Here is a 60,948-nt window from a genome sequence, read left to right as displayed (position 1 = left end):
TGTTAAATGATTTTGTTTAAGGTATTTCAATTAATAATATTTTATTTTATATTTTTATTCCTTATTTCCATAGAAACACTAGATATATACATGGTTTTCTTTGTAAATTAAATTTTGATTGATTTCCTAATGTGTACGTTTGGGTATTAACCATTTAGATGACTTAAAAATAATAAATATTTTATCATATATATGCTCAAAAAATATTAAATGTACCTTTTAAGTTTAAATCTCTTTAATATATTTTTATATTTTATCTTGAGCTTTACATGAAGCATATACAACTTTGATTAAATCAAATTAATCATCAACTATTAAATAAAGTCATCTATATTATTATTTGATTTATCATTTCCCTCATCATCTCGATTATTAATTTAAGAAATATAGTTTTTTTTATCTCGCTTAATAATTAATTAATCTTAAATAAATAATAATAATAATAATAATAATAATAATAATAATAATAATAATAATAATAATAATAATAATAATAATAATAATAATAATAATAATATAAAATTAAAAATTTGATGGCAATGAAATAATTATTCATTGTCTCCAAAAACTTCTGAAGGACCAAAAATCAAAGAGGTAAAATTGATTACAAAAAGTGCTTAATTTTTTTATATGTTTTAGTTAGTAAAATAAGTCGTTGATAGAAACCATAAAACATAATCATAAGATTAATCAATAATCATACAAAAAAAATATATCTTAAACCGGCTGGACTAGTTTTAGTCATATATCGGGCTGGGCTGGGCTGGGCTGGGCAGTTTTATGAATGGATACCGGAGCCTAAACCCATGGACAACCTATCCATCAAAATAAGCATAAGACAAATGGGTTAAAGTGTTGTAGAACCAATAATTTAGTAAATAATACATAAACTAAATAAATCAGGAAATTTTATTTAAAGTTCTAAGAGAAATTCTTCTACGTTTCTTTTTTTTTTTTTTGAATCGAAGGATTACATAACAATTTTTTATTTATAAAAAATCTTTGCATTGACCCAACTCAGTTGACGACACAGTCTCAAACTAAGACTTTTAGGTACAGTTTAGTACATAGATATGATAAGTAAAGGATATAAAGATAAATCAAGGATAAATATAATGATAAGATAATATGTTGAATGTTTGGTATGATTTTAACAAGAGTGATTAAATTTATATATTGACATGTAATGAAAAAATTAACCCTATCACAAAAACTTATATTACATTGTTATCAAGATCTTGTAATTACATATCTCAATTCTTAAATTACGCTATATATATATATATATACATATATATATATATATGGTCCTAAAGAATAATTTTCGTTTCTTTTGTCTTATTTTGAAAATTATTTAAACAATTTCTTTTCCTTTTTCAAAGGTGATATCGGTCAAATTTGATTTTTGCCTTTTTCTTTATTTTTTTATAATCTTTTTCATATCGAAGGAGCGTAGTAACTATTTGTGCGTGTATATATATGTATCTATATATTTGTATATATGTATGTATTTAATAAACATTTAATATTAACTTAAATGCATTTAAATAAATAAGGGTAATTAAGTAATTTGTAGTATATTTTATCATTAAATTAAAACTATCACACCTCTTACTAAGGATGTTTTATCTTCTAAAAATGTATTTATCAAAGGCCCATGATATTATCATGGACTTTATAAAAATATACCAAACGTGGGATAAGGCGGATTATTTATCAATCCCACACTTATCCCGTGTATCAAACAGTGCCTTAATAACAACTCTATTACAACTTTGTTTTTTACGACAAGCAAAAAACAACTAATTTCACAAAATGAAAAATGTGAAATTCTTGATATTTCACATTGAAGAATCAAGAATCGATTATCATAAAAATTATAAAAAAATATAATCAAAATACCAAAATGTCGCCTTGATGAGTTAAAATAAAATCCGATTAGAGTAGAACATGGTCCAAAATCCATGCCTCCCACGTCTCTTTTACACTCCCGAATGGGTTCGTTCACCACGCGTATGTACATGTATCCAACACGTGTGGGCCAGCCTCTCCCACAGTTTACACGTGTTACCCGGAGGGTTTGACTTTTACAAAAGGATTTGGTCAGAGAGGTTGTTGACTTTTTGCCTATTTCTCCCCCACATCACTAGCCGAGTTAGACAGCCATTCATTAATTGCAGCCACTTTGTCCTTTTATTGGGTCACACTGAATTTAATTTTTATCGGACTCTTGCTAAAAAGTCAACCCACTATTTTTTTTTTAATATATAAATTCTTATGCAACAGACAAATTAAGTCTTCCCTGTGTTGGAAGCAATTGGAATGGTAGGTTTTAATTATTGACCCCTCGCCTCCTACACGCACTCCACATTTCTAATTTTAAATTATCTTTTTATATACTTAGGCTGTGATTATCAGCAATAAAAATCATGTATTCAAATTTAGTTAGGTCATTTGTTAAAGTTTGGTTTTCATCTATTGATTTTGATTGTTTTTTTGTAATGGTCATTTTTACACAAATCTCTAAACTCATAATATTGGATATTTGACACAGATATTCTTCTACACGACTATGTAACTAGAATAAAGTTTATATAACAGGGATTTAGCATTTAAAGCAAAAAATATGACCAAAACAAAAAATAATCAAAGTTATTAGGAAAAAACTAAGAAAAGTTACAATTATATAATCCTCAATTATACATTTGTTTGCTATGATAAAAACAATATAATAATAAAATTATTTACATGAATGATAAAAAGTTGAATCTAAAAAATAATTGGGTGAGAAAATATGAAAGTGACATGAAAATGTATTGAGAAAAAAAGAGATAAACAATCTAATCATTTTTTGAATACATAAACAAATACATTTCCTAAATTTGGAACTTTCTTATTTTAATTACGGCAATATCCAGTTTGTTAATAGTTGCTTCACTTAAAAATCAAGCTCAACTGCCCTAAAATTATTCCTTGAGTTAAGCGAGTTATTCCAAAAAATTAAGAAATAAATAATAGATAAAAAAAAATCACCATAATTACCTATTTAGCAGTTGTCTCTTTGATCAAGATCTACGGTTTAGGTGAGCTTGGTCCACCTAAAAATAATAATTATTCAAATAAAAAAAAAAGAATGAATTAAATAAATAAATAAAATATTTGGTCCACCTTAATATAATCCCACCTTGTCAAAATATTATAAAAGGACAAAGAAACAGCTGAGGGAAAACAACAAAAAAATACAACCAATACAAAGATGGATACTGCAATTTCAATTGTGATTGATCATCTACAATGTCTCTCCATCTGCAATAATTTTTTTTAACAAAAAATAAAAATAAAAATAAAATTATTGCTAACTTTTTTTAAATCTAGGTTGCTTAACTATCCTTCACTCATGGTTTTCTTTAAATATTGTCTATAACATTAACCACAACTATAAGAAAATTAAAAATCCATTACGTAAATTAGTCTATATAGGCATTCAGTCCTGACTTTAATTGATCAGATTTTGATTTTAGTATGATAAACTAGTTTTGCAGCACCTTTTTTCCTTTTTGTTAGAGTTCTGATATGACATTAGAAATTTTTAATACTATCGAGTATCATGTCAGCAATATCAAGTATCATATCATCACTCTAGTGAAAAAAGATTATAAGTGCAAAAACAATCAATTTATTATGTTACGATGACCAAAACCCTATTTTAGCCAACTTAACAGATGATATTTTAATGGGAAAATAAGTTTTTAAATCCATTGACTTATACACTTTCGATTTTTGGTTAATTAAATGTTCAAAGTTTGGTTTGATATACTAACTTTAATTTTGGTCTATTTTGGTTTAATTATTGACGTGAAACTAAGTGAGTCAGTAATTTCATATGCCAACGTCAATTTTTTTTATGTCATGTTAGGATTTTCCGGTAAATCTGCTACATGATGAAATAGGACCGAAAGAAAAAAAAAATTCAAAGTTAGTCCATCATGAAACTTTGAAAATTTAATATATCAAAATCCAAAATAGAAAAATTAGTAGACCGAAACTTTATTTTCTTTGTTTTAATTTTCCCATCAATCATAAATATATACACTCACATAAATATAGAGATAAAAGCAAAATTGTAGGTTCAGCGCTTGTCGCTTTACTAAAAACTATAGTGGGTGGTAACAATATAACTCAAATATTTTAAATCGCAAAATAGTATAAAAAAAAACATGTTTCGATTGCTCTATTAAGTAGGGACTATTATGATACCCAACAAAAACTCTTCAATCATGTATTAAATTATGCACCAAACTACATAAAAACTTGAGGATATTGTGGTGCGTTGACACTTGACAAAGAGGGAATTTTCAAAAGTCAACCTAGTAAAATACACTCCTAAAATCTTTTTAAAATATAGGGTCCATAAATTAAAAATGAATAGACACAACACCTTATCTCCAAATTTATTCAGTATAATTAGCAACCACATACCAACTAAAGCTTATGCTATAACTTTCAAGTCACAAATTAACATTAAACCTTGCTACCTCTTCATCTGCTCCACTTTAACCTAAAGTTTCATCCTTGCAACTCCATGCTATATTACATGCAAGTGTAACCTCGAAATATTGTCATAGAATAACACAAAAAGAAAATCCATTATGGATGAACTGATGAAACTGACTCAAGGGCCTGCAGATGAGCTAGTCGAAGAACTTCTCGATAACGAATCTCTGTTTTTTGTGCCTCAGCTTCATCATGATCACGGCGTATTGGGATCGAATCACAGCCCTTCGATATTGGAGTCCTGTCTCCTTGGGTCGTTGGGGTATTCGGGTCCAACTATGGAAGATATCGAGAGTTCTTTATCATACACGAACCATGGAGTCCACGGTTTTCAGCACCAAGATTATAAATTGTCGGAGGAATGCAGGTTTAGATACAAGATGTATTTTTTACCTTTAATCTTGGAAAACGAGGGATAATTATATTTTGATGTTGTTGTTTTTTTTTTGGGCAGAATTTCGATGTTGGAAAGAGATTACATGAACAAGGCCAATCATGACAACCACAAGTATACTTTGCGAATCAAGAACTGTGGTAATGTAATGGCAGATGATGGGTATAAATGGAGGAAATATGGCCAGAAATCCATCAAAAATAGTCCAAATCCCAGGTGAAAATTTGATTTCCATGCCACTTATTTTGAATTTGAACTTATATATTATATGAAATTTACTTCATTTTGGGAGCTTATAATAAATGATGCTATATATGGCATGAACTGAGTAACGACAAAGTGCTTACATATTTATCATGCAAAATACAGTTAATTCTTTTTATATAATTCTTGTATAGATTAAGTTTTTCTATCATGATTTTCCCATGTCGAAAAACATTAACCAATACTCAACCTAAATATCGAGCTCTCATTGTACACATTGTATATTTGTCATCGTTTTACGAAAATTGTTACAATTTGGCGGAAATAGAAATACATTGTAATCCCTTTTAATAAACCACTTTAAACGTTCATTATAAACCAATGTAGTATTATTATATTAATCGTCATACAATTGAGAATAGTTAATTTTCTTTATATATTGATCGTTCTTTGAAATATATTGGGCAGTATCATATATGGAGCTTCTCTAATAAAGTGTTTAGTAAAATAGAATTATTATCTTAATTTAAATTTATAATTTTCTCAGAAGCTACTACCGGTGCACGAACCCGAGATGTAGTGCCAAAAAACAAGTGGAGCGGTCTATCGACGACCCAGATACCCATATTATCACATATGAAGGCCTCCATCTCCACTTTCCTTACCCATTTTCCTTAATCAACAGTCATCTGGATCAGCCCGACCCGCCCCCTAAGAAACACAAAGGGATGCCAGAAGCCCAATTTGAAGCCCATAACTCAGATCGAATAACCCAAGACACCGGAATTGAATATGGGCTTAACAACATCTTTCCAAGCCCAATAGACAAGGAATCTGAGGACCAACTGAAGGGCCCACAAGGCCTGCTTGAAGATATGGTGCCATTGATGATCAGAAAGCCATTTATTAGTAAATCCAACGCTTCCACTGCTAGCTCTTCATCTTGTGCTTCTTCACCAGCTTCGTCCAATTCTTTTCCTTGGTCTCCAAATTACTCATTTCTAGGCTTCATTTGAAATAAATGTAGTATTATTCGATTTTTACGTTATGATATATATATACACGTATAAAATAATATCTATATATGTTCGTGGCAGTCCATGTAATGTAGTAAAGTCGAGGCTAGTAGTCCGATGTTTACGGGATTATATACCATAAAATATGTTGTAGTTGTAAGTTTTAGGCGTAAAGGCTTCGATTTGTCTTTTGACACTGTATTTTGCTATTTTCTAAATTTTTTTATATGAAAACACGTGATTTCGTATGATTTTTGACTGTTTTTTACTTTTTACTTGTATTATTTGATCGGCATTCGGTAATCAATGTGCGCCTCTAAGAATAGAAAGTTAGTGGCAATTTTTGAAGTAAACTATAAGATTATAATTTAATTTTTTTACCATTAAATGATTCAAATAGATTTTTTTTAAAAATTAAATATCAAAATCTATTCTTTTTCCAAAAAAAAAAAAGAAGAAAAGGAAGAAAGCATAAATATAATTCGGATTTGGACGATGACGCTGGGCAATCATTCTGTCCTGGTGCAAACAGATAAGGTGACTGGCGAAAAAGGATAAAAAAGATAAGAGTCCACCCTTTGGTAAGCGAACATCTGTCATTACACTTGAGCGGCTACCTGTTCATCTGGACAAACGAGTTTCCCCATCCGCCGACGAGCGGACACGAATCCGTCTGAGTGGGCTTCGATGATACGTATCCCTTTCACCCCTTCGTGTTCAGCAGCGTCCCATAAATGTTGGGGATCCAATTTAGTCAATAGAATCGCCTTCAGTTCAAATATAATCCCAGAGTCGTCCATTTCTTCGGAAGTCCCATTCTTGCGTCCTAGAAAAGGGAGAATTTCTGTGATTGCTATGTCTGCTTCGGGCAAAGGAACTGTTCTTGTTACTGGTGCCGGTGGTAGAACTGGTAAATAAATTCTTTCTTGAACACTATCTAGCATTTTGTTTTGGATGGTAACGGCCGATGAGTGTCTTTTGTATTTGTGGGATTTGATTCTTGAGCTGAGGTTTTTGCATTTTACTTCGTGGTCTGTGTGATATGGAAAAAGTAGAAACTTGGGTGAGATCAGTATCACGCTCCATCAAAGTTTGTCATTTTCTTTCTTTTCCCATCTATTGTAATGTAATGAAGGACATCAAATTTAGCAAGAAAATGCAGTAACCTTTTCCAGATTTTTGGATTTATCGCTTTGGCGAGGTGAGAATGGATATGAAATACTTGTTAGAGCAGTCCATTATACATCTTGTTAGAGCAGTCCATTATAAATAGTCGTAAAGTCCGAAACTTGATAGCTATAATCTCGTATGTCGTTGACAAAACCTTGTATGGATCCTTAGCCTTTGGAGTCATTGTTTGATCATAATCTCTTAGCTAGTTTCTCTCTCTGTTGTCCTTTATGGCACCCCCAAGCACCAGGTCGGAAGCTATACATAATTTATTCAGCAAGAATTGATGTGTATTTGTCGTTGCTGCACGGAGATATAATCTAAATTGCTAAAAGAATTTGTGATACATATTTATAAACCTCGTCAAATCCTTTTCACAGACCAACATCGAACATAAGTATTACACTCGGCCTTTTTCCGTGTTAATGCTTCAACTTCGGGTTGCCCATGGTCTAGACTCTAGAGTAATGACAAGTCCATGTTAATGCTTTAACTCTCAGTTTCTAATCATTTGTCCTTGTTTTAATGCTTTAACTACTAAATTGTTTCTGTTTACGAGTAGACCCAACCATGGTTCTCTTACAACTGTAAACCGGAACCAGAAACCACTAGGAACCGAAACCAAAACCAGTAGGAACCAGGGCCAAAATCATACTTGAGTGGTTCGGTTCCAGATCCGGTTCCACCTTTTATTGGAAATGGAACAGCCAGTTCCAGAATCGTAATCATCGATTTTGGAACCGTGGTCTGGTCTAGTTACGAGCACTCGAGTTATTGATCTCTGTATAGGTTAATATCGTTTCTACTTTCTATGGTATGAAACTCTATAATAGCACGAGTGGAAGACCTTTGCTGACATTCTCTTTTCATTAGGCCAAATCGTTTACAAGAAACTGAAAGAGAGAAGTGATCAATACATTGCTAGAGGTTTGGTAAGAACTCCAGATAGCAAGGAAAAAATTGGTGGAGGCGATGATGTTTATATTGGGGATATAAGAGACACGGAAAGCATTGTTCCTGCAATACAAGGTATTGATGCTCTTATCATACTCACAAGTGCGGTTCCAAAGATGAAACCAGGGTTTGACCCAGCTAAAGGTGGAAGGCCTGAATTTTGTTTTGAAGATGGAGCATTCCCGGAACAGGTTTCAACTATGCCTGTGGTTCAGCCCTGTGTTTGAGGTTTCTTTATGTGTAACCTTTCTGACCTTTATTTTTCCGATTTCAGGTTGACTGGTTTGGGCAAAAGAACCAAATAGATGCCGGTAAGAACTAGTAGTCTGGTACTGAACTTTCATATTATTTAGCTTCTTCCTGTGTTGATTTTAAAAATATTTGTTACATACATTGTACAGCCAAAGCTGCCGGGGTAAAGCAAATTGTGTTGGTGGGATCTATGGGAGGAACTGATCCAAACCACCCATTAAATAGTTTGGGAAATGGAAACATCTTGGTTTGAACATGTTCACCTCATTTTTCTTTTTCCTTTCACCTCGTTTTTTGACGAAGAAACATCACTTGAAGACACAAGTATTTTTCCTTCTCATTAATATACTGATAGGAAACTAAATACTGTTTTGATCACAGGTTTGGAAAAGAAAGGCCGAGCAATACTTGGCTGACTCAGGTGTCCCATATACCATAATTAGGTATGTCCAAATTTGTGCTTCTACGACTCAAAAGATGCTGCATGTAAAACTTTTAGCAATTTATTTGTTATATATGCATGATCATATCATTGCTTATTTTTTGTCGGTGCCATCTCGTGTTGGCTAGGGCTGGTGGCTTGCAGGATAAAGATGGTGGTTTACGAGAGTTAATTGTTGGAAAGGATGACGAACTTCTTCAGACAGAAACAAGAACGATTGCTCGAGCTGACGTTGCAGAAGTCTGCATTCAGGTATCTACAACAAACTGTTTTCGCCATTATTTCTTTCGAAATGCACCATGACCTAGTCTTGGCAAGTAACGTACAAACTCTTGGACAGGCGCTAATCATCGAGGAGGCTAAATTCAAGGCTTTCGACCTTGCGTCGAAGCCTGAAGGTTCCGGCACACCAACCACAGACTTCAAGAGTCTTTTTTCCCAGATCACTACGCGTTTCTGATTTATAAGAGCCGAATTCGAGGCTATCGGTTCTAGTGTTTCGTAAATTTCCAAAAAATTTGAGACACGTACGCTGAGATGTAGTAGTGTAACATTGACTTTCTTCTGGTGTAGCCGGACTGTTTCTTGGTGATCAGGCTGGTATACGTTATAGCCAAGAACTCGAATATATTTCATTTTTTAAATTTTGTGTACGGCAAATGAAAAATGCAGCACTTGGTTGTTGGAATGATTCTTTATCAATTTTTTTTAAAAAAAATGAAGTGTTCGTTTCACAATTTCATTAAGGTGATGAAAGTGAGAAATAGCATCGTTTTCCAAAAAATGTTGGTTTTGAAATGTTTAGAGTTAAATCGAAGCTCCTTTAAAAATTAAAAAATTTCAAAGTTATTGACCAAAATGCCCCCCACATGATTCACACTTGTATTATTAAATGTTTCTTTATATTACTCATTATATCTACTAATTAAATATTATAGAATAATTTTACCAACTACTTAATTTTATTATCTGTATAATTGAAACTGTAATAATATTATTATATATCATGAAAACCAGCGATTTGAGTTCTATATTTATTTGTAAATGGCATCCATTTAACTTGAGTTTTTAAAATATCAAATTCAAACATGGTTTTTAGTATCAAATAACTGAATATTATAGTTATATATTTAAATCAAATTTATTAGATTTAACTACAAATCTGAGTTAAATCGTATTTTTATTTCGAATCGAGCTTTTGCACACGTGTACTATTGATTGGCACGATTTAACCAATTTGAGTAGAACCATGTTTTAACTAAAAAATGCGACATCCAATTCCAACCGAATTAATTTTTAATTTTTTTTTTTTTTGAGTTTTAAATATGTTTGCATCTAAATCAAGCTGAGTTAAAGAAGAAATTTGACTAAGCTTAAAAATATATAATAATAAGATCTAAAAAAATGTTCGAAAAAGTCTTATAACTAGTTTTTCAAAAATGGGTCACCCTAATTTAATGTTTAAATCTTATTTAATATTTTGAAATGTCGAAATATGCGATCTCATAGTTTAATGACACATAACCCACAATATGTCCCAAATCATTATTTTCATAATATCAATCTTTTTAAAATTATTTATGAAAAAAATAACCTTACATAATATAAAATATATAACATTTTTAAACTTCATTATCCCATATGTATTAACAATTTGTTTTTATAAAAAATTAAAAGCCTATAAACCAGTTTATGAAACAAAATTTTATTAACTATTTTAAATAAGTTAAGTCATACACGTTCTTATCCGTTAAACAAAGATATTAAATGTAACTTTTATTGTAATTTATTCATTCTAATTTAATTATTTCTTGACCTTTAGGGATTGTTGAACTTGTAATTTAACTTCCACAAGATGACGTGATTTATGTTCAAAGTCCAACTCTGCGGGCCAGCTGAATTCTCCAAAGTATTCCAGCGTGTGCTTAGAATTACGAGTTTTTTTGGTTCGGACATCGTTTTAGCTGTCGACCTACTCGCCTCCCTCCGCCGCCGCCGCCACCCACCGTAACCACCGTGCCATCTAATCCCTGCCTACCATCTTCACTTTTCCAACAAAATCAGATCAAACCCACCAAAAAGATTCTATCTTTATTGTTATATATCTTCAATGGCCACGGTTGAAGATGGCATCCAAATCCGGGTCCACTCGCGGACGGGGAGCAACATGATCCACCCTGTTTCGGTGGAATCTCCCGAGCCCGCGGCGGCGGCGAGTGCCAATGCCGTTGTTTACAGAGAAGTGAAGCATTTCAAGAAACGGTTTCCCTGGTTGATACCTTTGTTTATAGTGGCTAACACTCTGATGTTTGTCATAACGATGTATGTGAACAATTGCCCCAAGAATTCTCTTTCCTGTGTTGCTGGCTTCTTGGGAAGGTTTTCTTTTCAGCCCTTCAAGGAAAATCCCCTCCTGGGGCCTTCTTCTTCAGCGTAAGCACTTTTTCTATCCAATTCTTTCTAGTTTTAATGAATTGAGGTTTGAAGATTGATATTGGTGAGTTTTGTGATCTCCATTGTCGACCCTTTGTTGTTATTGGATTATATGTCTTGATGAATGTTATTTTAGATTACAAGTTCGAAAGGGTAACTTTAGTCCAAATTTTACTGATATTTTTCTAGACTGGAAGATTTTGTTCGATCTATGCATTTTTAGAGTAAACTGCAAGGGTGAGATGCATCAGTATTATTAATAAGACTGGAAAATTTGATGTTGATATCCACTCTGCACAATGCTTATGTGATTACTCATTATAATGAATCATGGTTTATCTTTATCTGAGGCTTACGAATTTCATGGTTCCGTCTCCTCCCCCTGGCGCGGCAAAGTATCATGATAATGTATGGGATTGATGATTATGGCATATATAACACCATTCAATTCATTTTTTTCATTTAGGTTGGAGAAGATGGGCGCTCTGCACGTAAATAAAGTTGTCCATGGACATGAAGGATGGCGCCTCATCACTTGTATATGGTTACATGGTGGAGTTTTTCACTTACTTGCCAACATGTTGAGTCTGTTAGTTATTGGAATTCGACTTGAGCAAGAATTTGGATGTGGTACGCAAAATTTTATCATGGCATTTAATTGTGTTATGCCCGTTATTCAAAACATGATGTTGGCTTATTACTAACATATACATTATGGTTTACAGTACGGGTAGGTCTGCTTTATCTCATTTCTGGGTTTGGAGGAAGTTTGTTATCTGCTCTGTTTATTCAGTCTAACATATCAGTCGGTGCTTCTGGTGCACTATTTGGATTATTGGGAGGAATGCTTTCCGAGCTGATAACCAATTGGTCCATATATGCTAACAAGGTATCATGTACCTTGTGTTCTTTACATCTCTCAGAGTGGTTTACCTTGACCAGCAGTTTCTGACTTAAACATGGAATTACATGAATCCTCTTCTTCAGGTAGCCGCTCTAGTGACCCTTGTGATAATTATAGCTATCAACCTGGCTGTTGGAATCCTCCCACACGTGGATAACTTCGCACATATTGGAGGATTTTTATCGGGTTTTCTTCTTGGTTTTGTGTTTTTGATCCGTCCCCAGTTCGGATGGGTTAACCAGAGATATGCGCCTGCTGGATACCCCTCGATGGATACCCCTAAATTCAAGATGTATCAGTGTGTACTTTGGTTGCTTTCTTTAGTTCTTCTCATTGTAGGGTAAGCATTTGACTCTTCCATCCATGTCTTTATGAGCAAACATAACCTTAGCAATAAATTTTCGATGATAATAATCAAATCAATGTTACCCTTTGTATAAATTGATCCTCAATAATGTCTTTTTGATGCGGCTCTAATAGGTTTACTGTTGGGCTTGTTTTGCTTCTCCGAGGGGTGGACTTGAATGATAATTGTTCGTGGTGTCATTATCTTAGTTGTGTTCCTACTTCGAAGTGGAGCTGCAACACATCCCCAATCTCCTGTCAGGTGAAGAATATGAAACATAATTTCTCAGTCAATAATGTTCCAACGTGGATTAAACGTAGCTATCATGCCTGTCGTAAGAATTGGAAACATTCCCTGATAGTTTTTTTTTGTTCATTGCTTGAACATATATGGTTTTTCAGGCGGAGCAAGCTGGGAACCAGTATACTTTAATGTGCTCGAACAGTGGTAAAAACCAGACGTATTCACTCACGAACCCAACAGCGACTCAGATACAAGGTCTATGCACACAGCTCTGTCGTTGAAAGATTGCATTCCGTCTGTCTCGAGGGCTCAAAGACACCCCCACTTGCAAGCTCTCTTACAAGAATGATAAACTCAAAGATTATTACATACTTTTGTAAAGCTACATATAATTCGACACGTGTCGAGTCACTATACAATATCATAGATAATATGTGGTAAGAACTAAGAAGTACATTTGTGTTATATTCATACATAGATTGATGATTCATGACTAGAACGAATTTATCAAATAAATAGCAACCTCTAAACACCTGAATATAAAGATTATGCCATAATTCATAGAATGATTGGATTGTTTTGGATAAATAGATATTTCAAATTCAAATATCATTATGCATGGTTTATACCCAAAAAAAGCATCACTGGGTGATTCAAATTTTATTCTAAAGTTATGTTCAATTTAAATGAAACTTGAATACCAAACAAACTCAAAGTGTGAAAGACCATTGTATCTTTCTCAAAAACCGTGGTCGTATGGGTCGATCAAATTTTATCAAGGTCTAAATCATGTATGGATGATTCAACTATCTGACTTTATCTGTACTATACGAGAGATTATTCGATGTTTCACCTAACAATTATTCAATCTTGAAACTATTAGATCAGGTGGACATATCATATTTTACAAGGAGTTCACTCAACTTCTAGGCAATCGAATTGTTTTTGTTGTCACACTAGCAAGGACAATATTCTATCCGATGTAATCCGCTCGGCGAAGCATAGATAAAAACTATTCATTGGATTTGGCTTACTTTTAACCGCTGGTCGAAAGTCAAGTAAGCATAATATTTACATTGTCTATCATATTCGTACTTGTATATATATGTGTGACATTTATGATATTGAAGTTGTCTAATCAGTCTAACTGAAAATTGAACGAGCAACCAACTCAAAGTTAGGAGTTTAAAGAAATATCTCAAATTTAATTTCCACCCTTTTTATGAATATTATATTATTATAATAATTACATACATAAATGTGATCACGTTACATGGGTACACGTGTAGCAGAGGAGGAGGGGATTAGGGGTAATATTGGTGGGAAACTTTACATTTCATGTGTTGGCTTTGGTCCCATGGCCTAGTGGTTTGGTTAAATGTGTTAATCATCTATTATTTTCCATATATATATATATATGTATGTATGTATGTATGTATGTATGTGAAATATTAGTTTTTCTAGTTTGAGATTCAGCCTACCCATTTATAATGGCCACACCATCCCTACTTTTCAATAAAAACCAAATCATAGACTTTCAACCGGATAGATTCCCATAGTTTTATTTTTTCGAATAAAAAATAAAAATTATGATTTGAGTATTGAGGAATGAATAGATGCCAAAGTAAATTTGAGCGGTTTAAAACAATTAAACTCGATTTTATTTATCTCGTTATAGCTGCGGGAACTGTCAGTTGACGTAATCCTATGTTTAGTTTTTTCCAAAATGTAAAAATTATCTCAATTTTTTATTTAAAGTTTAATACAATATATGTGCATCATAAATTAGTAACAAAATTCTAGAGAATATTTGTCTTTAAAAAAAAACTAAAAGTATAAATTGTTTTTTGTGAGAAAAAACTGGACAAAGCACATGGAGATGGGTAGGTGCACATCTTGGTTGATGAAATCGAAGGTGAACAGTGGTGACCAATGAAAGATACGAAATCAATAATTCTACTCACATGGGGCCTGTGGGCGTGTGCTTCTTCTTTATTTCTTTTATTATTATTATTATTATTATTATTATTATTATTATTATTATTATTATTATTACTTTTTAAAAAAGGAAATGTGGTTGGATTTTGAATTATCGAACTACCTATTTCCGGCCATTTCAGTAAACACGGCCTTTAGAACTTGGAAGTATAATGTGACTGTATATAATAATGTCGGTGCCTATAAGGCAGAAATTAATTTCTTTATAGATTTAATAAATTAAATTAGTTATTAGTATTTATAACGATAATACATTATAAAATACAAGAATTTGTTAAATTATCAAAACATTTCTCATGTCATATTTCAACATGATACAACAGCAAGGGAGGTTGTGTGTTCACTTCATTATCCGTAGGTTACAATTAATCCATGTACATGTTATTGAGTTGATCATGTCTAATTTGCATGTGTTGTTTATGGTATCTCAATTTCAAACATACATTTCTTCTAGCTGAAATCATAATTTTTATTTTTTTATGTCGTCATTGTATTTTCTTTATTAAAATATATCTGATAATAACGGTGAACATCAAAATTTTTAAAATATATAATAATTCTAACGTTACGTCTTAATCGTGCTTCTAGCTTATTAATAATTTCTCTATATTGCAACTCCTGGAATGGAACACTTGCTTATACTTTAGAGTGAATCTCATGTGATATCGTCTCACGGATCTTAATATGTGCGACGAGTCAACTTACCGATATTCACAATAAAAAATAATACTTTAGCATAGAAAGTAATATTTTTTCATGGATGACTCAAATAAGAGATCCGTCTCACAAATATGACCCGTGAGACCGTCTCACACAAGTTTTTTTGCCTATACTTTACTAAATGGTAATGATATGACTCGATTTTTTTCAAGTTTATATCAGATTTCAATCGTTCTTTCAATAAAATAAATTTAACATAATAAAATTGGCAATAAAACATCGCTTTTCGAACAATCTAGGTAGATAGGTTGCAAACTGTTTTTTTTTTTTTTTTGCATTAAAGACGGTTTGTTCTTATTTATGTTAGTACTGAAATTCGAAGCTTATGTGAAATTGTTCATACTATTAAGAATATATAAACAAAATGATCAGTTTATCTTATATATATAATCTAAATTTATTTCCAAGAGTATGTTTTTTGTGAGACGATATCACGAATCTTTATATGTGAGACGTGTCAACCCTACCGATATTCAAAATAAAAAGTAATATTTTTTCATGAATGCTCCAAATAAGATATATGTCTCATAAAATACGACTCGTGAAACTGTCTCACAAAAGTTTTCGTCTAGTCTTCCAAATTACATAGCAACAAAAAAGGAGTGTTCCATATAATTTGTCGAAGTGACCAAATAATGCATATACATTATCTTTGTTATGAAAATGTCATACTATAATGCATTTAATAATGAAACAAGTTCTTAGGAAAATTGAATCGCCAATGCAATTTCTACAAATTTAATTTTTTTAATTATTTGTTTGAATTTTAGATTCTATTAGTTATCTTATAATTGTCTACTAATATTCAGGTATCTTGGGAACAATATTTTGTTTTAAAAAAAATGTGTGGTGTTTTTTTTTTGCAAAAGAAATGTTGTATAAAATAAATTACATATGAAAAATACAATTGCGAGGATAAGATTTGTTTGATTAATGAATAAAGTCAAGTAAGTTTTTATTAAAATAAAGATGTATTTTTGTCGCAGTACTCTAAAATACGACCACGAGCTCTTGCTTTACGCAGAGCATGACTGAATTTTTATATATTATATATATTTTTTAACAAATGCTAATTTACTTTTGTTGTGGATTAATAACTTGATTTTCAGAATTAATGGTTCAGGAATAATAATTGTTAAAAAGTGATGCATTAATATTTGGAAATGAAAGAGACTTTTGCCTAATTAATGCTATTTATAACTCTTTTGAACTTTCTTTTTCTTATGAAAACTTTTTTTTATTAGTGTCGCTAGACGTCTTTGTCACTCCATTTTAGAATACAATAAAATAAAATAATTCTTTAATGTGGTTGAGTATTTGTATATATTATATAAATTCAAAAAAAAATATTGTTTGTCTTCGTAAGTTTTTTGAACCTAAAGCTCTAGGTCGATAAAATTTGGAAGTATATATATATATATACGAAAAAAAATTTACGAAGACAAACAATATTTTATATATATATATATATATATATATATATATATATATATATATATATATATATATATATGACAAAAACTTGTGTGAGATGGTCTCACGGGTCGAATTTGTGAGACAGATATCTTATTTGGGTTATCAATGAAAAAGTATAATTTTTTATGCTAAGAGTATTACTTTTTATTATGAATATGGGTAGGGTTGACCCGTCTCACTGATTAGTATCCGTGAGACGGTCTCATATGATACCAACTATATATATATATATATATATATATATATATATATATATATATATATATATATATATATATTTGATTAAAGTATGGTAATTTTGTGGGCGGAGACTAAGATATGGTACCAAATTTTATTAATCCACAGTTCAAGTGCACCAATCAAATATATAAATTAGATACTATAGGCTGGAAATGGCCCTGATTAAATTTTCTTGTCTAAATTATTATTGTAATATTTATTGCTAATATTATTTTTTATGGTATAATTAATAACGCCGATGGGTTAATTCGAGGCAGGAACTTGAAAATCTAAGTGGTGTATTTATTCAATATAGAGATTTAATGACTTTCAATGACTTCTTTTAAATAATAGATTTCGGTAGATTTAGTAGATTTTTATTGACTCTTGTAGAATCTCATAGTCTCATAGATTTGTAAACAGAATTTCATAAACTTCTGTAGACTTTTTGCAAGATTTTTGAAGATACATAACATTTATTGTAAATTAGTAAATTTGTTTTAAAGTGATTTGGTAGATATATTAAATAAATTGCAAAAAAATATGGTCGATATTTGCAAATGATTTGAACTAATAATTTATTAACATAAATAATCTCTTCACTTTGAAATAGATTTATTTATTTGAAATGTAAATATGTTTAATATAAGAAAAAAAAAATCATAATTCAATTTAACAAAACCAAAATTTCAATCCCCATGTCTATTCGACAAGCATAAATAATTAATCAATAAATTTTTAATGTAATTAAATTTCCAAAATTGAATCTATACCTCTAAATAACAAATTATCCCACAGTATAAAGAGTGAACCTTATGGTGCATGAGCATAAATAGGATGATATGATATGATATGAAATATGATAATTTTAAATCTTAATATAAGGTAAAAAGATATGTCTATTTACATTAATAAAATAAAATGAATATAAACAAATGCTTATATGCGTCAATAATGGAAAAGTGAGTCTCATGTGAGACAGTCTCACGGATCTTAAGCTGTGAGACATGTCAACCCTACCCATAATTATAATAAAAAGTAATACTCTTAACATAAAAAGTAATACTTTTTCATGGATGACCCAAATAAAATATATGTCTCACAAATACGTCCGTAAGACCGTCTCACACAAGTTTTTGTCATAATGGAAATATAATCTTAAAAAATTTATGATTAAAATTAATAGAATTTATATAAAAATACATTAAGTACCGAAATATTTTATACCGACACCAATCCATCTTTATATACACTCCAATATTCAGGTTACACGATCATCTAATTTGTATCCTTAGTCTTTACTATCACTGGCTTGGTGGAAATAAGATGGAGGTGAGTTTAGCTAAGAATTCAATATTTTTAAACTGAAAGAGCTCCAAACTTTTTTTTTGAAGGATAAATTTTATGAAACTCACATTTTGAATTTTTAGACTTTTAATTTAATTTTTTTAATACTATACTGTAAATGATAACTTAAATGATTACTTCTATAAAAAATTTGAGACAGGGACAAGCTCAACCAATTCGAATTTAAATAATCTAGCTAACATAAAGCTCATTATTTTGTTTATTTATGCGTTTATTATGTAATTTATGCTTTTTATAACGGTATATAAATGCTCTTAATTGTCACCTATAACAAGCGCGACAACCCAACCCGGTGAATTTTGAGAAATAATTTGCTTAAATTTCTCACAAGACTATATCCCTTCTCAAGCTTAAATTTATGATGCACATAATATATACTTATATGTATATATTTACTTCTTGCTATTTTGATAATTCTATATAGTTGAATTTCAATTTTAATTATATATATTTCAGTTGTTGGCAAGTTTAGTTCTTTTTATTTAAAGTGTTGATACTGACCCTGCATTCGTGACCCCATGTCGACATCTTGTCATCAATAGCATATCAAAATTGAAATTTAACATCGTACATTATCAAATTAATAAAAAAAACATTCATATAACATTCTTGTTATCATCTCCAATCCTAATACTTCAAATCCAATGAGGACATAATTAGGGATTAAAAAAAAAAACCTCCGGTGATGGATAATAATTCTTGATTAGGCAGCTCAAACACCTGAGATCCTTCTAGAATCCTCGAGTTAAGAATTTATACACACGTGAATCAGAGATTTCGGCTCATTTTAAGGGACGTATATCTATATACATACATATATACGTAAAATTATAAATTTAGAAAAATGTAATGGAAGGGAATAGAGTGATGGATGAAAGCATAAAGTTTAAGATTCTATACCTTGTCATAGAATTTAGGTTTTTCCAATGTACAGTGGTTAAAATATTGATTGTGAAAAAAAATATAAACTAAAATTCTACTACTAAAATACGTCGACAAATTGACTTGTAAAATGTAATATATGCTATGCGAAATATTTAGGTTTTCTTTTTCAAAAGATTATATTCGATTGTCCAATTTGAATTTATTAAGAGTCAAATTGAATGCATTTTCGCCTTTGTAACCAAATAATAATTTTACTCTGTGGCCTAAAGGTTAGGTTCGCCAATTATAAAACCAGCACGACAAATTGGTCTCAACCGGTAAGTTACAATTAATGGTTATATATTCTCTATTTTTTCAAAAAAAAAAAAAAAAAAAACACTACGTTTATGTTATGATGTGTTTTACTTCGTATAAGTTAATTATCGTATCATTCAATCTATATATGAATGAATATAAAAATAGGAAAAATTGTAAAATCGGTCCTTTAAATTAATAATATTGCAAGTTTAATATTTTAAACAGTCAAATGATAATGTTAGTATGATGATGTCTTTATTTGTTTTATATTTTTGATTGTTTTATATTGGAGTATTGAAATGACATCGGATAAGATATTAATTAATATTTGATATCACATCAACAATATTTAGTGTATAAGAAAAATAGACTAAAATAAAATAAACAAAGATCACGCCACATCATCAATATTAATGTGTAAGAAAAATAGACTTAAACTTAAAAAAACAAAGATGACGCCACATCAACAATATTCAATATATAAGAAAAATAGAGTAAAACTAAAAAAAAAAAAACCTATTCAAACCCAGACTTAATACTATGATCAAGCGTTTATCACAAAGTCAAAAAATATAGTTATTATTCAAAACACAACTTTATTCATTATATTTGTATCAGCATATAATGCACTTACTTGTGTTATAATGGGTCGAGATGTTCGGGCCATGAGTCTGTGAAGGTTCGTCTTTTTATGTTGATGTTGTCTCATATTCGGTATAGATGAGGCTTACCATTTTCTTAGCCTCAGCCATATTTACAGCAGAGACAATATTATACTGTTAAGATTTGACATCACTTTTTTACGACCCACCTAGCAAACAGATCAAGCAGCACAACGTCAGAAGTTTGACGTACGAAAACTTCCCAGGATATCACTCGTTTTAGTATTACTCTAATTCATGCATGCTTAACCCAACATTCTCTCGCCCCAAGAAATATAGAAATATGCTTCTTAGGAGGCTTGAACTCATCATTTCGTTCTGATACACTTACCATTATGTTAAAAGCTATATTAATTTAGAGGATAAAAAACGCAATGAAACCAATTTAGAGGGAAAAATGTATTTTTTCTGTTATTAAAAAAATGATTTTGTTTTTAAAATATATTTAAAGTTACCCGGTAATTGAATTTTTTTATTGGATTATTTTGAAAGATGGATGATTGTCTTATTTAAATTATTTGGGTATTCTAGTAATTTTATTTTAGAAGATTGAGATAATATTTTATTGTGTTTTATTTGAATATTTTCTTTCTAATATTATGAGATTTTGATATTGATTGTTTCGATTGACATATCCCATATTTAAGAAGAATTGATGAATGTGTAATGGAAAAGTGGTTAAGTTTGTGCTAATATTTTAAATTTTGCATGTCGATAATGATGACTTATTGAAGAGATTTTTATAGAAAATACAGGACATGAATAGTCTATATATTATGCTGAGAACTTGTCGGATCATGTGCGCGCAATATTAAATTAAAAAAAATAAACATGTACGTTTTGTGTCGTAATAAACTGTGAAAAATTTTGATTTTGTGAGTTTTAATTACATATTCAGAGCTTCATGAAATCGTTTCTTGGGAGAAGCTGATTTCATTTTCGATGGAAAACGATCCATAGTGTCAAATGAATATCGAGTGAAAGTGGAGTCAAAATTGAATAGTTTTCCTCAAGTAAAATTCATTGAACTTATTTATCATAAAGACATCATAAGAAAAAAAATAAAGTATTTAATATAGTTTAAGTATGATCATAATATCTAAGATTTATTAAATATATTTTACCTGGACGTGATCTATAAACGTAGATTTTGTTGGATTGAACCAAGTAAAAATGACAATGTTATTGTGTTTTTTATTTTATTATTTATTTACTTGATAAACAATAAAGAAGTACGAAAACACAATTTCATCACCAAGTATTAAAATAAAATTGAACTTTAATAAAATATACATGGAGAATGGTTGAAGAAAATAGTAAAAAGGGGCGCATTAATTGGGGGTGGGGGAATAATTACGGGGCTTCTACCCTTCGGGCAACTCTACCAGTACCAGTAGCCCCCCAACCTCCATAAGTATCCCTCCATCCTCCTCCCCCACTACTCACTCCAACCACAGATTCACGAATCCAAATGGCTGCTGGATTCAAGCTGCTACTCTGTATTTCCAGTACCCTCTGTTTTTTTGCATCTGTTCAGGCCAGAATCCCCGGCGTCTACGCCGGCGGCCCTTGGCAAGCTGCCCATGCAACGTTCTACGGCGGCAGTGACGCCTCCGGCACAATGGGTACCTCTCCTTCATATTAAAATGGTTCAATTAACTCTAGCTTGTGCCTTTTTTTAATAATGTATTGGTTGTTTAGGTGGTGCTTGTGGGTACGGGAATTTGTACAGCCAAGGGTACGGCGTGAACACGGCGGCACTAAGCACCGCGCTGTTCAACAAGGGGCTGAGTTGCGGGGCGTGTTTTGAGATAAAATGCGACGCAGCCCAGGCCCCAAGGTGGTGCAACCCCGGGAACCCGTCCATTTTCGTGACGGCCACCAATTTCTGCCCGCCGAATTTCGCGCTGCCCAATGATAATGGCGGATGGTGCAATCCTCCTAGGACACATTTCGATCTCGCCATGCCCATGTTCCTCAAAATTGCGCAGTACCGCGCCGGAATCGTTCCCGTCCACTTCCACCGGTAACAAATATTATCTCATGTTTATATATGCTGAATGCTGAAGTTGCTAAAGATCGCTAATGGAATTTTTTGTTTACAAAAATGTGCTTATCATTGAAACTTCTCTACCATAATATTTTTTCAATTATGAGCTCTTATAATCCAAAATTAAGTTTTTTCACAAATTCAAATTGTTATTTTAATTATTCAGATTAAACTAGAAAACAGGTGAATAAATATTTAATATTTCATTATATAGAATAATGACTTTCTTTCAAAAAATGGTAATTATAAATTAATTTTATATACCAAAATGTACTTAGCTATCAATTTTCAGCACCCATATGAAAATTTTAACTACTTCATATAAAATTAGATCATTAAAATATGTGAATATGTGCCAAAAGACCATAATAACAAAATCAGCTCTCTCTATATATATTTTTGCTTAAACATGCATGATATCATACAACTCTCCCTTAATTTTTATGTTGTTCGACAAGTAAATATCGAATATGTGTATAAAATAGATCAGGATTTCATTCCGAAATCACGACAGGATTAAGCTAATTTTGGTGACTGTTCTTGAATCACAGGGTGCCTTGCAGAAAGCAAGGAGGGATCAGATTCACGATCAACGGCTTCCGTTTCTTCAACCTGGTTCTTGTGACCAACGTCGCCGGCGCCGGCGACATCGTCCGCGTGAGTGTCAAAGGCACCAGGACCCAGTGGATAGACATGAGCCGCAACTGGGGCCAGAATTGGCAGTCGAACTCCAACCTCGTGGGCCAGGCCTTATCTTTCCGAGTCACGGCCAGCGACCGCCGCACGTCGACCTCCATGAACTTGGCTCCGGCCAACTGGCAGTTCGGGCAGACTTTCATGGCCAAAAACTTCAGGGTCTGAGGTTACTGGGAAAACTTCGAGTCATTGATGATCTAAAGACTAAAGTAGCTCAAGAGATTGTTACAGAATTAGAAAAACAAAACCTGTGTGTTTTTTTTTTGGTTTTGATCTATTTTCTGGTTAAAAACCTCGACACATGTGGGAGCTGAGAAGATGTAGCCCACGCGCGGTCTAATTATATTGTGAAATGTCACATTATAGTATACATATCCAAACTTCTGTGAAACCATCTGTACTTTAATAATTATTTTTTATTTCAACTTTTTAAAATATAGAATTTGTTATTAGTTTATATATTTGAGTAATCATAATAGAATAGAAGTTTTACACCGGGAAATCATGTATTACTTGTAGCGCATACTTGTGGACAGCTATTTGAGCATGGTTGATTTCTATGGCTCAAAATTGGAGATGTAGTAAACAAGAAGTTGATATAATTCAACTTGGGAAAATAGTTTTTCTTTTTTAACTTCTGTAATTTAGGTTTTACTCATTTAACAAGCGAAATTTAGATTTTGATGTGCTAAATTCTATTTTATAATTATTTTGGTATAATTCTTAAGAGCAGTTCTCAATATCATGTCGATATTTTCCGATATCATGTGCTTAGATAAAATAGAAATAAAAATTGAATTTATCGTATCAAAACAAAAGGTCGAGTTTTCAATGGAGCAAAACTCAAAATGAAACATTTTTTATGGTACAAATTAGTAGAACAAAAGGTTTATTTTCTTATTAAAATTTTATAAACAGGAAAATAAATTCAGAAAAAAGTTAAAATTACATGTTTTGATTCGTGAAACTGAAAACTTAAAATTATAATTTTTTTAAATGATTGAAATGTGAATTTTAATCCGTCGCTTTTATATATTATTTTAGAAAAATAAAACATTTTATATTTGGAAAAATAAAATGCCTATTTATTTAGAAAAATAATAAAATCCAATAATTTTTTAATAAAAAAGGTCAATATAGAAAATGATGACCAAATGTAGATAATAGTATATAGATTAATCAGACACAATGTAGGAGACTCGACGTATACCGTTCACCACAAACTAAACAAATATCGGGACCGATTTGATCATAACACTTATGCATGATATTTATAATGATATTATTTAAATATTTTAAATCGTCCAATAGTTTAAGAGCTACTATTCCACCGCTCTATTATCATCATATCAATTTTATATTAATTCTAATAATTGCATCAACTCAAAATTAAACATTTGATTTTAGCTTTCATATCGATTATAAAATCAATAATTATTTTTATGTAAAACATTTAACTGATGATAACGATATAATGTAGATAAAATAATTTAAACCACATCGTGATCCAAATAATATTGTTTGGGTCTCTCTTATGATTTTGAAAATTATGGCTCCCCAATAAATAATTTTGGTAAATGTAAATCCTAGATATACAAAAGTCTATACAATAATAATAATTTTTTTAAAAAAGAAGATTAATGTCTACTGATGGTGAAATAAATTAAAAAGGAAAAGTGTTCAAATTCTTCATAATAAGAATAGTAAAAAAAGTAGTTTATGATGTAAAAAATATATACGAGCTAATTGTAGAAGCGAAAATATGGAGATTTTCTATTTTGAGTTATTTTTAATGTTTATTTTTTCAGTAAAATAAAAATATTTCATAAAAAAATCCATAAACATCTATGCTATTAATTAAGAGACACCCAAATGCTATTAATTAAGAGACACCCTAATACTTAACTAAATTTAGGTGAAGTATATTTACTTCCAAAATTAATCATTACATATTTGAGAGTATGTCTCTTGTGAGAGGGTCTCATAAATCTTTATATGTGAGACGCGTTAACCCTATCGATATTCACAATAAAAAGTAACTCTTATCATAAAAAAATAATAATATTTCATGAATGATCCAAATAAGATATTCGTCTCACAAAATACGATCCGTGAGACAGTCTCACACAAGTTTTTGCACACATATGGTTATAATGTATATAATTTTGTTCTTCAATTAATTTTTTTTTAAAATTATGGTGTTTTATTTATTAAATTATAATTTGTTTATATTTTTATTATAATAAAACGTTGTTAAATTTTCATGGTTTTTAATTATAAAAAAAATCATTATCTAAATCTAATGTTATTTCATATCATGACTAAATTTGAGGGGAAAAAAAAGGTGCAATGCATAATATTCATGTATTATATTACTCACACAACAACGTTGGTGCCCCACCGACCTTGGATTATGCATGACTAACGTCACGAGTGCATCCATTCACCACTTTAAATTTGTGAAAATCCTCCCAACCTTTTGTATCACAAGAATGGTAAAAACAATCCCACAGTTTTGTGCTTGATTCCGTTTTCCATTTTGGGCAATAGAAAGATCTCCCACGCCGGATGTCCCAAGAATCTTTAACCCATTTCCCATTACCAAAAATAAAATCCCAACAGATTCTGGCATGATCCATAGCTTCATCAAAAGACTACGGCAGATTGCATGGAAACTGAAAAGTTTGATTTGGGGTCATACCATTAATCGAGATTCATTGCCACGCCATTGTGATTCCATTTCTATTAAATAATTTCCAATTCACTCGAGATATTAAATATACTAAACTAGTATACCTAGATCTTGTATGATCGGTTCGTTTCAGATTTCGTTAAACACCAAACATGGTTAAATTATTGGCCGAAATGGGATCGATTCAAACTTTTTCAACAACAATTTCCAGCTAGCATTAGATTGATTCAAACCATTTTGTTACTGAATTAAATCGCTAGATTTATTCGCCTACAGCACTTAAATTCATGCTTTTTATTAATTACAACAAAATTGGACCAAAGATAAACTTGTGGACGTGCAGAATTTCATGTGCTTCTTCACTGGCAACGAGGAGTTGTCGTGCGCACATACTGCCGCACTCCTTTTCAACCACTTCTTTTAATATACTCCCACTCATTTGGTTGCCCCCATTTAATTTTCCTTTAAATAAGCCAATAAAATCCTATTTCCCGTTTCTTAAAATTATATTTTCAAATACATAAATTTATATCATAAATGCAATTATGGAAATATATATTCTTCTAAAAACAATTAAGGGTCAATGATAATACATATAACAATCTAGAAAGATAGGGCCCTATCCCAATGATACATCTAAGTCTGCGTTTGGTTCGGGTGATTAGGAGGGATTGATTATTTTATCCTACCTAGTCAGTCGTTTGGTTCGAATCCTTCCTATTTTCCAATTTCACCCTTCTCCTATATCCAAACTCACCACTACTTCCCGCCATGACCGCCGCCACCGGCCACCGCCCGCCGCCGCCCGTCGCCGGAAGACCACCCACCGCCGACGTCGCCGCCGCCACCCACCGCCGACATCGACGGCCGCCAGACCACCCACCGGCAGCGTCGCCGGCCGTCGCCGCCAGACCACCCACCGCCGGCGTCGTCGTCGGACCGCCGCCGCCGAACTGCCGGCGTCGCCGCCGGAGTGGAAGAAAAAAAAAAGAAGGGGCAATTTTGTCCTTTCATCAAAAAATTCAAAATTATCCCACACTTAAAAATCATACCAAACATAACACCATATAATACATTCCTACAACAATCATTTTCTTTATCATTTACTTACTAATCATTAGTTTATTTTATCATCCAAACCAAACGCAGCCTAAGAGTATCATCTCATTACTCCATAGCCGGAGCTCAACGACTTTGTTCAATCTCAACATAGAAATCTTTTACCTATTTATATGGATTGGTTTTCTTTACCACAATATCACATATCTATATTCATAAGGCTGGTCAATCTGATCCATACTCAAATTTACACCATATTTTTTGCAACATAACTAACAAAAAATGATATTTTGTAGTGAAAAATAATATTTTTAACATAAAAATAATAAATTTCATGGTCAGATCGAGTCGAATGAGAAATCCGTCTCTCAAAACTGATCAATTTGAGAGTTTTAGTGATTTATTTGTACGTGGTGGATATGAATAAATTTTTGGAAAGGCTTTCTTTTTAATAAATTTGAAACGCTTTGTTTTTTTGAAATGATATTCGAGTCAAGAATCATCAATACTATCGGCAACTCAACAACTTACAATGCTCATAAAATCCATATTTATTGAGCATTCAAATTCACCATCTGGTCAAGAGTAGGTCCTATGTATGTATCCGCACCCAACATTGCTGCTTTTGAATTTAGATCACTGTTGTTTCTTTGTGGACCGTAGATTCTTAACAATATACCGTTAATCGCCACTTGATGAAGTTGTTGCGTCACATTCACCATCAAAATCAATACAAATAAATTTGGTAGTATTGTGGAAGAATAATTAGAAATTTAATTCACTATTATAGCTTATTAGTTAGTACTAACAACGTTAATGCTGATGCAACTTGCCATCTCTCTTGGAATCTAATCACACAAACTCGGTTGTTTCGATGCTATATGTGGGGCACTACCCCACATGATTCATGATTTGGATGGATCTCATGTATGTGTGGTTAAATTTGGGCCTTTGATGTATGCGTGGTTAAATTTGGGCCCTTGATTCTATCATGGGTAGTGTCTCTACATATAGGATGAAATCAACCCACAAACTCAACGAGAACATTAATGTTATGGTAGCCGATTCTAGGTAGCTATTTTTCTCAAGAATGGAGATGGAAACGAGAGAAGAAGAGCAAGAAAAACAGATAATTTTATTTACAGGAATTTAATTAATACGATAAATAGGCAGGGACAAACCATTTTATTTAAAAAGTTAATTTCTGGGACAGTAAAAAATTATAATCTCCTGCGGCCATGTCAAATACGGAAATAGGTTTACGTGGTCGGAGTTAAATTGTTTATACATAATATAAAAAGTTTATGCAATTTATCCAAAGATGCAAGACAAAAAATTGTTGGGATCGATGGCAAGGCATTGTTATGATTGTTGGACGAGTATTTGATAATGGTCTAAAATTAATAAATGAACAAAAATTTGTTTCGTATGAAAGAAGTACAACAAAAATTTGTATGAGACAGTCTCACAAGAAACTTTCTCAATATGTACGAAATTGGTATATAATTTTTGTAAAATATAAAATGAACATTTAAAATGTATTGAGTCGGTAGACAAAAATTAGTATTAATAAAAATAAAACTTGTAAAGCCCAACAAAAGAGCATTGAAGGTTAAAAAAGCCCATGCAAGGGGACTGAGAAGGCCGGGCCCAATTTGAAGCAACAAGTTTAAAAAAAAGAACGCCGTCTGTGGGAATCGAACCCACGACCACGTGGTTAAAAGCCACGCGCTCTACCAGCTGAGCTAAGACGGCTTTTGAAATACATCGTATATCGTTTTTATAAAACGCTTTAATACATAGTTTTATTTGCGAAGAAACATATAAAAAGATGCAAAATCACGATATATGATAATAGATTAAAAAACTAATATAATATCTAAGTCTAAAATTTAAATATATTTTTATATTTCATATGATGAATGTAAGAATTAATTGCATAAAACTTCGCTTCAATCAACTACTTGTGAAATACTATAATTTGATTTTGTTATTTGATTATTTGAAAATGGAATGAAAAACAATCTGAAGCAAAATATATGCTCAAAAGATTAGAAATTGAGTTCTGTTGCCCAATATGAAGATTTATAACAGCCCACAAAAACAGACTTAACATAAAACAGACACAAAAGCATGCTCATATATCACAAAACAATCATAATTCAAACGATAGACCGTATAAAAACCAAGAAATAATACACAACAAATCTATTTATTCATTTTTTGGGAAAAAATCTACGTTTTCTTACTTAAAGGTAAAGATTTCCAGTGAGAGGTTACCTTGATATCACAACCTTAAGATTAAATGTGTACGTAAGTCATATTATAAGATGATTGAATTCCCACAACTACATTACGCCCAAAATAATGTGAAATCGATTCGAATGAATCATCATATAGGCTAAATTATCTCCTCACCAGTCTTTCTACTCATCGAGGTTCCAACCCGATATATTACAAGATTGACTCGAGTGACCGTTTTGGTAGCCATTCATGTATAGAGAAGAAGTTGATTGTTTGTGTCTATATAGTACCGTGGCGACAAAAGATATGACGCTTGTTACAATATATAATATGTGATGAACCACGTTTCATTTCATTTTCATTTTACAATATATATATATATATATATATATTATTACAGTGAGATTCTTAATTTGGAAGCTCAGAAACAAATCCGGGTCAAAAGGAGGACCCGATTCTGCCCAAAAGATGATCCACGGATCCCCATAAGATCCAAAACCTGCTACACTTGTCCACTGCACCCTTTTTTACTGCTTCACCACTGTTTTACCGGCCTCCGTGAAATTTCCTCAAACAAAGATGAAAACTTTTTGGAGAACCCGTATATTATATAATATAATCAGAAAGAAAGCGGGTAATGTGGAATAATTGAGCTGTTTGGTTGTGACCACAAAACAAAAAAGCTGGGGTCTGATGGGAACAGATCAAATCAAGAATCCCCCTCAATTTTACAATACGTTTGACATGTCCACATCAACAATTCCCTTTACCAAATATGCCCTCGACCGATTTTCCCTTCTTTTTTAAATGTCCTGCCAAGATACCTACCGGTATATTAAATTTTGAATAAATAATATAAGAGTAGGTTTTTTGTAAGACTGATCTCACGAATTTTTATATGTGAGACGAGTTAATCATATCGATATTCATAATATAAAGTAATACTCTTAGCATAAAAAGTAATACTTTTTTATGGATGATCCAAATAAAAGATCTGTCTCACAAAATACGACTCATGAGACCATTTCACACAATTTTTTTTTACCATAAACAATGAATTTACGTAGGAAACCAACATTTGATTATCCTTTGAATTGTCCTAAGAGGATTTCCAAGAGATCAGATACATTTTTCATGTGTGAAGCCCACAAGTTTTTTTTTTTTTTACCCTCTTTATCCCTTATACGAATCATAATTTTTTGATTTAATAAAATATAAGATTAATCCATCACAAAATATGAGAAATTCACATTATATGAGATTGCACTTGAATGGAACAATTTGAATTCGAAGAAAGATCTTTGGTGTATTAAATACATCGTAATTATCATTACATCTACATAAATGAAATCAAGTGATCAAATTTCTGGATCCAAATACTCGATAGGGGTACAATTGAAATAGAGTGAGTCTCATGTGAGACCGTCTCACGGATCATAATCTGTGAGACGGGTCAACCCTACTCATATTCACGATAAAAAGTAATACTCTTAACATAAAAAGTAATACTTTTTCATAGGTGACCCAAATAAGAGATCCGTCTCACTAATACGACTCGTGAGACCGTCTCACACAAATTTTTGTCATTGAACAATGACAACAATCGACTTCTCGAAAATATGGGATGCATCCCTCGTATATATCTTACAACTGATCCATATATAATTCAAGCGTGTTAAGTGTAAATCCATGAGAAGCGTGGGCTTCGGCTTGTAAAAGGTTATTCCTTTATCCAACCAAATCTTCTTTATTCCCCTTCATCTCATCCAAGAATCGAGATTGTCTGTTGTTTCCACTCAGTCACCACCGGCTGTACAGTAGCTGCATGCTGCACCACAGTAAAATGGGCAGATATTTTTTTTTTAAATGTTCACCCATGAGACAGTTCAATGCTCCAAGAAAGTTAAAAAGGGTTGTTATTTATTGTGAAAAAATAGTGGGTATTTTCTGATGCGATCACATTGGATTTTCTGGGAGAAATTGGGGCAGTGGTTGGTGAAAAAGAGGTGAATAATGGGGCGTACTATTTTTACTTTATAATTCTTTGGTATAAAAAAGAGAAGAGGGAAAAAACAGACGTAACGTATCACTGACAATACTGAAGGTGGGACGAGTTGTGGGCAGTAAAGGTCGCGTCTTTATCAAATTCGTCTCCTTGTGCCGTGAAAAACCCGGCCTATAGTCTCCCCACACCGCCCCATCTGCCCTATTTTCCCCTTATTAACTATACATATATATTAACTATATCGGTTGTCTTTTTTATTCATGCCCAAGATTTTTTCTTTATCATGCACAGGTTTTGGTGCATCCGTAGTTTTGTTATACAAAAACTCACAATTGAAAATCATTTTTAAAAGTGTGTAAAATTTATGATTTTTTTATAGATTTTTTGTGATTGATTGTAGTATTTTAGAGAGTAAATATGACATGGGAATTGTATCAAGGCAAAAACTTGTGTGAGACGATCTCACGGGTCGTATTTGTGAGACATATCTCTTATTTGGGTCATCCATGAAAAAATATTATTTTTTATGCTAAAAATATTACTTTTTAATGTGAATATAAGTAAGGTTGACCCGTCTCACATATTAGGATCTGTGACATGGTATCACATGAGACTCTTGTATCAAACAGGGGTAAAAGAGTTAACTGAATGATGACGCTATACGATGACATCAACTTTAATATTTTGTAATGTATATATAGTACAGTTGTATTAGTGAACCAAACGATCGATGTGCCATTGTACATGAGGCAACTGTTTAAGAGGATAAAATCAACTTTATTTAGGGAAAAAAATTACAATTTCAGTCAATATATTTGTCTTTTTATTATTTAATTCTGTGTGTCGAATTTAAGTTTTAATATAGTATCTTTTTTAATTTTTTTTTTCAATTAACGTATGAATCAGTGTCATATTAGCGCCTATGTCAGGAGACAGAGTAAAAGTGAAAAAAAAAAACAAAGACACCAGATTAAAATTCAAATTTGGCAACATAGATGAATAAAAACACAAGAGACAAACCTAAAAGATTGAAATTACAATGTCTTTATTTATAGTTAAAATTTTAAAAATAAAAAGTCTCAACTTTTGTTACAGTGGTGGAGTCTGAGAAAATCCCAATATTTAAAGGATAATACGCAATTTCCAAGTGGTGGTGGGGTGTGTGGCTTTAGCACAGTATGTGTTTGATGAATGGGTGTCACAGTTGTTGCAAGAAAGTGGAAATACAACAGGGCTGGAAATGGCTAAAGTAAGCAGTGTGTTACTGTTTCCCATCCCCTATGTAAGTAAAATTTGACATGACCATGATAGTTGCAAATAACTAGGTGGATTGCTGGGATTTGGGAAGGGAGTGGGTCTCTTGCGAGACAGCTTCAGAAATTTTTATCCGTGAGATAATTCAACCCTATCGATATTCACAATAAAAAAGTAATAACATAAAAAATAATATTTTTTCATGAATGACCTAAATAAGAGATTCGTCTAACAAAATACGATCTTGAGACCGTCTCAAACAAGTTTTTGCCTTGGGAAGATTATAAAATTTTCAATGAATAAAAACAGAAAGTTTTAAAATTGCAACATTAATAATTTATTACAAATCTAAAAAATTCTATTATAATGAAAATGAACTCGTTATCAATTAGTGAGTCGTATACTCAAATAAAATATTCACACTTTCTATTCGACATTTATATACCCATTTTATCTATCCATGTGTATTATCTCACAGCAAGATTAGACGTATAATATATCCATTTTTTCAAATGTAACTGGTATAATAATTTGATTACGATTTAAAAGTTTTGATTAGAGTAGATAATGAAATATTATATCTGATTGAATTAAGTAATACATATAATACTGTATTTATTTAACTATAATATTGTATTGTGTACCTTATTTGGTCAGACACAAGTGGAGAGTAAACGTCAGCACATTCCTTTTACTACGTCAGAATCACCACTGGAGAAGGGGCGCATTATGAAAAAGCTCACTTGGGTAATCTTTGTTCACTTCCGTATAACCTTTCTTTTCCAAATCCCCATTCTCTAATCCTTAGAGAAACTAAGGAACTTTGCTCTTTTGTATTTAAAGGTAGCGGATATCATTAGAAACTAAGAAATGGGCTATGGGGAAAACCTGGTTTCTCGAGCATTAGAGTAAGCTTTTTCTTTCTTTCTTATTAAAGTTGTCTTTCATATTCAATCATCTGTTTTTACTGTAAAGATACAAACTTTGGTGCCCCTTTTCTGGTTTTTGCTGACCTTGTTATCTTCGTTTGCACTATGATATTTGCACTCTCTATATGCTACATTTTGAACCTGTTGGTTGAGAGAAATGAACTGCCAATTAAGTTTCTTGCTGTGTCTGGTCTAAATTGCTTAACTAGGAGCTGATTCTTGTTTTCTTTCGATTTTTTTAGTTCTTTTTGGCATCATATATTTTGACTAAAATGTTATGATCTTATCTACCATATGCAGCCATTTGCTGAATTTAAAAATCTTATTTGCTGCTTCATGTATTAATTTCTTCCCTAGATCTGGCACTATTTTGGCAGGCCTTTAAAGTCTCTATAGTGCCTTCTTTGCCAGCTATGTTTTGCTTCTGATTTGAAAGCCCTATTGAGTTTTAGGGTTTAAAAGGCTTTTTACAAGCCAGCTTCCCGGTGGTTTCTCCAATACATAAAAAAATCTTGTTAGTGTTCAGTACTATAATAGTCTTTGAATGCTTTTTGTTGAGTTACTGTAGTTGGTGCAATTCAGTTACTTTTCAAATATCTAACACCCTTTTCTGCAAATTCTTTTTTTAATGTTTGCTGAAATGGATTTTGTAAGTTTGAACCGAAAGTATGTTTAGTTGCATCCCCTCTACAAATTCTGGAGACTGGCCTGATCGAAGTTCAGGCCAGATTTTCATTTTTATTGCACTTGGATGTGCTGATGAACAGAGGCGTTTGTTCGGGGAAATGAAGGAAAGGCAGCGGTGGCGACCTGAAGAGGATGCTTTGTTGCGTGGTTACGTTAAGCAACATGGCCCCAGAGATTGGCACCTTTTGCCAGAGCGCATGAACAAACCTCTGAACAGGGATTCCAAATCCTGCTTAGAAAGGTGGAAGAACTATCTCAAACCCGGGATCAAAAAAGGTTCCCTGACCGAAGAGGAGCAACGTCTTGTTATACATCTTCAATCTAAACACGGCAATAAATGGAAAAAAATTGCGGCTGAAGTTCCGGGGCGTACTGCCAAGAGACTTGGAAAGTGGTGGGAAGTTTTCAAAGAAAAACAACAGCGGGAACAGAAGGAGAACAACAAGATTATCGAACCCATTGAAGAGGGCAAATACGACCGTATACTGGAGACCTTTGCAGAAAAGCTTGTAAAAGAACGAGCCACTGCCACCTTAGGGATTAAAATGGCAACTTCAAATGGTGGTTTTCTTCATACGGATCCACCCGCACCTTCTGCAGCACTGCCGCCGTGGCTTGCTAGTTCTAGCATGAACACTTCCGCAAGACCACCATCCCCATCTGTAACTTTAAGTCTCTCCCCCTCGACTATTACACCCACACCACCAATACCATGGTTGCAAACTGAGAGATTATCCGATAACAATACCCCCTCACATGGTATAAGCAATATGCCCTGTCTTGGGATAGCTCCTCTATCTGGCGAGAATCCATTACTTGCCGAACTCATGGAATGCTGCAGAGATTTAGATGAAGGGCATCATGCTTGGGCGGCGCATAAGAAAGAAGCAGCCTGGAGATTGAAGAGGGTGGAGTTGCAGTTGGAATCGGAGAAAGCATGCCGAAGGAGGGAGAAAATGGAGGATATAGAGGCAAAAGTGAAAGCACTTAGGGAAGAACAGAAAGCGGCTCTTGACCGGATTGAATCTGAATATAGAGAACAGCTAGCAAAATTGAGGAGGGAAGCCGAAGTGAAAGAGCAAAAGTTGGCTGAGCAGTGGGTTACAAAGCACTCGCGGCTCACTAACTTTCTCAAACAGATGGGGTGTCGATCAATCGCCACAGAGCATAATGGCCGATGAAGTTTATTTTGGTTTCGTGAATTTGGCTTAATTGTGCTCATCCGGTTCACCTACACACTTATTGAGCTTTAATAACTCCATGTTCATTTCGATAATTTAAGAGGCCAACCACTGTATCAGGTTGAACCACATGATCAGGACTTGAATTTCATCAACATGACTAGATTATTTCTGTTACTTTATAGATGAGTCTTGTAAACGTGTACTATGTTTTGAACTTTGGGAAGGACTGTAAAGGGTTGATGTTTGCTGTCGCTAAGAATATGAAAAGATGATTTATGGTTTTATGCTTGGAATACACGCAACCACATATACTGGTACACAACTTTAGACTTGATGGATCCTAAAATAACATATGATATGAAGTTCTTCCAGTATTGAGTTTTGTCAAAACTTCAAAATTGAGTCAAAATCAATCGAATGCTGCTTGAAATTCAGCAGTTGAACTTATTTTTGTTTTGCATTTGAAGAGATCCTCAGACATGACATGGTCTACGAGTCAACGGAGTCACCACAGTGCCAAAACTACAAATCCACACAAAACTTCGTTCTGGTGGTATCATTGGAGTTGCTTATCGCAATCCATCCAATCTTTTGGCCACCGTAGTAGCCAAAGACTCGCTTAGATGTCGGTCATGGTATACACATTTGAGTTTCACCCGAAAGTTAATTTAGTTTTTCGAGTTAGTTGCCAAGGAAATCCGTTAAATTTATGTTCGAGTTTAGTTTTGCTATGCAAATGCTGTAGTTCCGTTATAGGCATACTAAAATTATACAATGTAACAAACAGAATGCAACATGTGAAATTACATCCTTAAGAGAATACTGTTATATTCTACACTACAATGCCCTGAGATCATAAAGATGAACTGAACTAGTGAACTTTCATTGTTAAAAATACCAGTCCATTTTATTTCAGTGTGCAACTGAACAAATCAATATCTTGTTGACAGGAGTGTAGAGGGAATTCTTAGGAAACATCAGTAACTTAAACCTCTGATGGCCATGATGCAGACTTGCTGTTTCGAAGATAATAGAAGTCCAAGCTGAGAGGAACATTTGTTCATCTGCAGCAACCTTAGGTCCTCTTACATTCTTCTAATCTTCACTTCAGAAGCAACATTCTTTTTCTGAGAAACACAAACAAGCAGCGAAATGAAGTAAATAATTATAAATTAGACTATGAATTCAACTTATCTATGGATTCCTTTGCGGGTACGAAAAACATGATAGAATGGAAAATAAAGAATAACCACTAACTGGTTACCAAAACATTAGGAAATTGAGATTTTGAATAATTCACAGCAATCAGAACTGGCGAGAGAATCATTGGTTCATTTACAAACAGCAGCATATAGAGGAAAACATTCTAGGAAAAGGCTCTAGATGATTTGCATCATAAGAACTTTGAAAGAACACAAGTTCGAGGATTATGAAAATAATATAACCAATTCAAGAGGAAGCTCCACCTATCCTCAGGCACCAAGGGCGAGCCTTAAAGTGGAGGGGACACAAACCAAGGGCACATATAAGATACAACCGACACGAAGTCAGTATTTCTTTATTGGGGGGTCAAACTAAAATTCTGAGACAATGGGAAAATTAAAATACAAATGGGATCACCCCATCTGGTTCCATAATGCCAACCGTACATATGTAGTAGCCTTGCTCTGGAATTGAAATTCATAAACTTCTTTTGGGATCACATTATATCGAGTGCCTCATAGTGGTACTGCTCCAGTCATAAAACATTTAACTAAACAAGAAAACATATACTTCCAAGAAATTGATAATCTTAAACGAACAGAAGTAAAGGTTGTGTATGATGTATACAAGTGAAAAACACCGTGCTTTGAGGTTCATAACAAGCATAACCAATCTTGCTGGAACTACAAATAGAAAAATAAATGAAATAAATTACCTCGTCTTTGACGTGTGTAGAACTTTGTAAAAGGAGGGATTAACTTGACCATTGAGTCTTCTGATTTTGTGTCATTGTCACAATAACCTTGCTCCATGCTCTCGGCAAACTTAAGCTGCTTCCCAACAGATTTAAGGACATAATTCCTTCTGAAACTTAACCTGTATGGTGGAGATGCATCAAACGACTTGATGCTGCTTAATCCTGAATCATCACAAATACTATCCGGCCCTAAACTACCGCTTTGCAACCCTACTTCTTTTTGGGAAATATCCATGTGATTATGATCACCATGAGGTAGAATTGCTTCTCTATGCTGTGTTCCACTCTTTCTCTTTCTTAGTATGGATGGAGTATTTGGAAAACTTTTTGCCGCAAATTTCAGAATAGATTCAGGAGTTTGTAAAAATGATCTACCACCTGTTACACTTGGGGGAGTAAGAAAAGTGTTAGGTGGTATTTCTAAACTGATGTCTGAGTCAGACTGCATCAAGGAATTATTTTGAAAATTAGAATCTTGCTGGAGATAATTGTCCAAATACGGTGGCGCATAATATAGTGTTCCCTGTATTGGAAAATCATTAGGCGATGGTTCTCCAAGTGTCTGGCATCTATCAACTTCACCATATGTTCCATGTCTCTCAATCTCAGATTCTACGTTTGATTGGATAGTATCTGCTTCTGATGGGAACACCTCACTTTTAGTGAGCTGCTCAGAATTGGTAAACTTGTTCTGCCAATTAACAGTTGAGGCATCAGGATTCTTTGCCATAATCTTTGGATCGTCCTGCCAAACAACAGTTGAGGCAGTAAGATCAGGATTCTCTGTCGTTTTCCCTGTATGATCCCCCGCACCTTCAACTTTATCAATATTTGTGGGTCCTGACGAAGCTAAGGCAGTTATTTCAAATCCTTTATCTGAAACAAAATGTTCTCCAACTAAAGCTGTTCTATTGATTTCCCTGGCACCATTTTGGGTGACATGTTTAGCAACTGGAGGAAGGTTCCCAGTGGCCAGATAGAAATCTAACTTCTTCTTCAGAGAGCTGTTCCAGTGATTCTTGATTGCATTATCAGTTCTGCAAATGAAAAATCCAGCCACTATATGCTTTAGAATATCAATCGTAAACAGTACCTGAACCCTTAGTTTTGTTTATGTAAAAAGATCGTCTGGTAGACGACATGACCCACCAGGAGATGAAAAATACCATCTCAGATAGGCCTTATCCAGCCTACTCCAGGACCAGCAGTGGTAGTTTCCTTTTTGGAATCACAAATCTCAGTTACATGATTATGACTTTTCCTATTAACTTTTCGTGACTTGAATATCGAGCAGTAAAATTATGTTAAGAGGTCCGTCTTTACACATGCACTCAATGGGCCAACGTCTGTTCAAGGGAATAAATTTAAATAATATAATGGGTAAAACTTTCTGCTGTTATAGCCAAGTAAAAGGTAATCACATACTGATTCAACCAATCAATCAGAACACCAACTTGCTATGCATGTTGAACATTACAAGAAGCGGAGGCAAGAAATCAGTGACGAAGCTCATAATGATGGTGGCACAAGTAAAATATACAAAAATCTACATTTTGGCATGACAAGCTACAAATAAAAAAAGCCAATCAACCGAAACATTTGATAATCATAAAAGTTCATAGTGAATACTCCCAATACAAAAAACCCGCCTTTCTAAAATATGTTCATTTTCTGCATACATCATACTAACTTTCAAGACGAAAAATTGAAGAAAATGTTTTACATCAGCATAGTTTTTCTTTTTCGATAAAGTGGCATGGAAAATTTTAAAAAGGCTGTGAATTTAACCATAAAAGTCAAAAGGTAAAATTAATAACACACACTTGACAATATAGGCTACAATTAAGAGGGTAATCACATGAAATTCCAATCTTGCTCTTAAAAATATTACGATGGTGGAATGCTAATACCTTCCAGGTAGAAGTTTAGCTAATTCAGCCCATTTATTCCCATGAATTCGATGAGCATTAAGCAAAGAAATTTCCTCCTCCAAAGTCCAAGCCTCCTTCTTAATACGTGGATTCAAATGATTGTGCCACCTGAACATTGTCAAAGAAATGGGTTCACCTTTGTCTAGTGAATACATAAGAAAATTTGGAAGTGCAGCACATTAAGAAATCAGAGCCTCCAGAAATTGCTTGATCCACCAGATATTGCAACAAGTTTTTAAGCTTGACATAGTTAAATTTCCTAAGCTTCACTCCTCTATAATATCTTAAATTTAAAGGTAAGGAAAGTCATTCAGTATTTTATTAAAGTCTCACTCTTGGTAATAAATCACCGGGTAAGTTTCACTGTCACTCATTTTTAAAAGATCTTAACATGCTAGGCTTCAAAAATGAAATCACCTGTAGACGAAGGTGTGTGCAACTCACATGTTTTACAAGTTAAACAGATGGAGCAAATTAATAGTAGCATAACCTGCTACAAATGACTTAAATAACTTACCAGCTATATGGAACAAACATGAGGATGTGAAAGCACAAAACCAACAACTATATACAATTGGATGAACAGCTCACTTGTATCTAGATCAAAATGATAGGATCAAAAGCAGGTGATAGCTGAAACATGTAGACCAACCATACAGTTCCAAGAACAGGCCAACTGAGAGGAGGTATTTATATATTACAGCCAAAACTTATGAAAGGACATCTTTCGAGTCCTAGGTGCACAGGCTTTGGCCTTGTTTTGGTCATTCAATAATAGAATTCACAACTTTTCAAATATTCAATTATGGTGAAAGGTGAATCGATCATCAGATATTCACATCAAAATATTCAAATGTTACCTCTCACGACACTGCTTTCCAATTCGACCAGGCAATGACTTTGCTATGACTGACCATTTTGTAGGTCCATATTTAGCTACCAGTTCTGTAATTTTCTCATCCTCCTGAAAGTAATATGAGCAGTACAATTTTTGAATCACAAACGTGTAAGATCATGATAGAACATTTCAACAGCAAAGCGAGTAGTACCACAACAGAAATTTTAACTGCCGACCTCTTGAGTCCAGGGACCTTTAACAAGTTCTGGATTAAGAACTTTTTGCCATCGATGTAAGCACTGCACTTCTGATCTATTTGGAAAGAACTCGGCTGCATGAACATCAATGTGACAGGATGCATGCATTGAGAAGTAATCCAGTGGTGTGGAAGCATATCAATCATAAGACACAACGTGAATGAACATGAGTAAATTGTTGAACATCGCTACATAATTACTAAAGAGATTTACCATATTACATCTCACCTCACCGGAGGCCACGTTTGATAAAGTGTCTCGAGGATTGGATGGGTACATATCAAACTAATGTTTGTTTCTCTGGTTTCAAATATAGCCATTTTCTTCAACCAACATCTATAAATATAATAATTCAAAAAATTGTGCCTGAAATTTATTATGGGCTCAAGGATGTTGGGCCTAGATAATCAGGAAAACTCTTCTAATTCAGAAGAATGTACTAAAAGAAGAAACTTGAGTAAGGGGAGAGAAAAACAAATATATGAGGCTAGAGTTGGTTATAGGAATGGCATTCTAGAAGGTTGCTTGTTTGGTTAGCTTCGGGCTAGGGCAAGGTGAGAGAGTGACTTTCTTCTTGTATAATCATTTAATCCTTGGCTGGGTGTTTAAGTCCGATTAATTTTCTTTTTTTATAAGTCTATTTTCGGCTCTATTCTTGTTATTCCTCGTTGTTTGATTTATGTGGTAGTATAAAAAGTACACATGAATAAGAATAAGTATTTAAGTAATACAACATATGATAATTGGGAAATGAAACATATTCCTTAATTCCAACAAGCAATTACATAAATGGTTTTTCCACGGCACTAGATTATAGTAAGCAATTTATTGAAATACAACCAAATACTAAAATGGAGTTACTAAATCAGAAATCCAATTGAAAAGGCAAATAGAGATCAAAGTGCAAACTGCACCATAAAAGTGAGCAATTTTGAAAGATTATACCTATTTTCTTCCAACACTTCCCTCTGAAAGCTGTAACAGCTCTTTTTAGTGTATCATCCTGAAGAAAAATCTCCGATACATTTATTAATTGTAAGCACATTAACATCAACTTGAAGGTTGTAAATTTTTAAACAAAAAGATACATATCGCTTCATGAACTTCTGCTGATTGTTAGCTCTAATAGAAACAAATTCTTACCTCCTCTCTAGTCCAACCTCCCTTTGCTCTTCTAATTGGACCAGTAGTTCTTCTGCAAAAGAAAACATGGGGCATGAGTTTTAGGTTATCAAACCACAGTTTAGGCTTTAAAATGTAAGACACCACACAAAGCATGCAATTTACTATATGGTGTACTAAACTAACGAATAAAAGCTGTAGTCCCACGCTTGATACCAGAGTATGACCAAATCAGATACATGAGAAATAGGCTTGTAGAATTGATGGTACACAATCTTAGTAAAGCTAAATTACCGTGTAAGATTTCACTCTGTATTCAATGCTGGAGAGGCTTTATATTGGTTGATGAACATGTCTCATAAACAGTCCGTTATCATAGGTGTACTAAACTAACAAATAAAAGCAGCACTCTCGTGCTTGATACCAGAGTATGACCAAAATCAGATACATGAGAAATAGGTTGTAGAATTGATGGTACACAATCTTAGTAAAGCTAAATTACCGTGTAAGATTTCACTCTGTATTCAATGCTGGAGAGATTTTTTATTGATTGATGAACATGTCTCATAAACAGTCTGTTATCCTAGGTGTACTAAACTAACAAATAAAAGCAGCACTCTCGTGCTTGATACCAGAGTATTGACCAAAATCAGATACATGAGAAATAGGTTGTAGAATTGATGGTACACAATCTTAGTAAAGCTAAATTACCGTGTAAGATTTCACTCTGTATTCAATGCTGGAGAGGATTTTTATTGTTTAATAAATGTGTATCCTAAATAGACAGTTATCCAAGGTGATAACAGCATTGAATACAAAGAGGATTTTTATTGTTTAATAAATGTGTATCCTAAATAGACAGTTATCCAAGGTGATAATAGCATTTTGTCATCGTGACCTCTTTTTTATTAAAATTTAATTCTGATATTTTATCAATCCTATGACACGGTAAAAACTGTATATTTCTACGGGAGAGGATTCAGAAATTTCTTAAATCAGATTAAGGAGTTAAAGCTAACATCTTGAACATTCTTTCCAAAATGGGGAACTCTCAGTCTATTCACAAGAAAGCAAAGCATCGTAACCAAACTAACTTACGTGCTAAAGCTTTAGTTCAATGCGATATGTATAACCTTCCTGATATTAGCTTACATGCTAAAGATTTAGCTAAATGCGATATGTACAGCTTACCTGGTATGCATAATTATGATCACATGCAAGAAATGATGAGCGACGATTGGCAGGAAAAAACCCATTCCCAAACCCAAAAAGAGAATTATCCTTTCTTAACAACCACACTCCCTCATAGATGACCCACATAAAACATATTGGAATCATCAACAAATAAGCATTGGATAAAGAAGCACTGCAGTGATACAATAAAAAGGACGACGATAAAAGACCAAGGGATCACATTCAGAATCAGAAAACACACGAACTAAGAGTACATTTCAATGACAATATGAAAGACATAAAACAAATACGTCACTAAAACACTAAAATAGAACAAGTCATGACAGCGATACCTATGAGCTGACGAAATGCTGGTGGGACTTCTTACACTGGGTGACTTCACAGCAGTGTTGGCTGTGTTACTACTGTTCTCAGAAACTGAAGATCTTGAAGCAGCTGTAGATTGCTTATTCTCAAGGCTAAATTCATCTGGTTTCTCCTCTGCCATTTAATCCCTCAAACTCATAGCCTCTCAAACTCCCATACTTCCTAAATTCAAAACACAATAAATTTACAGCACTATCATAAACTAATCAAATCAGACAAAAGCCTTAAGCCTAAAACCAAAATTTCTCAAGCGTAAGCTAAATCCGATCTCAAAAACCAAATAACAATCCACAAAAAGCCTAAATCAGAAAAGAATAACGTAAAAACTCACCCAAAAAAAAACAAAAACTAAGATAAACATATAAATGGGCACGTCGATTAATCTAAATTCTAAACTGGCGAAAGAGATGGTCAAAATGGATCAGATGGCAAGTCCAATAAATTAGTTACAAATTCAAAGAAATTGAATTCAATTTCAGAATCTTAAAAGAACACGATAGCTAATATCACGAACAGAAAATCAATCTCAGCGAATTCTTGAGCCCAACGAAAACAGAAAAGCTACGAATTTAGAGAGAGAAATTACCAAGCTGCGGAAGACCTTTGTCCGTTGAATATGAGCGAGAAATGGAGTAAAAATATTTATATAATCTCTTTTGTATGTAACGAATACTTACGAGGCAAAGGCTTCTTAACGGCGTCAATCAACGCCGTCGATTCCAGGCTATCAAACGGAAGTGTGACTGAGACGGTTGTTGACGTTTGTCCGTTGCCCTTAGGAATGAGTTTGAACCTCAAACGGCACATTTCTTTAGTGAAGCCACTAGTTAATCTGCCAGGATTTATACAGGCCGCTGGATCAGAAATAGATGGTCCAGATTCAATGGATTTAAAGAATATTGATTATTCGGTCACCGAGTCGGATGTGATAAAGGGGGATGTGAGTGATTTCACTTGTACGACATTCGATCGGGCCGTGATCTGTGATATCTGGGTGGGTAACAGAAGACCGTTGGATTATCATGAGTAAAGCTCTAACGGCTGGGATTAATCCAACTGTATAATCTATTTAGTTAATCATTTTGAGTAGATATGCAGCCCTGATTTTGATTTGAAAAATATAATTATTTGCTCCACATTATTAAAAAAAAAAGATGAAAATATAACTTAAGAAAAATTAAATTGATCGTTGTCATAAGTTGATATGAACGTTAAAAATCGAATTTAGAAGACACGACAATAAAATTCGAAGAACTATTCCTACACAAGATTTATATTTACAAAATCAAGAGTAACCAAAATATACATAAAAGAGGAATGAAAAATTAAAATTTACTTGAAATAAAAACTAAAAAAACTTATGTACTAAATGAAAAATGTCTACAAAAATCTAAAGAGATCTTGCAAATCAAACTACATTTATGAAGCATTTGTTGCCCGTTTATTACGTGGTGGCCGCGGGGAAAACATTTTTAATTCATAAGAACATGTTTGAATAAACTTATTTTAAATAATTTATAAGTTCCTAGTTTTGAGATCTTATAAATTATAAGATCTTATGTTAAAAATAAGTTGTTAAAATGTTTGAATTAAATTATTTTAAATAACTTAAAAATATTCAGTGTGTTTGATATTATAAGATTTTTTATAAATATAATTACCAAAAAGAACACGAGGGGAGGATATATATGGGGTGATATATGTGGATGTTCTAAAATTTTTAGGTTCTTTTAAAATTATCATGTTAATTTTATATTATTTTAGTTTAAAATATTAAAACTCTTAAAATATTTATGCAGTCTTTTGTTATTAGATAATTCCATTAAAATTACAAGCAAATTATGAGATGTCAAATCATCTTTTTAAAATATACTAGCTAGAAAATTTGATGAGGTGCATCAACTTCGTACATTTTGAATCAAAATTTTAGGCCAAATAAGATTATACCATTTATTAAAATTAAAACGAAATTATGTTTCTCTCAAATTCATCCACATTATCAAGTAAAAAATTGATATGTAAAATTGAAACCACTTCCGATTTTTGACGATTTTGTTCTAGTTTAGCCACGTTCTAACTTTTAACCAATATATAGCATAAATAACACATGAGATAATCGAACTACTTGAATTCAATTCTTTCCATAAACAATTCCAATTTCGATTCGAGATTCAAAGAAAACTGTGGTTGGGGCTAAACCGGAAAGGGGAAATGAGCATCATGCAAATTATGTCAACTAAAAATGTTTTTTTTATATATATAAAAAAAAATTGGGCTGGTCACATTAAAGTATATAGGTCCTGTTTTGAAGAACTATATTCCGAGAACGCCGTTATATTTAGAGTTGAAGCAAGATGTCTGCATCTTTTTCATTCTCCAACGATCGTGGCGCATACTTTTGAAAAATTAACAATTAATAAATTCTGCTAAAACAACATACAAATTAGATTGATAATAAATAAATAATACATGAATAAAAACGTTTTTTTATAAAAATATTTGTTCAGAAAACGTTTTTGATACTTGTCCAAACAAAGCGGAAGTCGTCAAGATTAATATATGAATACATAATTATTTTATAGTACTATTGACTTCGTTTCTGCAAAGAAAGATTTATGTCTTTTCGCTCGGTTATGATTCTGTATGTTTCTTCTAGGAATTGGCTGTTGTGGGAACGCTGCTTTGCCACTTGTTGTCCGAGTTGCATGTTTCGCACTTGAATGCAGAGGATTTTGGGTTTTGAAATCTCAAACGAGATTTTATGAATAAAATTTCTCATATCGAATATTAAAATTGATCAAACAAATATAGCTTATAATAGCCACTTTTGACATGCAAGCAGAATTCTGATATTGATAGGGAAGATAGAATCAGTCCATCGCAGGACGATATCATCTTTTCGATTATCTCGCGATTACGCACAGAGATGCTGTTGCCTGTTAGGACAAGAGGAGTGTCGAGGAGACGGAGGCATGTTTACATCTCTATCAAGGAAGTCAGATTCCTTTGCTATATGTACAAGCAAAAATATTGTTTTTGTCATTCTACTCGTGTGGGGGGAAAGTTGAGTCAATTGCCATGGAAGTTTGCACAAGGAATGGATACCTTTTTACAACATCAGTCCGTTTCTAAGATAATGTCCTTTGAATTGGTTTGTTGTTTTTACGAATGCATCTCGAACAGTTTTAAGAAATGGATGAATTCTGTTGGCACAATGGGAGTGGAACAACTTACCCTTGGATTTTGGTGCCGTGACAATCTGATTGTAGTGAACCGTCTGATTTTTCTACTGATTTTCTTCCCGAAGCGTTCGTTGGTGAAACATTTACGGCCTGCGCGGCGGGGTTCTTTTTGGACACCTAACAAAATGCTCTCAAAGTTTCTTGATATCGGTGATATTACTCTTAGTCAGCTTGCTATAGTATTCTACTGTTGTTTGTATTAGTATATATTTATTGAAATTGTTGAGCCTCCAAGTTTAATTTAAGATGTTGTTGTGTGCCTACCCTCCAAATAAATACGAATTCATTTGTCCCGATCGCCAGTTTGAAGAGTCTGATGAAAATTCAGTGCTACAATAGTCACCAGAGTTAGACTTGTCATGCTATCAATCACCGCACCTTCGAATAATTAAAGTTGGATACCGAGATTGTACTTTTCTCAGGGACAGTGCCACAAAATTAGTTTTCGAGCTATTCTTGCGGGCCCCGCCCCCTATCCTTATAACTCCTTGCATATTTGAAGCAATATTTGCCCAAGATCTTCCTCATCTTGAATGCTTGGTTTTTAAAAACCATGCCTTGTTTTATGATCGCGTGAGAAATCTTTTTTCTCCATTTATCCTTTTCTTTTACGATGGACCCGCAATGATCACTTTTTGATTCGAAATGGGTAAACTCCTTGACTAAAACAATAAAATGCAAATCACGCTATCTACGTGAACCTGACTGAGAAAATTCATATACGACAAACTCACTCAAGAAAGTTTGACAGAGAGAATCGAACTTATGACTATTAGTAAAAAGTTCACGTAGACACCTAAGTGATACAATTTATCTGTTCTTTACTTTTGTTTATAGAGGTTAAGAAATACTTCATTTAGTTTTTGCGCATGTCTGAGGGAGGGAAAATGGATCGAGTGCAGCAACGAGTTCGATCTACTAGTCCTTTTCGCAGTCCTGGATGCACGTCCCCCTTCTACACAAGTTCCATCTATCAATGTTATTCATCACAGCTCCATGCACCAAGATATATACTGTGTTTTGCTTTATAAATATTCTTCTGTTGTATCTTGTCCATGCATGTAGCTGTCACCATCGACATGTCAATCTAAAGTCAGCAGGGGAAAGGGTGGTCAGGCGTGACACTCGATTGAGAGAAGTGGAGTTTCATGGAGTCAGAGACGGAGAGCGAGTACAATTTTATTTTGTACATCCTTGAAGCCATTGCCTTTGGTTATCTCCCGGTGTACTAATACATCCCACACAGACGTCTTAGCCCATGGACCGGCGAGAAGAGATACCAGATTATCGTGTTTTGATCAAGTCATTTGAAATCATGTATTTTAAGTCTACGATTTCAAATATAATTTGCTTTTTTTTAGATAAAATTTACTAAGCCGATTTTAGATTTATGTCATATCAGTTTGGTATTAATTATAATGAATTTCAAACACATCAAATTACCCGTATTACCCTGTTATATGAAAGTCAATTCGAATCTGTTGTCAAATCCTTTAATTGAAGTGCAACCTAGCAAGCTTATATAAAAGATGATATATGATTATTTTGTGACAATATTAGGAAACCATGAAATATTTTAATATATATACTGTCTATACTATTATGTAAATAATGGCAAAAACTTGTGTGAGACGATATCAGTGATCGGATTTGTGAGATGAATCTCTTATTTGGGTTATCCATGAAAAAGTATTATTTTTTATGCTAAGAGTATTATTTTTTTATTGTGAATATGAGTAGGGTTGACTCATCTCACAGATTAGAATCCGTGAGATGGTCTCACATGAGACTCACTCGTAAATAATTTACTTTTAATACTAACTAACTTGGTATCTAGGTATGATTATCGGTTCATTTTCTAACTAATTGACAGAAATGATCCAATCTGATATCATTTTTGTTACTATCACCCGACAATCTAGGAGTAAGTCTCTTGTGAGGTGGTCTCACGAATCTTTATCTGTGAGACGGGTCAATCTTATCGATATTCACAATAAAATTAATACTCAAGTTTTTGCCACAATCTAGAATTGGTTTAATCACGTTCGAAATTGATCTGATCCGGTCCGATAACATGCTTAAACATAAGTAACAAAAAGTGACGTTATTGCAGTTTAAAATATATATTAATTTTGAAATAGAAAATTAATATTTTTATGAATCGATTCGAAGATCAGTCTAACAAAATTTAGCCATAAAAGAGTAACATGACAGTTTTTGTGGATGTGTATAAGGTTACTAGTAATAATATCCATTAGTGCACTGACGAACGCAACGATATTTTTTTATAATTCATTTAATTTATATTTAAATGAAAATAAAAATATAGTTACAAGAGATACTACACTTTAATTTTGATATATGAATTAAAAAATAAATAAAAAATAAAGAGAAAAAATTAAAGTACGAATTGAATAAGATACATAGGAAACAAATGCTTTATCCACTAAACTACATGTAACTTACATTAAAATTTTAGTATTTTATTAATATATATATAATTATTAAAATAGATCATAGTATAAAAAATTAGTTACTTTAAAAGTCTCGAACTAATATATATATATATATATATATATATATATATATATATATATATATATATATATATATATATATATATATATATATATATATTAAGTGGAATTTAAAAATAGAGTGCAAATAACATTCCCTTCGGCCTTTTTTCTCAATCGTCCTTTTATGGGCTTCAATTCGTAGTTACTAATTGCTCAACAAAACAAAAAATCTTAGTTTCTAATTGGGCTTCTAACTTGCCCAGATATTAAAGGTCATTCGTTAGGGCTTGGGATTGTGCATGTGTGTGTGTGTGTATTATTTAGTGTGATATGGTCCTATGGAGGAGCTGAAGGACTTGATATTCTATGCTATAGTTTGATACACATGATAGGATAAATATGTGATATATAATATAAGGATAAGTTAAGGATAAATAAGATGTAGGATATTATATTTAATGTTTGGTATGATTTTAATAAGAGTGATTAAATTTATATATTAGATTGTAATGACAAAATTAACATTATCATAATAAATTTTATAATTTCAAAGTTATTGCTTGAGTTCATATTTTTTATTTGTTAATGTGCCGATAGTACTTGCATGATTTATTTATTTTTACCTAATTTTATATATTATATAATATGATAATTGAGCTCTTGATTTTTTGATTCAAGTCAAATATCAATTTTTAAGGTTGATCGAGTGATACTAATAATTTTATGGAGATTTATAAAAATTATTTATATAGTTATCTCGAATTCATTTATATAATATATAAAAATAATAAAATATTTATTTGATTTTAATTTCTACCTACTAGCATAGATTTATAAAAAAATCATTTATAAATTGAGGGTAATTAAGTCATTTGTAGTGTATTTTATCATTAAATTAAAATTATCACACCTTCTATTAGGATATTTTATACTTCTAAAAAATTATTTATCAAGGAGCCCATGATATTATCATGAGCTTTTTAAAAAGCTACCAAACATGGGATAAGGAGGATTATTTATCAATCCCTCTCTTATCCCATATACCAAACTATGCCTATATTGATGGTGAACCTTTTTTTTTCAGAAATTCCAAAATTACCACTAACGTATGGAGATTTAGCATAACTTTTTACTCAGACATCCAAATGATCTGAAATTTTGAGGGAGTCAAGATAAGACATAGAGCTACAACTTTGTAGTTTACCACTTTTTCTAATTCGGACGGGAAGAGGCGTTTCTGAGGCGATCTTTGAAGAAGCTGTGCGCAGAGTAAGATTTGGTCCGAAGGTGGAGCGCACCCGCGGTCATGTAAGGACCGCACCCGCGGTCTCAGTGGTTCAGAAAATGGTTTTTTGGTCGTAGGCTTGGCGCACCCGCGGTCCTTGTGTTGGCGCACCCGCGGTCATGCATTATTGAGGTATGGGCGAAGCTTTAAGTTGCTTTTTGGTTGAGTTGACTTCACTTTTCACCTTACCTTTCCTCCATTCTCGTTTTTCCTCTCTAGAAACAAGGGTTTCCTTCATTTCATTTCATTTCCTACCTTTGATTCTTGGATCTAGTTCGATTTTCGACTTGAGATCGTGGTTCTCCTTGGTGCTAGGAAGCTTAGGTAAGTTTTTGGTTGAATTCTATCATGGTTTTGGAAATGGCATGCTATAGGTTGGAGTATTGGTTGGTTCTATGGATTATTTAACTTGTATTTTTGGATATAGAGTTGATTTTGGTGTTTTTTATGGATTATTGTTGTAGGTGGTGAACCAAGAGCTTATTTGAGGTGTTCTATTGGGTTGTAAGTGGAATTTCATCCCTTGTGCTCACATGATATTATATGTATTGTGTTTTAAAGGTTTCAAAGTGTTATTCCCTTCCATTGATCCATTGTTATGTATTGATTTCATTGATTATTTATTGGAGGCATTGATGTCTCACTATTGTTAAAAAGGGAATACAAGAGATATTATGAGATTGCGAAACGACGGCCTTAAATGCTATTGAGAATTTAAATGTTTTTATTGGATTGATTGAATCATAGTCAGAGCATTGCATGCAATTAGATGATCATCGACCATGGGCTTTTATCCCCTCACAGTTATCGATTTATATCGATGGGTTGTAATTTGGAGTATTCTTTCAAAAAAATAAAAAAAAAATTTGTTTTATTAATAAATAATTAATTATTTATATTTTATTTATTTAATAAAATAAAGTATAATTAAATTTTCATATTCATAATTATAGAAAATATATCTTACTAAATCTTATGTCATATTTAATTTTGTAAATATCATAACTAAATCAAAACTTCAATATAAATACTAACGATATGTGGCGTGTGTGCATTTTTTGTTTTTGTTTTGAAGTTTTGATTTAGTTATAATATTTACAAAATTAAATATGACGATCTATGATTTATATGCCATCCAGGGGAGAAATTTAGGAAAAAGGTTGAGGAGGAGGCTGGAAATTTAATATTCAAGGGATGGTGAATTAAAAATAGAATTTCAAATTCTCTTTTATTTAAGAGGAGATTAAATATAATTGAAGTTGCGATAATGAATTGCAAATATCACAACGGTGATCATTCTTTTTTAACACGAAATCATTGGTTAAAAATACACATATATATTAAATGAGGTGAGGGGTTTTTTTTTTTTTTTTTTTGGGTTTCTTCGGGGAACCGATTGAATTTATGAATTGTTTTTTAAAAAATAAATTTCAAACTTTCCTATTCCAACTTAATGAAATAAATCATATTTGAGGAAAAAAATATCATATGTTTTAATGTATAATAATAGATTAAAAATATAAATAAAAAATATATCTAGGAATATTTAAATTTCCACTCACACTTGATCTGTTGAGCATTTAATCTAGCAAATTTTTAATTTATGGTCGGTGGATTTTGAGTTTTTACATGAGATGTCGCAAGATGAATCATCGAATTAAACACTTGAGTTTTTGAAAATTGAAAACTGCATGCTGGCAGTCTCTTTATCCAATCATTTATTATTTTTCTTGGTCAAATGAGCAATATTTTGAATTTTCTATGGATTAATAATAATAAAAAGAATCTGACTTTATGCAATATAATGAATACATGTAAGAAAACTCCTCCCCGACATGTCTAATGCTGCCTACTCTCAATTTTTTTAGACAAGAAAGTTGATACGATTAGATTTGCATTTCTAATGTTTTATTTTTATGGTTCATTGATAATATTGTATTCAAAATCGGTTTTTCAATTCTGAAATATTATTCTGGCTGGTTTTTTTGGACGTTTTAATTAATTGTTATGGAGATAAAGACACAAATATCAAAAAACAACATAGGAATTTTTTTTAGCACTTAACCGATGAGTTACGCTGTTTAAAAAATATTTTGCAGGTAACATATTTTAGCGAATCGAAAGGATCTTCTAATCAATTAATAGATAATTTGGATTCATTAGTAATAAAGATTCAGAATATCAAAAATTAATCAAAAAAAAAAAAGATATTCAACAACTAATGAAATATCGGTTTCTTTTTTCTTTTTTTGTTCAAACAGAAAGAATGAAGATAGAATTATATTGATTATCAGAATAATTTTCTAGATATTTCTCAATGTCACGGCTGTTCACAAAAACATGAGAAACAGGCGATTAACGGCCTTCAAATTATTTGGATCCTCCCCATTTGTATATATATATATGATCGATGGGTTATGGATATATTAGTACGTATTTAATGTCATCATGTAAATGGAAAATACTTGCATGTCTTTATCATATACATTAAACTCAAATAACCTGAGACTTTATCGTATCATCACTTCAAGTTATTCAAGAAAGTCTACTTTTTAAATCATGTAAAAAAACAAGACGAGTTTGTTGTATTCTGAAGAGTATTGAGATAATTTTTTTTTAAAAAAAAACATTGCTTTTTTAATTCAACGCATTTCGCAAGTCTCAATCTATTACACCAACGATACACCTTGTTGCGGGGCTTCATCAATTAGCTACTTCAGTGCCATTTTTCATGTCATGATCCACTAAATACTATGTCCCAAACTATTCTGAAATCCACATGTTTCACTATTTTTCAATCTCATGGTCATTTGATTTTTTTCATAAAATTTTTCTTTGTAAGTTAGATATATTTGTCTCTTTGTAATTTTGATAATTTATATTGTCAAATTTGAAATTTTAGTCTCAGACAGTTATTTTTATTTTTTATTTATAATTATATTATTTTTTTCGATTTGACTCTAACGTAACATCATTGTAACACTGATATATGAAGCTGACGTGTATAGTATCACATCAGCACTCCTGGTGAAAAATGACTCATATTACCAACAATCGAAAGATATATGACTAAGATTGAAATTTGATAACATAACAAACCAAAATCGCAAATCAAAAAATTTCCTTTCTTTTTTAGGCAAAAACTTATGTGAGACGGTCTCACAGGTATTATTTATGAGACGGATCTCTTATTTGGGTCACCCATAAAAAAATATTGTTTTTTATGCTAAGAGTATTACTTTTTATTGTGAATATAGGTATTGTTGACCCGTCTCACAGATTATGATCTGTGAGACGGTCTCACATGAGACTCACTCTCTTTTTTAACCTCTTGTTATGTTTCATTTTTACGAAACCGATTTTTATCCAAACCTTTTACAAAAACTTAATCTTAGGAAAAAACGATAAAAGCTTATCAGAAGGCGAGATAAGGTTGGTAATTAGTCAATGAGTTGTCTCTTGAAAATTATTCATGTCAATTTTAAAAATCACAAGCTCGCGCGCCTTTTATATTTGCTATCAAAATTCAGGGTCGTGTCCCCGATTAAATAAGATAGAGATCACAAACAAATAATTGTCCCAAAATTTTTCCTAGTTCCCAGCTATTAAATTAATTTAGAAAACAAGCTAAAAATTCAAACAGCATGAAGGGTCAAGCCACCCCCGAAATTGCCTAATACCACGGGTGTTATTAGTTTATTCACCTGGTCGCTTCATCGTTTCATACCTACATATAATATCAATTTTTAGTTTCTTAACAATTCCGTACTCCTATATCCACACTCAATATAACGGGAAATCGTGTTTTCCTTATCTATGCTTGTCTCTCTATAATTTTTTGCGTGTTTTTTGTACGCTATGTTGTCAAAATAAAGTTTACTCTCTTGCAATCTTTCGGTTTTTGGCAATTTAGGTGTTTTGTTTGCAATTTTTTAACCAATATTGGTACCTCAGGTAATTAAATCGCAATGTGGCCTTTGTTAAACCTATGGATAGGTTTAATAAATCTATGTATTGGTAACTCCATATATAAAAGTAGAGTATGTCTTTTATGAGACGGTCACACGAATCTTTATCTGTGAGACGGGTCAACCCTACCGATATTCACAATAAAAAGTAATACTCTTAGCATAAAAATAATATTTTTTCATAAATGACCCAAATAAGAGATACGTCTCACAAAATACGGCCTTAATAGTATTTTAAATCCCGGTGTATTTCTAATTTGCACTCATATTTGTGGTTTGCCTACTTATATTGCAACTTTCAGATATTGATGTTTGTGATTTGAAAACATAGAAAGATTCTTTATTTTAAAACAAATTTCCTACGGATAACAAACAGAATTTACGAACTTACCTACTTAGTGTTGGTTCTATGAAATATTAAATAAGATATATTTCGTGTATTATTTATCTAATTTTAATTAGCATGGAATAAATCTTCAGCAATATAATATGTAAGCTTTAAAAAGATACTAAAAAAAAGAAGAAGTTTGGATATTTTCAAATTAACAGGGATCTTAGACAATTCTTTTAGCATTTATTCCTCCCAAAAGTAAAAGAATAAAAACGAGGGAAGCAACAAAAGAAGGCATCGTCCCAAGTATTGAAACACCTGGTCCTAACTTAAATATATTGTACATGTAGAGAGCACGACGAAAAAAAAAATTATGGTATCCTGTATCGGATGAATTTTACTCAGAAATTTGGATCATGTGTGACTTTCGTATTTTTTGCGAACTCGTCTTATATTTAAAGAATCAAATACTTCAAAGTTCAAACTGGGTGAATTTACTCAGTGCAGCAAAAACTTTATCAAAATTGTTTTATCCTAATGCTCAAATTTTATCTGTATTTTTAAGTTATTTATTATCGTCAGAATTTTGTGGATTCTGAAAATGTTGGGGGCATTCTTTTTCTTGACGTTAATTCCCTCTAAACGCATATTTGACTTTGAAAAGTCTTTAGTAGGTAATTAATATTGCACTAGACAACAAAATTAAACCACACAAAAATGGGTGTATCTGTGTCATATGGAGACAAATATATTCCGTATAATATATATTATTAGACATATATGAGCATGTAATGTCAACTTCATTGGGTACATATTGCACAAATATGTAACTGTTTATGATGAGATTAGTCTTTTGAGAGACCGTCTCACGTATTTATATTTATGAGATTACTCGACCTGATTTATATTTGGATTGAAAGATCAAAATTCAGACATAAAAATTAATATTTTTGTCACGGGTCGGGTCGAATAAGATATTTGTCTTAAAAATTCATTCTTGAAACGGTATTATAGAATGATAAACATGGTTTTTTTTTTCCTTTTAGTGTGACATATTAAATCAAGTGTGTACATTAATTGAGTATGGATGATTTACGAACAAAACTTTTATTTCGATTAAATTTTTTTTCCTAAAACTGTAATTTGATAAAAAAAAAAAAAAAAGAAGTAAATATAACTAATTAGACTTAATTTTGATAATTTAAAATATCAAAATTTGGATGAAACCAATATACATATATTTTAACTTTATAAGAAAATGATAATTAAATGGAGCATTTGATCTTGATATTCTTAAATAATGATTATTTCTAATAAATATTTCCAAGAAACTCTTACATACAATATTACTACGAAGATAGACTAGAATAGCCCCTTATTTGTTATCAATCATGAGACTTGATTTTCAAAAGAAATAAATTAAACCTTGACAAGAAAATTAAATTATATATATATATTATTTTTAAGTATCAATATGTAAAAAAATTCAAACTTTACTCGACAACTGGATATATTTAAAGAAAAAATGAGTATAATGATGTACATGATATCTAAACACTATGAATGATAGAAAAAATAATGTAGATTTGAAATAAAAGAGCATTTGGGCATATTATTATGGCATCCGAATCACGATTCCACCTTGCAAGTGGAGCCTTTTGACTTTTCACTTCCAATGACCTTATATTTTGTTTTATTAAATCTATTTCTTTTTCAAATTATACATTCCCCAACTATTTAAATTCTATATTCCTATTCTTTCAACCCCACCCACTCCATAATACAAATATTTTTAGGAAACTTTATTATATTCTCCGTCACAAAATGATTAAATATCCATTTATTACATTTATCTTTTTGAAACATGTTGATTTATACTATGATTATTATCAGTAGTATATGCTAATTCTAATGTTTGTGCAATATTTTTTATTTTACTAATATATATTTGAACAAACGGGGGATAATTGCAGAATATATTTCGTATTTAGTCTTATAAATCATCAAATATTTTACTTTTTTTTACTCTGAAATGTTGAAAGTGACGTGGAACACCATTCATCACTCCATAAAAAATATTAAAAGCATAAAAAAATTATATTAAGATCAAAATTTAATAATTACCATGCCGATAGTAATAATAATAATAAAAACTGATTTCCATAAAGACTTAGTTAATTTTCCATTTAAATATGTGGTATGGGAATATTTACGCTCTAAAGTCAACTCCCTCGCCGAACAAAAACCAAATGCAATTTTAATTATAGTATATATATTAATATAACAAAAAAATAAATGTATTGAATCTCAACTCTTTCCAAAAGTCAACTCTCTTATCTATTCTTACTGAATCACTGAGTTTTATGATCATTCAAGTTTCAGCCATTCTTCGACGCCAACCCTTTTAAACTCTTGCTTTCTTTTCTCCTCCACCACAAGAAGAGAAAAATAAAATGGGAAATAAAATAGGAAAATTCAGCCGCTGCTTCGCCGGAGACGCAGGTGAGATTTCCCGGCGGCGGAACGACACGGAAGTGTGCTTATCCGATCCTCTGGACGAGGGGTTGGGCCATTCTTTTTTCTACATACGGCCGGATTCTATCAAAAAGACCCAACCTTTGGATGACTCTTCCGCCGCCGCCCTGCCGGCGTTTCCCACCATCTCCGGCGCCTCAATCTCCGCCAACACCTCCACGCCTCTGTCAACTGACCCTTTTGCGTACAACTGCTCCACGTCACTGGACAAGGCCTCAGCTTTTGAGAGCTCGGATTTTTTCTCCTCCACCCCCCTCCAACCGATACCCCGGAATTGTACCCACGCTGTCAAGTCCGGCCCGATTGCACGGCACTCAATTTCCGGATCAGGTCCCATGGAGCGTGGGTTCTTGTCCGGCCCGATCGAACGGAGCTTCATATCCGGACCGTTGGAGAACCAGCTGGACCCGATTCAGCCTAAACCGAGGAAAGGGGCTTTGGTTAAGAGTTTGAAGAAGGTTCTGTCTGATTCTTCGTGGTGGTATTCTAAGGATTCGAGCTGTAATGAAAATGAGAGTAGCAACGTTGTTGTCAGTGTCAGTAACAGTGGAAACAGCAGCACAATAACTAGTCATAATTTGAGTAGCGAAACGAGCTTGATCGATGAAAGTGATGATATTGGAAATGAATCTTTCGAAAGCCAAAATGTGCAGTGGGCACAAGGGAAGGCTGGTGAGGATAGAGTTCATGTTGTGATATCCGAGGAACATGGATGGGTATTCGTGGGGATTTATGATGGATTCAACGGCCCTGATGCAACCGATTTTCTGTTAAACAATCTGTATTCGAATGTGTATAAAGAGCTCAAGGGGTTGCTGTGGTGTGAAAAGTCCGAATCTTGCGAAAATAGGCTTAATAATTCCGCGTTTATGTCGAAAAGTTTGGACAGCAAGGAAAGAGAGGAGCTTGACAGGAAGCTGAGGGAGAAACTGAGCAATTTAGGGCCTGATGGAGTTGCTGGTGAAACTGTTAATCATTTGGGAGTAATAAAAGCGTTGTCCGAGGCGTTGAGGAAAACGGAGGCGTTGTATTTGGAGTTTGTGGATTCGCTGTTAGACGAGAATCCTGAGTTGGCTTTGATGGGATCTTGTGTTTTGGCAATGGTGATGAAGGGTGATGATATTTATTTGATGAATGTTGGGGATAGTCGGGCGGTTCTGGCTCAAAAATCAGAGAGCTATAATCAGAGGAAGGATCATGAAGAATCCCTTTACGGGTATGAATACGAAAATGTGCACAATTTGAGTGCTCGTCAGTTGACAATGGATCATAGCACATCTGTTAAAGAGGTAGAGATCAAATGTTGTATTAAATTTAAGTCCCTGTGTATCTGTGTACACTAAAATGTTCTGTATCGTTCATGATAACAGGAATTGAGGAGGATTCGGAATGCACATCTGGATGATCCTTTTGCAATATTCAATTATCGGGTGAAGGGTTCTTTAAAGGTCACGCGAGCTTTTGGAGCCGGCTTTCTCAAGCAGGTAAACCGGTTTCTCTGTACCCAATACAGACAGTGACAAGCTCTTAAAATAAATGTTTTTCACTTGTTGATTTCTTGCTTATATCGCAGCCCAAATGGAACAATGCACTTCTAGAGATGTTTCGAATCGACTATGTTGGATCGTCGCCGTACATCACTTGTTCTCCATCTCTCAGCCACCACAGCTTAGATCCCAAGGACAAGTTCTTGATCTTGTCTTCAGATGGGCTTTACCAATACTTCACAAATCAAGAGGCTGTTTCTGAAGTTGAAGAGTTTATATCCACGTTTCCAGAGGGCGATCCCGCTCAACACCTCGTCGAAGAAGTGATTTTTCGCGCTGCCAAGAAAGCCGGTATGATTCAATACTCCATCATGATGCATTCATTTGCATTTAGACTAATATCACTCTAGATTCGCAACGCTGAGCTCAATTCTACTTAAATTCAATTCGAAATGATACTGAATAATTTATTTTGCAGGTATTGGATTTCATGAGTTACTGGATATCCCACAAGGGGACAGGCGAAGATACCATGATGATGTCTCGATTATCATTATTTCTTTCGAAGGGAGGATATGGCGCTCGTCCGTCTAAAATTTTGGGTTACAGTAAGACTAAAAATACAATATAAAATGGTACATTTTTGGGACATTTTCTTGAATGATACCATTTTATTATAAGGTTGTTTATTATATTCTATATACATAAAACTGAAGGGGGGAGGAATGTAAATGTGGCGTTTGGCCCCAAAGTTTTACGATTTTTTGTAAATTATTACATATGTTACTTGTAAGCCTACCGGTTCCTTCCATTTTTAGCCAATGAGCGAGCTGTTTATGTGAAAACTTCCCATCATATTTTTTTTCCCGAAATAAGTTGCTCCCTAAAATGCCTGTTATTTCACTTATCTCCTTTAAAATTTACTTAATTTATTTGCAATTTGGCGATAGGGGAGCAATCAACGAAGGTAGATGAGATCCTATCTATGTGGACACTACCCTGACTTCATTTCAACGGATAAGATCTTGACACACATACAATTTAAAAAAAAAAAAGTGGATCCTATATATGTATGGCCGCCTGGACAAATATTGACCATTCATCCTATCATGAGAGCAATGTCTATATGGGTAGTATGAAATAAACCCAGTCTTTCCTAGAAAAAAATAATTACCTATATTTCTATATCATATTTGCTCCAATGAACTTGTCAAATTTACTAATTATTACTTTATAAATTTTAAGGAAATTGGATTTTTAAATGTTTTCATATTACAAGATTATATTTTAAAGAATTATAAAAGTGATCCGTAAGATCGAGCGCTTGTCATTTTTCTAAAGACAAAAACTTGTGTGAGACGGTCTCACGTGTCGTATTTGTGAGACGAATCTCTTATTTGGGTCATCCATGAAAAATATTACTTTTTATGCTAAGAGTATTACTTTTTATTGTAAATATGGGTAGGGTTGACCCGTCTCACAGATTAAGATCCGTGAGCGGTCTCACATGAGACTCACTCTTTCCTAAAAATTATTGCCGGTGATAAGGGTGCAAGTAATTTTTTTTAAACTGTACAACAACTCAATTTTTTTTATTGCTTTATTCAGAAGGACAATTATTGCACTAAATGATCAACTTTTTAATAATTGCACTTATTGCAATCAACAATAATCGAACCATGACATTGATTATAATATCAATTATATGACTGAACGCTTGCTGTTTTGCCAAAAACTATAGGTGGTGATATGTTGCTGCTCAAATATTTTAAATCATACAACAACTAAAACGACGCATTTCGATTGGTCTATCGTCTTTCTTGCTCCAAACATAATAAATTAATTGTAACAAGTTGACATTTAAATTATACATCATGTGGATGGTCAAAATTATCATTAGCACTTGGTTGAATGAAAGCCTAGCTAGCCACTCCACTAATTTGCAAGCTATGATAATGGACACAATATGGATCAGATGTCTTACTTGCCTATATTGAATTATCTCATTTTTCTTGCCAGATGGATTCAATTTGACTAAATTTACTATAAGTAATCTATAATTTTTTATATTGTATAAATTATTTGAGGAGTATCTTTATTTTCATATTTTAAAAAATCTATATATTTATGTGAAAATAATATAAATAAATATTATTTTTATACTGTGATTATTTTTTATATATAAAAAAGAAAAAAAAAATATGAGACAATGAATAATGCATAAAAAGCAACAAAGGCATAGTTGACCTAGACGAGCAGACAAGAAATTACGTTGCATGAGGTTTATAAATTGATTAGTTGGAAGATATGATGCATATATGTAGAAAACTGTAATAAGCTTTTGTTTATGTCACCAAAAAGTTATATAAAGAAAATAAATAATGCACGCGGCTTTCTAATTATTATTGAGACAATTGGTAGTGGTTTTGTTATGTCTGACCTATGCCGATATATTTTTAGGTTGAAATTTCCAAACCCAAATTTTGGGCTATCACCATCAATTCAAGTCTAACATGCTATTGTTGGAACCAGTTTTTTTTTTTTATGGCGATTGTCCTCTCATCTAATATTTTGAC

At 32.6% G+C, this 60,948-nt stretch overlaps 7 protein-coding genes and 1 non-coding gene across 11 annotated transcripts; 6 read left to right on the top strand and 2 right to left on the bottom strand.

Annotated features, from left to right (window-relative positions):
• The first annotated feature begins 4,486 nt into the window (after window positions 1–4,486).
• LOC140828189 (probable WRKY transcription factor 49) lies at window positions 4,487–6,388 on the top strand. Its single transcript, XM_073191169.1, has 3 exons — window positions 4,487–4,921; window positions 5,009–5,164; window positions 5,700–6,388. Exons 1-3 carry the CDS (start codon window positions 4,650–4,652, stop codon window positions 6,166–6,168), a joined length of 897 nt encoding a protein of 298 aa, XP_073047270.1. The 5' UTR covers window positions 4,487–4,649; the 3' UTR covers window positions 6,169–6,388.
• A 290-nt stretch (window positions 6,389–6,678) lies between these two features.
• On the top strand, window positions 6,679–9,674 carry LOC140826181 (uncharacterized protein At5g02240-like). The gene is made up of 7 exons (XM_073188352.1): window positions 6,679–7,078; window positions 8,212–8,483; window positions 8,567–8,603; window positions 8,694–8,791; window positions 8,926–8,987; window positions 9,115–9,238; window positions 9,327–9,674. Exons 1-7 carry the CDS (start codon window positions 6,856–6,858, stop codon window positions 9,444–9,446), a joined length of 936 nt encoding a protein of 311 aa, XP_073044453.1. The 5' UTR covers window positions 6,679–6,855; the 3' UTR covers window positions 9,447–9,674.
• A 1,180-nt stretch (window positions 9,675–10,854) lies between these two features.
• Window positions 10,855–13,402, top strand: LOC140826180 (RHOMBOID-like protein 1). Its single transcript, XM_073188350.1, has 6 exons — window positions 10,855–11,419; window positions 11,886–12,049; window positions 12,145–12,308; window positions 12,407–12,663; window positions 12,804–12,930; window positions 13,071–13,402. The coding sequence occupies exons 1-6, from the start codon at window positions 11,097–11,099 to the stop codon at window positions 13,191–13,193; spliced, it is 1,158 nt and encodes a 385-aa protein (XP_073044451.1). The 5' UTR covers window positions 10,855–11,096; the 3' UTR covers window positions 13,194–13,402.
• Window positions 13,403–21,909: 8,507 nt separating this feature from the next.
• On the top strand, window positions 21,910–23,708 carry LOC140826179 (expansin-A6-like). The gene is made up of 3 exons (XM_073188349.1): window positions 21,910–22,162; window positions 22,239–22,563; window positions 23,139–23,708. The coding sequence occupies exons 1-3, from the start codon at window positions 22,009–22,011 to the stop codon at window positions 23,446–23,448; spliced, it is 789 nt and encodes a 262-aa protein (XP_073044450.1). The 5' UTR covers window positions 21,910–22,008; the 3' UTR covers window positions 23,449–23,708.
• Window positions 23,709–28,716: 5,008 nt separating this feature from the next.
• On the bottom strand, window positions 28,717–28,789 carry TRNAK-UUU (transfer RNA lysine (anticodon UUU)). Its single transcript has one exon. It is a non-coding gene; the product is annotated as a tRNA-Lys (tRNA).
• Window positions 28,790–33,198: 4,409 nt separating this feature from the next.
• On the top strand, window positions 33,199–35,621 carry LOC140826178 (transcription factor AS1). Of its 4 annotated transcripts, none has more exons than XM_073188347.1 (3): window positions 33,267–33,284; window positions 33,381–33,445; window positions 34,234–35,621. In XM_073188347.1, exon 3 carries the CDS (start codon window positions 34,252–34,254, stop codon window positions 35,332–35,334), a length of 1,083 nt encoding a protein of 360 aa, XP_073044448.1. In that variant the 5' UTR covers window positions 33,267–33,284; window positions 33,381–33,445; window positions 34,234–34,251; the 3' UTR covers window positions 35,335–35,621. The 4 variants fall into 4 exon arrangements, with proteins under 4 accessions (XP_073044446.1, XP_073044448.1, XP_073044449.1 ...); XM_073188348.1 differs by having other exon boundaries at window positions 33,268–33,284; window positions 34,258–35,621; XM_073188345.1 differs by having other exon boundaries at window positions 33,199–33,284; window positions 33,381–35,621.
• A 455-nt stretch (window positions 35,622–36,076) lies between these two features.
• On the bottom strand, window positions 36,077–43,193 carry LOC140826177 (transcription factor MYB3R-3-like). The gene is made up of 8 exons (XM_073188344.1): window positions 42,972–43,193; window positions 41,467–41,518; window positions 41,269–41,326; window positions 40,303–40,397; window positions 40,089–40,192; window positions 39,208–39,336; window positions 37,256–38,334; window positions 36,077–36,464 (listed from the first exon to the last, which is right to left on the bottom strand). Exons 1-8 carry the CDS (start codon window positions 43,124–43,126, stop codon window positions 36,445–36,447), a joined length of 1,692 nt encoding a protein of 563 aa, XP_073044445.1. The 5' UTR covers window positions 43,127–43,193; the 3' UTR covers window positions 36,077–36,444.
• Window positions 43,194–56,649: 13,456 nt separating this feature from the next.
• LOC140826176 (probable protein phosphatase 2C 4) lies at window positions 56,650–59,219 on the top strand. Its single transcript, XM_073188341.1, has 4 exons — window positions 56,650–58,174; window positions 58,256–58,369; window positions 58,459–58,723; window positions 58,851–59,219. Exons 1-4 carry the CDS (start codon window positions 56,804–56,806, stop codon window positions 58,964–58,966), a joined length of 1,866 nt encoding a protein of 621 aa, XP_073044442.1. The 5' UTR covers window positions 56,650–56,803; the 3' UTR covers window positions 58,967–59,219.
• Window positions 59,220–60,948: the final 1,729 nt, after the last annotated feature.

This window comes from Primulina eburnea, chromosome 3 (genome assembly GCF_022965805.1).
Source record: "Primulina eburnea isolate SZY01 chromosome 3, ASM2296580v1, whole genome shotgun sequence".
Taxonomy (NCBI): Eukaryota; Viridiplantae; Streptophyta; class Magnoliopsida; order Lamiales; family Gesneriaceae; genus Primulina; species Primulina eburnea.
The sequence above is the reverse complement of the archived record's forward strand: the minus strand, read 5'-3'. Positions and strand labels throughout refer to the sequence as shown.

Bases quoted from the DNA above. Each gene is read 5' to 3' on its own strand.
- LOC140828189 (XM_073191169.1), top strand. From the start codon at position 4,650: ATGGATGAACTGATGAAACTGACTCAAGGGCCTGCAGATGAGCTAGTC. The intron at 4,922-5,008 runs GTTTAGATACAA...TTTTTTGGGCAG, and splicing joins AAATTGTCGGAGGAATGCAG to AATTTCGATGTTGGAAAGAG. The intron at 5,165-5,699 runs GTGAAAATTTGA...TAATTTTCTCAG, and splicing joins AAAAATAGTCCAAATCCCAG to AAGCTACTACCGGTGCACGA.
- LOC140826181 (XM_073188352.1), top strand. From the start codon at position 6,856: ATGATACGTATCCCTTTCACCCCTTCGTGTTCAGCAGCGTCCCATAAA. The intron at 8,484-8,566 runs GTTTCAACTATG...TTCCGATTTCAG, and splicing joins ATGGAGCATTCCCGGAACAG to GTTGACTGGTTTGGGCAAAA. The intron at 8,988-9,114 runs GTATGTCCAAAT...CGTGTTGGCTAG, and splicing joins GTCCCATATACCATAATTAG to GGCTGGTGGCTTGCAGGATA.
- LOC140826180 (XM_073188350.1), top strand. From the start codon at position 11,097: ATGGCCACGGTTGAAGATGGCATCCAAATCCGGGTCCACTCGCGGACG. The intron at 11,420-11,885 runs GTAAGCACTTTT...TTTTTCATTTAG, and splicing joins CTGGGGCCTTCTTCTTCAGC to GTTGGAGAAGATGGGCGCTC. The intron at 12,664-12,803 runs GTAAGCATTTGA...CGGCTCTAATAG, and splicing joins TTAGTTCTTCTCATTGTAGG to GTTTACTGTTGGGCTTGTTT.
- LOC140826179 (XM_073188349.1), top strand. From the start codon at position 22,009: ATGGCTGCTGGATTCAAGCTGCTACTCTGTATTTCCAGTACCCTCTGT. The intron at 22,163-22,238 runs GTACCTCTCCTT...TTGGTTGTTTAG, and splicing joins TGACGCCTCCGGCACAATGG to GTGGTGCTTGTGGGTACGGG. The intron at 22,564-23,138 runs GTAACAAATATT...CTTGAATCACAG, and splicing joins GTTCCCGTCCACTTCCACCG to GGTGCCTTGCAGAAAGCAAG.
- LOC140826178 (XM_073188345.1), top strand. From the start codon at position 34,135: ATGTTTAGTTGCATCCCCTCTACAAATTCTGGAGACTGGCCTGATCGA.
- LOC140826177 (XM_073188344.1), bottom strand. From the start codon at position 43,126: ATGGCAGAGGAGAAACCAGATGAATTTAGCCTTGAGAATAAGCAATCT. The intron at 41,519-42,971 runs GTATCGCTGTCA...TTTCTTTTGCAG, and splicing joins AGCATTTCGTCAGCTCATAG to AAGAACTACTGGTCCAATTA. The intron at 41,327-41,466 runs GTAAGAATTTGT...ATTTTTCTTCAG, and splicing joins GAGGTTGGACTAGAGAGGAG to GATGATACACTAAAAAGAGC.
- LOC140826176 (XM_073188341.1), top strand. From the start codon at position 56,804: ATGGGAAATAAAATAGGAAAATTCAGCCGCTGCTTCGCCGGAGACGCA. The intron at 58,175-58,255 runs GTAGAGATCAAA...TCATGATAACAG, and splicing joins ATAGCACATCTGTTAAAGAG to GAATTGAGGAGGATTCGGAA. The intron at 58,724-58,850 runs GTATGATTCAAT...TTTATTTTGCAG, and splicing joins TCGCGCTGCCAAGAAAGCCG to GTATTGGATTTCATGAGTTA.